The sequence below is a fragment of the Oryza glaberrima genome, chromosome 1 (assembly GCF_000147395.1).
Source record: "Oryza glaberrima chromosome 1, OglaRS2, whole genome shotgun sequence".
Classification (NCBI taxonomy): Eukaryota; Viridiplantae; Streptophyta; class Magnoliopsida; order Poales; family Poaceae; genus Oryza; species Oryza glaberrima.
Genome location: NC_068326.1, coordinates 3748958 through 3819020, shown reverse-complemented (window position 1 = coordinate 3819020; position 70063 = coordinate 3748958). Strand labels below are relative to the sequence as shown.

Genomic DNA, 70063 nt, shown 5'->3' with positions numbered 1-70063 from the left:
GCGCAAGCGTAAGGAAGATGAGAACCGCGGGAGGTGAGATCTAGCCGTCGCGGGGTGTGCTACCCACAACGCAATCCTCCAGACACACATCGACAACACCAACGTCTTCCTCACACCTCAACATAATGTCGTAGTTGCGGTAACACTCCTGGACACCATCCTGGAACAAGCTCCGGATACTATCACACCCATCCTCAATAGAGTCAAGAGCATGATCGCCGCCACCGACCCGTATGAAGCCGGGAGCAGTCGTCAAGACGAATCCACTGCTGAGACACCTGGTGCTAGTCACCTCCTGCCTTAAGCCCAAGGAACTATCTAGTTCAAGGTAGAAGCAGAGGGCACTCTGCGTCAGGACACCATCGCCATAATGATCGGAGACGACATCGTGACTAGGGATGGCAATGGGTCGGTCGGGCACGGGTAGAGCAAAACCATGCCCGACCTGATGCCTGACATTGCCCACCCAAACACTACCCACTAGAGTTAGCAGGCAAAACTCCATGCCCATTCCCATACCCGGCGGGCGCGAGTATGTCCAGCGGGTACCCTATGGATCTCACATGAATAATAACTTGAAAGATATATAATTTAACAAAGAGAAATAAAATCAATAATTTACCAAATTATCGGTTATTAACAATAATTTGAATTACATCACAAGTTGATCACAACTTAGTATCTGTTAGCATCACAAATGAACCAAGAGAAATGGTATAAGAATTAAGAAATGAGTCAAAATTAGCTAATACATATGTATCGGGTCGGGCATGGGTTACCCACGGGTAAAAAATGAAATCCGCCTATAGCCCATGACGTCTCCGGGTCTCGGGTGGGTGTGCCCATGGGTAAAAAGTCACTCCCACGCCCGTGCCCATCGGATCGGGTATCCACGGATATCCGGACCATGGGTAATATTGCCATCCCTAATTGTGACCAGTCGGTCAGTTCCCATAACGACCGACGCCACCTACCACCACCTCCCAATAGGGACCCACTGAACTCTCCTCACCGCGACCATGGGCACCATGGCCGAGCACCTGGCGACCTGCGACATGAGCTGAACCACCACCACCGTGATTGAGGGAACCCGTCGATGTGAAAACACACGCACCCTAGGAGATCTACTTAATTAACTGCAGTGCAGGTCCAAGGTTTGCCGGGAGTGCTAAGGGCGTGCCAACTGATTTGATCCTGCAATCAGCAAGGAAATAAAAGAGGGGAGGTTAATCAGCCGATAGCCGATCGGCCGATAGGCCGACAGTGTATCGTTGGAGGTCCCTAGCCAATTGGACCGGCTATGGACTGAATATATCAAAGAATATACAAAAACAGGCAAAAACAGACTGCGTGCCCAAGAGGGCCGAGTGGCCCAAAGAGGAGGGAGGGGCTTGGACTTGGCCGAGAGGAGAGGGAGGACTGGGTCGAGGAAGCAAAAACATACTTTGGTGTGGGAGGGGAGAAAGGAGGACTGCATGCTAGGCCGAAAATGGCCCAAAGCCGAAGAGGGATATTTTAATTTGTTTTTCTTTGTATTTAATTGATTTAATGATCTTTGTATTATTAAAATTTGTTGTTGAGCTCCGAAAATTCCCTAGAAATTTTAGATAGTACTTTAGGGCATGGAGATTATTACAAAAATATTTTCAGCCATGATTTCTTTAAAGGAAATTTTGTTTCCCTCGTTGATTTTACTTGATAAATTGCTTTTAAATTTTATTTAATTTCTAGAAATGCATTGTTTAATAATTTAATCCCGAATGAAAATCGAGGCGTGACAAATAATGTGCACTTTTCTTATGAACATTATCCATCGCCTGAAAGTTAATCGGGGAGTACTCACAAAGATTATCCATCATATGAAAGCTCCAATGAGCAAGTCAAAGAGAGGGGAGTGTGAACCAGTTTATAATTTTGGAGGCGTCCGTGAGACCGCTCACAGATTGGTGCTGCGAGACCATGCATGTCACTCTGTCAGTGGCGGACACAGCGATAACAATCCGGTCCAGGTGGGGTTGGCCGAGGCCCAACAAATTAAGGTTGCCCAGACCCCAACAGTTCATAGATACACCCACTCGGGGAAAGGCCCAATCACCCTAAAAGACTAGTCTAATAGGGGAAGGGTGGCTCTTCCTTTTAAGGTGGCTTCCTCCTCCCAAGCTAAGCAAGGTGGGATTATTCAGAGGCTCGCACGGTCGCCGCCCGACTTTTGCGTCTTTGCCAATAGGTAATAGTGGAGGATGTCCTCATCATTCCCACCCCCTTAACAAGGGCCCAGCTCTGATATCAAATGATAACAATCCGGCCCAGGTGGGGTTGGCCGAGGCCTAATAACTTAAGGTTGCCCGGACCCCAACAGTTCTTTGTTACACCCACCCAGGGAAATGCCCAATCTCCCTAAAAGACTAGTCCAATAGGGGAAGAGTGGCTCTCCCTTTTAAGGTGGCTTCCTCCTCCCAAGCTAAGCAAGGTGGGATTATTCAGAGGCTCGCACGGTCGCCGACGGACTTTTGCATCTTCGCCAGGGGGTAATAGTGGAGGATGTCCTCATCATTCCCACCCCCTTAATGTCGCGACCGAGAAAATTACCTTTTCCCAAACGCTAGTGTTTTAATCCCCGTCCTAGGAAAAGCCGGGGTACACCAAACAAACATGATACAAAAGGCACATATTCATTATATCGATAATATTTACATTATTACAAAGACACTTAAGGCCTGACAATAAAAAATAAACAGCAGCGGACTAGCGGGCCTACGGCTCCATCTTCACAGGCGCTCAACTGGGGTATAAGCCAGGACTCCACCTAAGACATCTTCTCCAAAGCTTCTCTTACTGAAGGGGGGAAAGATTGAGCAAGAATGAGTACAACCACAGTACTCAGCAAGTCACACCGGAGATGCATAATTAATGCAAGGGGGTACAAGGGGATAATAATATAGGGGTTAAGTTTTGCAGTAAACAGCATTTAAAAGTCACTTAGTTGCCCAAAGCCATTTTAAAAAGACGATCCTATAGCTACACAGTATTATTAATCAAGGCCGTGAACCCGCACGAACCTGCCTTAACCCAAGGCCTACGATGATTCAGACCGAACTGGCAACCCGACCTTGGGTCCCAGCTCGTCCCAAGCCAACCCAGGCCAACCATTCCACATTTTAGTTGTTAAGCAGGTTTTAAGAATTTAAAACACTAACTTGGGTACATTGCTAGGCTTGCCCATAACCAAGGGCGCGGCTATTCGAATAGATTATACTCTGATCAGAGGTGTACATCTTTACCCACAAAACACGTCTTCCTCATGTGCAACCACGTGCCACATACCACCACGGCATACGGACGGAAGACATGACATGATTTCCAACCCATCCTAGACATAGACAAGGGTACCGACCCAACCCCACCTACGGCCGGAACCTCCGGGACAGGTAGGCAGGACTGAGCCCCTAGCAGCAGGACACCAGCCCTGTGCCATGACATCTCGACTACCGGGCCGCAGCTCGTGTAGCCTTCATTTGTCCTAGAGATATCCATCGACCCCCGACTTCGTCCATCTCCATCCGTGTACCTTTGTTTATAACCAGACTGAGCCACAAACTAAGCCTTACCCACCAGACATGTGGAAGTACGGTAGTGCTTTGCAACAGAGGCCCGAAGACCGGTCCTTATGTGGCCGAGGTGCTACTTACAAAACCATGCACCCCGAGCCCAGCCTAAAACTATTTTGAGGGTTTTGAATAGAGGGGAAGGTGTGCGTCCAATTCCACAATAATCTAACCATTCCATAATGTCCAAGTGATATGAATATTCCCAAAGTCTAGAGTTATGAAACCACCTAATGTTGCCTAATTAATCAGCAAAGCATCTACCTAAATTCATACTAGTGGAACCATGAATAGAGTACCCACTAGTTGGGGTTTTGTTTATTCTAGGGTGAACAAGGTAATACTAACAATAACAATAATAATAAGGTCATAACAAAGGTAAATAGGCATGGCTAAATAAAGAGTGATAGCGCGGGAATTTAAATAAAGCAATAATGCATTAATTTAAATCAAAATAATTTTATAAACTGGGATTCAATATGCTCAAGAATGATGTGACTTGCCTTGCTCAGAGAGAACGGCCTGCTGAACCTTTGGCGACGACCGCGAACCACGCTTCGAGAACCTTCGGAACGACAGAAGCTACGCGAAGCACACAAGCAAAGCTAAACCCTATAAAGAAGCAATAACAATACATAAAAAGAAAGCACAGGGTTCTTTAGGTTATAACAAACATTAGGAGACTTGAACGGGTCGATTCAGAGTTCGTATGACCAATATATGATCATCCGAAGTTTAATGCTGTTATATGGAGATTTGCGGATTATTATAATTAGGTTTTGCAACTATAAAACATGTGTAAGCACTAACCTGGAAAAGACAGGAAGGCTGCGCTGTTGACATGCGAACTCCACATGTCAACCTAAGGGACCATGGTGGACCGGGTACACAGAGACGGTCCACGGGTCAACGGAAGCGGACCCCGTGTGTCAACCGAGGCGAGTGGCCGACAAACGGACTCCACCAGACACCACGCGGGCTGCACACATGGAAACCACGTGGCTACCGAGCTTGCACACTAACACGGTCACCACACGCACACGTGAACGACTGCCGACACCGATACACGGGTACCGGGGCCGACAACTGCACAACGGGCACAGGGCGACACCGAAAGGACGAGGACGGGGGCAGCGAGAGGACGGATCCTTACCACCACGCGACGAGGCGTGGGAACGACAACGACGAACGGGCGCGGCGGAGACGGCCGGGAAAGACGGAGACGAACGGCGAGGGGACGACTTCAGCGGTGATCCTTGGACAAAGGCGAGACACGGCCGGCACAAGGCTTGACGACGCGGAGCTGAGGACGAAGACGACGACGGGGCTGCATCGGCTCGCTTGACGAACGCGGATGACGAACGCGATCGGCTTGACGGAGAGACGAGCGACACAACGAGCGACACAACGAGCGAAACCGGGAACGATGAGAGGACGACGACAACGACGACCGGGGCCGGCGAGGAGGCGACGAGGGCAGCCGGCAGCGGCTGCACGGAGACAAGGACGGCGTGGAACACGCCGCTGCGATGACGATGACGGTGGCGGCGCAGCGAGACGACGAGCCGGGCGACCGACGGGACGTCGACGACGAGAACGAACGGAGACGACGACGATGGACCGCGGAGGGGTTTGGATGAAGGGGAAGCGATGCCGAGGACGACCTTGCCGCTGCGATGCCGGAGAAGACGACGACACGGTCGACCGGGGAAATTCCGGCGAGGAGGATGGAGAGGCCGGCGCGGCACAACGGTGTTCCGGCGAAATACGGGCGACGCCGTGGCCTAGCCGGGGAAGAGGACGGCGTTCCGGTGCCGGGAGAGGTGGTGGTGACGTCGGCCGGCGCACGGGAGACGCGGCAGAGGCGGCCGGAGGCGGACCAGTGGCGGCAACGCCACTGTTGCCGGCGGGGGCGTGTCTCCGGCGATTTCCCCACGAATCGGAGGCGGCGCCGGGGAAGAGGATGCACCTGTGAGGCCGAGGGAGAAAACGGCGAGGCTGACCGGTGCACAGGCACTACGGCTGGGGCGGCCGGAGATGGCCGATCCTCGGAGAGAGAGAGGGAGGAGGCGGGGAGGGGTGGTGCGGCCTTGGGGGAGCTCAGGAAGGGGCTAAAACGATAGAACGGAGCGAGGGGATTCCGTTTTATAGGAGAGGAGAGGGAGCCGGCCACGGGAGAGGCGGGGAACGGCGGCGGAATTTATGGCCGGCGGCCATGGAAGGTGGCCGGAGTTGGCGCGTCCGTTTCCGGCGATTGGGGGCGCCATTCAAGGGGAAAAATGGGGGAAATCAAAGAGGAATCAATGGGGATTAAAACCCCCTAATCAATTTGGAAAGAGCCGGCTTGAATGGGGCGGATTTGGGGGAGGAATTGGTGCAAGGGTTAACGGGAGAGAGGAGAGAGAGGAGCCGGCCGGGAGGTAGAAGACGACCGGGTGGGTGGACCCACCGGTCAGGCGCGAGGCGCGCACGTGCGCCGCGCGTGCAGAGGGGCGCGAGGGAGGCAGCCTGGGGCAGCAGGTTGGCTGGGCCGGGACACGGCCCAGGTGGGAGGGGGCAGGGTGGCCTGGGCCGGGCAGGCCAGGAGGGGAGGGAGGATCGGCCCGAGAGAGAGATGGAGAAAGGAGAGGGAGAGAAAGAGAGGGAGGAAGGGAGGACTTCAGCCGCGGGCCGAGAGAGAGAGGGAGGCTTTGGGCTAGACTTGGCCCAAAGGGAGGAGGGGGATTATTTTTAGCTTTTTCTTTTTAATAGACTTTGTTAACTGTTGTTGTTGTTGTTTAATAAATATTTCTGGTGCTCTGAAAATTCAAGTAAAATTTGAGGGCTCCTTTTAGACCAAGGAGAATTTAACAAAAATTCTCCGGGCTACATTCGAAATTTTCTTGTACGTATTTTAGTGTTTGCCAATTTCTTTTCGAATTTTAATTAATTCTATTATTCCTTTTAGAAAATGATTTTTATTTTGGGATGAATTTATCAGGACGTGACACTTAACAAGGGCCCAGCACTGATACCAAATGATGACTTTTGCGTCTTTGCCAGCGGGTAATAGTGGAGGATGTCCTCATCATTCCCACCCACTTAACAAAGGCCTAGCACTGATACCTAATGATAACAATCCGGTCCAGGTGGGGTTGGCCGAGGCCCAACAAATTAAGGTTGCCCGAACCAAACAAATTAAGATTGCCCGGACCTCAACAGTTCATAGGCACACCCACTCGGGGAAAGGCCCAATCACCCTAAAAGACTAGTCCAATAGGGGAAGGGTGACTCTCCCTTTTAAGGTGGCTTCCTCCTCCCAAGCTAAGCAAGGTGGGATTATTCAAAGGCTCACACGGTCGCCGCCCGACTTTGGCGTCTTTGCCAGCGGGTAATAGTGGAGGATGTCCTCATCACACAGCTTTAAAATATAGATAGGGAGGAGAACGGAGATATTCACTCGATAAGAGCAATCAAACACACCACATATCATATTTATAGTTTAATCGCATAACTACCTCGATCATTTTTTTTGGTGTGCATGCATTGTGAAGAGACGACTAATCTGTTGGGTGTTCATACCTTATTATACCTAATTTTGATGGCCTATAGCTATTATAAGGGAGTAGGGAGTCTTGGAGGAGTGGGGCGACAAGGGGTAGTAGCTGCAGGGTTGGTCGGCCCACCCTGCTTAATGGGTAGATCCGTCCCTGCCTGTCTCAGACCGCAACACCGTGAGTTTGTCTATGTCTCTCCTGCGCCAACATTTTTGTGTTGTGGGGCTGTGACAACGTCAACTATTTCGCGCCAACGTACCGTGACACTGTCCATCTCACGTCCTCATCGTGTGAGACCGCGCTTGAACTCGTCAACTTGTAACACCGTCGTTATTTTCACGCAACGGTTCAGCGATATGGTGTCATTTTCACACTTTCAGTCAACGATGACGGTATATTTGTGCAAAAACAAATACGTCTCAAATATCACTACAATAAAAATGCTTTGTAGAGACATTTTTCTAGTACCGTAGAAACACTTTTCAAATGCCTTTACAATACTGTAGAGGCATTTTAAAAAATATCTAATAAGTGTCTTATGGTGAATTGTCTCTACAAACGAAGAGACATTCTATAGGATTGTAGAGACATTTTCTACAGACATTAAATTATACCACAAACATATGAAAACAGTCAAAAAAATAATAAAATAATTTCCTTGCTTTTGTAAAGCAAGGAACTCAAGATCTCTTAAGCAAATTATTTTTATCTTTAATGCACTAACCAACTCAACTCTATGTCGTTACTTGTTTACTTATATGTTTGTGTCTTTAGTTACTTATATTTAGTCCTTTAGTATATATTATCATTCTAAAAAATGTCTCTATAGTTTAAAATGTCTCAAGAAAATGCCTTTACATATCAAACGCATTTTACGGCGCCAAAAGAATATCTCTACAAAATAAAATCTAATAAACTGAGCTGAAAATGTCTCTAGAGTAAAAATTTTCTTAGCAATTCTTAAAGTACATCTATAAAGTGTCTCTACACTATAAAACTTCTGATCTTAGGTTGTAATTTGTTTTGTTATTAGACTACATTTAATACTTCAAATGTGTGTCGGAAATTTTGGACGGAGAACTAAACATGGCCTAAAAGCAATTTGTAAAACGCCTCTACAAAAGTGTCTTTTTTTAAGTGTATTTTCGAGAAAAAAAATTGAATATATAGTTACCGAAGTGCACGCCTCACCAATCAGAGGTTTTTACCTGTGTGCCATTAAAAAAGATGACCCCTGCCTCTGTGCCACTAAAAAGTTCGAGCCTCCCTCTATGCCATCGTCGAACTTTATCGCACCCTCCACACCATTCCGTCGCTATTCTGTTAGGGTCTAACCGTTTGACAGCTCTGACATGTGGGCCCGGGTAGGAAAAATGTCGCTATTGCCCTTTCAGTTACGGGCCCCACCTGTCATTCTCTCACCTCTCTATTTCCCCTCTTCCCCTCTTCATCTTTCTCTCGTGAGCAGCGGTGGCCGGCAGCCGGTGACGGGCGACCCATGGCGGCGGCGACCGAGGAGGCACCCTCAACTTCAACCTCACCATCGGCCCCTTCCCCCGAAGCCCCAGCCCTCGCGGCCGCCCGCGCGCGCGTCATCGTCGTCTCGACACGCCACCTCCTAGCACCATCCAAACTGGCGGCGGCGAGGCCCACACGCCGGGGAGACGGGAGGGAGGCTCGAAGGGAGAGGGACGTCGCGCTCCATCGAGTCACATGGCGGAGGGAAGGGGTGCGATATAGGTTGTCGTCGTCGCACAGCACCGCCCCGTCGTCGTCGTTGCAGCGCCGCCCTCGTCATCGTCGTCGCAGCGCTGCCCCCGTCATCGTCGTCACAACGCCGTTCCCATCTTCGTCGTCATCGCAACTGCCGCCGCCGCAGCAGCCGCGGCGTCAAGGTGGCAAGGCAGCCAAGCGGCGCGGTGGCCAGCCGAGGCGGTGCTCGGTGTCGCGGCAGCAAGGCGGCCAAGCGGCGCTCGGCCTTCTCCTCGCGGGCTCGCTCCTGCGCCGCATCGCCGTGCTCGACCCTGCCACCGCCGCCGTCGACGTAGGTGACGCCGCACCCTCGCCACGCCCATCGGAATCTGGCAAGCTCCACGCCGGCGACCCTGCCACCGCCGCCGTCGACGTAGGTGACGCCGCACCCTCGCCACGCCCATCGGAATCTGGCAAGCTCCACGCCGGCGACCCTGCCACCGCCGCCGTCGACGTAGGTGACGCCGCACCCTCGCCACGCCCATCGGAATCTGGCAAGCTCCACGCCGGCGACCCTGCCACCGCCGCCGTCGACGTAGGTGACGCCGCACCCTCGCCACGCCCATCGGAATCTGGCAAGCTCCACGCCGGCGACCCTGCCACCGCCGCCGTCGACGCAGGTGAGTAGCGGGGTCGTCGTCGGGGATGCGCTGGATCCTCGCCGCCATGGGGGCCGCCGAGGAGGCCGCGGCGTCCGCGGCCGCCACCGCCGCGTCCAGTGCTCTTCGTCGGTGGTGCCCTCCATCCCGGCTCTCTCTCTCTTCTCTCTCAACCCTAAGGACAACAAAGTCATTTGGCTGCGCTGTTTGACACCGTTAGGACTAAAAACAGACGGAATGGTGTGGAGGGCGCGATAAAGTTCGACAATGGTATAGAGGGAGGCTTGAACTTTTTAGTGGCACATAGACAGGGGTCATCTTTTTTTAACGCGCACTGGTAAAAATCTCCACCAATCACCATATCACCCGCGTATCCTTGAATTGAATTGCTTCCCTGTTGCAGGCAAAAGCAAAAGTAAAAGCAGCTGGACAGCTGGTTGCGTGTGGCTCGCTGGGTGTGTGTCCTGCAGTAATGTGTGCCTGTGAGGTGCAACTACTGTACAAGCTAGGGGTAGCTAGCTAGCGCCTAGGGTTAGCGCCCAGAGCCCCAGAGGAAGGCATAGGCTATCGATCTCTCCCTCTCTGCCCTGCCTTTCTTGTTCGCTCGCTTAGAGAGAGAAGCAGCATGGAGAGCGGAGGGCCGGCCGGGTAGCAGCTCCCCTCAGTTCCCCTCAGTTCTTCTTCCTCCCTCAGTTCTTTCTCCACCTCAGTGACCATCGCCGCGGGAGCAAAGGGCCGTACGAGCGCGGCGGCGGCGGCGACGGGGACCAAGCTGCCAAGGGCTGCATGGACGCGGCGGCGACGGGCGCAAAGACAGGCTCCACGTTGAGCAGCGGCTGCTGTGCTGCTAAGGCTCCCGCATGGATGGAGTTCTCCGGCGACTCTACGCTGTGCAAGAAGAAGGTGATGATCCGAATAAAACTTTTCTTTTACGCTGGTGTTTTTTCGTTCTGTCGTGTGCGTGTGAGCGTGACTGCGTGAGCCCTTAGATCTTGCATTCTCACTTCATCTTTCCCCATCACACCCTAAACCTCAAACGCATCACGTACTCCATACACCACACTATCGATCGAGAAAGGATGAGAGGTACTGCTGCTAGCTAGCCTGAGCACCGCAGCATGTTCAACTGTTGTAAAACACATCTAAAAAATGGTTTGAAAAATCAGAAAAAGAAAAATCAGGTGCGCTTGACAAGATGCGAGCAATCTCTTTCTTGCTATCTGCCCTTGCTTATAATCTTTTCTTTGGGTTGTCTTGACTGTAGGACAACACGCTGGACGAGGTGAAGGAGGTCGTCCATGTGAAGCAAGATGCTCCTCCACCATCTTCTTTCTTGCCCAATTCCTCGGTAACACTCTCTAATTGTCGCATATATAATTTCGTGCACCGCTAGAGATTTGGATGAAACCGCCAGTTTAATTTATTTCCGTGTCGGTGTTCACCCCCCCCCCCCCCCCCCAGGTTTAATCATTTTCATTACGGTGTTAAACCACCAGATTTATTATGCAATTTGGTGAGGGTGGAAACCTGACAGGTTTATCCATTTTTGAGTTATTGTAGCCGTCAAGGAAATAAGTTGGAACCGCCAGACAAAGCAAATAAAATTTTAACTGCAACCACTATTTCACAGCTCCGCTAATCAAATTGAACATGACCCATTCCACCTGCCAATCAAAATTACTAAACATCCAACAGTTCAATAGTTGAACCATTTAATTAATAAAACATCCATCAATCCATTACAGGTCTGCACTTATAAGCTACATTACCTTAGCACCACATGTGCACAAGGTAATAAAACAACATACTGCATCCCAAATACCAAACACATCACCAAGCAAAATGTTAGGCTCCTATCTATTTAGTTTCAACCATACCAAATGGTCTCGATGGAACTGATCAATGTTGCTCTTGTGTAGCTTTCGTTCGCAGCAATTTTCATTCGCTATCTTCATAGTCACCATCCAGATCACTGAAATTATTATCACAATCTATGTTGAATATGTTGTCACCACCTAGGTCAGTAAACCTATTGTTGTCATTATCAGAGTCAACGTTCCTGCATGTATCAGCATCTGATTCCTCATTGCAGTGCGTACCATCGCCCAAGTCATCATCGTAGTGCATGCCATCACCCAAGTCATCATCGCAGTGCATACCATCCCCAAGTCCTCATCGCTACCCATGCCATTTTAAGTCAGAGCAACAATGTGATAACCTCATTTTTAGCTTAGAGATCAATCTGTATACATTAAGTAATGTGTGCGCCATTTTTTTAATGCATTGCTGCACTTCATCTTACTAACAAGTTTTAATCAATCTCGCATTTGTTTTTGTTGTCATATGTTGATGTTTATATGCTCTTTTTGCTGATTCTTATTTGCAGGGGTTACAATCATTATTTGTCAAGGCATGTGGGGTTAATATATCTGTACAAGTGGATTTATCTAACACAAAAGTTGATTATCTAATCAACTCTGCTTGTCAAAAGACGAGAGTAAATGTTAAGGACACATATGCAGTATAATGTGGAAAGATTTTAGAGTACAATAAGTCACTGTCAGACTATCCTTTATATCGGAATTCAACGATTGAAATCCGTTTTCGAGGAAGAGCCGGCCAGTGAGTATTTTTTGTTTTTAAGTGATGTTAATTTCCTATATTTATACATGTCTCTAACATTGTAACATTGTGTGTCTTTTTTGTAGGCCCATGACATTTGATGAGAAGTTTGATGATATCCATGCGAACACATGGTTCTACACGGTTGATTTAGTACCTGCACTTCAACGTCAAACTCGTACAAATCCGCCGGTTCTACCATGGTTATCAGTAAGATACTTCTCGGACTTTGCATCATACAACATCCAAAAGGTTTTGAACCACATCACTGCAATGCACCGGGAAAACCTGAGCTACAATGGCGCTTTCAATAGCGACAACATCATATTTCACAATGGTGCTGTTACCATCCAGGGTGTTCTTACAGTACAATTTAATGGTGTGACATGTGCAAAAGATTTTGCAAAGCTTTATTCCATATTCATTGCAAAATTTACACCACATGGTATTCCATTGTACTTTAATGATCTGCTTGAGTACTTGAGGAATTGTCTAGATGGAGAGAGTTCCAATGATGAGGCTATTGTGGCATTTATTATCAATCACCCCTGTCTCCAATCTTATTTAGAGAGGATGTCACAATTAGAGCATCTTGATAACATTTATCCTAGACATCCTGGACATTCTACAACAAATATATCTGCTCTGGGAACATTTTCTTGGCAAGACAAAGTCGTCAAAGTCCCAGAATTACGTCGTGCTTTTATTTATGGTCCCAATGGAAGAGCATATTTGGTAAATGGAGTGTGGCATAATCTAAATCCTTTGTATACTAATGATCCAAAAGGATGCCTTCACTTTGCAAACAACTTCTTGAAACATGCACAAAACAGAGTGAGTTCAGTACTACTCCATTTCTACTGTTCAAAATTTTAACCATAATATATGAAGTTAATATTTTCCTGTCCTATATAGTTCATGTTACATGAAGTTGAGGCTGCATTTTCAAATTGCCTGGAGGAATATCTACCCCATGTATTAAAAGCGATAGCGCGCCTTGCTCAACATAACCCCCAAGGCCGGCAGTATCTAGTTGACGTGTAACTCGTGTAGTCTTTAGCATGTCTTAATTGATTTCAAATACAAATTCTTTTGCACGTGAATTTAGAAAGTGGATTGTTATTTCTTTTTTGCAGGCTTTCGAACAAAAACGCAGATAAATCGTCAGGAAACTAGGTTGGAGAGATTTCGTGACAGGAAACTAGATTCGGAGATGTAAGTAAGACAAATTGATCAAAATTGACTTATCATTATATTCTTCAGACCATCATTGCATTGTTATGTTGATATGTAGGAAGCAGCAATCTGGAGGTGCTGTGAATGAGTCGTATCTTGCTCGCCTCATGGAGGCATGTATCTTCTTTGTTTCTTTGGACCGGTGTTATATGTGTTGCAGCATGGTGGGATGGCGGCATGCTGGAATACAAAGAAAAACAACCATAGTTGTTGTACCGTATGAACATCACTGCATTCGCTCTTAATTTAGTAGTACTAGTAACTTGTGCTGCAGGAGTACTACTATTATCATTACTACATGTTTGTATGCCTGTCTTTTTGGATTGTTTTGGTTTGGTTTCTGTTTGAATTGGTAGCCGCTTGCTCAGCTCAACCGAGCCAGAGATAAGAGGCCCTGCCTGAGCGTGGGCGATCTGCTTGCTTGCATGAGCTGCATGCATCTCTCGGCATGCATGGCTGTCGACCATGTCTCTCGGCATGGCGGTCGAGTCGTCCCGAGCTCGGCCGACCATCTGCGGTGACGAAGGAACAGGAAGCCCCACCATATCAGGCGCCTCCCGATTCGTTGCAATCGCCTCCCTCGCTGGATATGCCGGCCGCAAGCTCGCAGCCGCCGGATGCCCGTCCGCTCCGAGGCCACCCTCTTCCTCGGCGGCCTCCACTCCTCCTCTTGGTCTTAGCTGGCCGCTACCGGCCTTTCCTTTTCTTTTTCTTCTCCTAGTAATCGTGCATGTGTAATGTACGTTTTCAACATTTAAAGCACTAAAATATCATTGCATTTTCCTGCAATGTCACGTAAAACACACAGAACCAGTGATTGATCGAAAAGGGGCACACTTGGTGCGGCCAGAGAATTTGTGATTGGGAACTCATGATCCCAACATATTCACCCCGATAAAATTTCACTAAATATTCTTTTGAGCTATTTTAAAAACAAAATTATTTTTTGTTCTTTGTATGTCTCTACCCTGCGACAATAAGTCGTTATGATCATTTGAAAATTGGATGGGCTGAATAGTCGAGCTGTTTGAGCATGACACAAGCATACAACTCCAAGGTAGTATAACAGGGAATTGATCTAATCATACTGAAAGGTTCTGTGCTCGTTAGAAATATGAAGTCCAACAGATAAAAATGTAATATATGACCAATCAGAGATATATTTTTTTAATTTTTTGAACCTTTTCATTTTTAGTTTTAAAAATAAACCTTCCCAAAACTTAATTTCGAATATGAACCATTTTTGCCACGCGCAAGTGTGTATGGTGTGACTATTGTATAGCCAAGTGAGGCGAGGCGGAGTGGGCAAAGAAGGTTCAGGTTTAGAAATAAGTATCGAGATGGTTTATTTTTAAATTTAATATTTTAAAAAGTTCAAAAAATAATAAAAATTCCCAATCAAAAGCGCGTGACCATACTTCTGTTGTCTGTTGCATAATAACCTTTTACCTACCTAAGAGGGTGGCGCACAATCATTTATAGTTCTCTTCACAAGAATATGGGGCTGCGTTTAGTTCCTGAAATTGGGGAGAAGTTTGGGAAAAGTTGGTAATTTGGAAAAAAAGTTGAAAATTTATGTGTGTAGGAAAGTTTTGAATGTGATGTGATGTGATGGAAAGTTGGGAATTGGGGGGAAATATGTGCTTTCAAAGTGCAAGTCACAGAGGCGGAAAGTCGGCTCCGGCCGCAGCGGTGGACCTCGGCGCCAGTGCCGGCGGATGGGGCCGAGGTCGGAACCGGCCGGCAGATGGGGCCGAGGTCGGAACCGGCCGCGGTGGCTCCGATGGCGGGGAAGAATCAGCGGCTCCAGCGGCGGCAGTCCACGCGGGGAGGATCTCCAGCGAGGATGCGGCGGCGTGTGTTCCATAAGAAATATTAGCCAAATAAATGAAGCTCGATAAATTGTATGATGAAAGAATATACTATCTTTAGTCCGCAGAATCTCAGTATGCAGTATATCAGCTCAATCACTTGAAGCTGATGACCCTGGCGCCTCCGCGAGCGCCGGCGTCCACAACCGCAGCCGCGCCTCCGCGAAACACGGCCTCCCCCGCTGCCGGCCGTGCCTCCGCGAGCGCCGGCCTCCACCGCCGTGGCCGCGCCTCCGCGAGAGCCGGCCTCCACCGCCGCAGCCGCACCTCCGCGAGCGCCAGCGTCCACAGCCGCCGGCCACCCCTCCATCTACGCTCTCCGGCCGGATCCGGCGGGGGCGGCGCCGGATCCGCTGCCTCTAAGCCGGGAGGAGTCAACGCCGCCGTATCCTAGCCGAAGACGACACACCACCCCATATACTAGCGCACGTGAATCAACTAATCAAAGCACCAAACACCACCCTGATATTGTTTACCATCTTCAACCTCCTCAATCTCACCCACTGGCCAGTTGGCCACTATAGCTAGGCTATATTTGGTTTTCTTCAATGCTAAATTTTGACAAGTACAAAATCCTAAGCAAGCTTTGGTAGTGTCAATTAATTTCTTTCACAATTTATATGTGTTGTTGGTATATTTTGGTAGCAAATCCTATCTTACTATAAAGTCATCCCCCACTAACTCCTTAAGCTTGACATGCAAAGATGCCACATCATCATCCACTAACAAGATGTCACATCATCATCCACTAATTCACTAATTAACAAGATGTCACATCATCATCCACTAACAATCATCACATTTAAACATCATGCAAATATGCTATATCTTTATAGTTATTATAATTTAAGAGCTTTTCAAATATAAACATGTTAAATTATCATCCAACATAATTCACATAATGTTTTAATGTATATCTTTATTATATTTTATGATATCCTATATATTTATATAGTTTATCCTCCCTTAGTTAGTGCTTAAATGATTAATGTATGGTTCAAATTATTTTTCTCATTTTTTCCTCTAACTAAGTCATATCACATCAATATCACATCAATTGTTTTTAGCCTTTAGATGATTAATCTACGGTCTAAACTATCTCCCTACTTTTCTTCTTCCGTAAAGTCATACCAGCTTACTTTTTACGTTTGAATCACCATTCTACATACTATTTGAATTTAAATTATCATAAACCACATCAGTTTACTTAATCTGATGTTATCTAGCTATATTATACGTTATCTTTTTTTTTATCATACTAAATTCCTGCAGCAATGCGCGGGGTTTCACCTAGTTAAATACTAGTTTTAAAGCACCAACAATTTAATAGCGCATATTTTAGCTCCAGAACAAAATGGCTCCCCCAGCGCGCTCTCTCTCTCTCTTTTCTTTTTTCTTTAGTAGATTTGTGCTCCAAGATACCCTAACCCTAGACCAGTCCAAAAATTAAAAGGAAATCGTGGTGCCCAAAATCTCGGTTCCAGTGACTTCACTTCGAACAACCGTGCAATTAAATATGTTCTCTATTTCTAGCATTAATATAATCTAAGTTTTCCTAAAAAAATCCTCTGTGCTATGTGTATTAGAGCGACTGCAATAGAATGAAATGAACGGATTATACAAGTTGTCACATCGTATCTGTGCTTATGTAGAGGAAGAATGAGATGAGAGAAAAAAAAAAACAGGTTAGTAGCCAGATGTAGCACTGGATTAGACTCCGATAAATAAATTATGTGAAATAGATTAAATATTAATTATTGTGTACAACTAATTTTAATTTTTGAAGCTAATGGTCGACTTGTATATTACTAGCTCCATATTTATTTTAATGTATGACGTCGTTGACTTTTCGTCCAACGCTTGATCATTTGTTTTATTTAAAAAATTTATAAAATTATCATTTATTTTATTGTGACTTGATTGATCATCAAATGTTCTTTAAAATGACATAAATATTTTTATATTTTTACAAAAATTTTAAATAAAACGAATGGTCAAACGTTGGTAAAAAATTCAACGCCATCATTCATTACAATACGGAGGGAGTAGTATAAGCTTTGGCTGTCCGATCCGGTGGTTACACTCGTGTCAATCTGCAGCCTGAAGCCACCCTCCACGCAAATCTCGTTCGTGCTCCTGTACGTCAACCCAACCAGGGCGGCTGCATGCCAAAGGCGCCGGGTCGTCAACCCAACCCGGTGTTGGTGGAGCCCATGACCATGAAGGAGGTGCGGTGGGTGTTACGTGCATGGTAAAAAAACCGGACCGGGGTCGACCCGCTCTGACCGCCAGGTAATATTGCTAGCAAAAATGCCTGTGCATTGCAACGGGTGAAAAAAATTCTAATGATAATATACGTTTTACATGCATAATCATGTCAATGACAATATTTGTATTTTAATAAGCGACATGTTTTTTTATAAACAATATTTTTTTCTCTTGCGCGATTTTCTCAAACCATTTTTCAAAAATGGCGCATTTCTTTCTAACATTTTTTTCCTAGCATGTTCATTTGGTTTTTTTACTGACGATGAAAACCATATTTTTCTCCTTTTTTTTCTTTTCTTTTCTCATGTGTTTTTTGCATGTTTTTTCTGACAATTATTTTCTCGCGCGTTTTTTGCTTGTTTTTTCGAATATTCTTTTTTTGTTTTTTCCAACACAGGAGAATATATGACGAAATAAAAGCCGTGTAGTAGATGATAAAAAATCGATGGATCATATCTGGCTCAAGCGTCCATCAATGTAGCGTTTTTTCTGACAGTTTTTTCGGACCGATTTGTTTTTTTAATAGATGATGTTTTTTACATGATTTTTTCAAACCAATTTTTAGAAATGACGCGTTTTTTCTGATAGTTTTTCCTCGCATGTTTTTCTAAAAAAATTTTACCGACGATGGAAATATTTTTTCTCGCGTGTTTTTTTATTTTTATGGAAGATGGAAAACCTTTTTAGCGTGATTTTTTTGCGCTTTTTTCTGATTTTTCTCACACGTTTCTTTGAATCGTTTTTATTTTGTCGTGCATTTTATCCTTTTAAATAGTTAGATTAGATTATACATAGCGAAGAGATATATATTGGTTAGAAATCGGAAGTTGTTTCGCCCCTTCCATTTTTTCCTCACGCGTATTTTTATTTTATACAAACCATTTTTTTCTTCTTAGAGAACCAGTCGACCTTTTTAGATGTTTTTTTGAATTTTTTTCGCCTTTATAGGAATTAGACTTTTTTCTGTTTCTAAATGAATCAAATCTAGCATTTTTTTTCACTTTTTTTTTGCTTTTTATAGGATCAGATCTACCGTTTTTTCGCCACTTAGGAGAGACTGAGTTTTGTTGTTGTTGTTTTTTTTCTTTTTCTTTATTTTCTTTTTTTGTTCGGTTTTTCTTTTTTCTTTTTATGCAGCTTTTTGCCTTTGTTCTTTCCCTTTTATTATTTTTAAGCAAAAACGACCTCAAGTATCTTATTACAAGATTATAGGGACTCAAATGTAAATATAAAAATTACAGGGACTCAAATGCAAAAGTACAGATCCAAAAATTAAAATCATATAAAAATGGAATGCTCTCAACCAGTAGGTTCCGTTTTTGCAAACAGATCTTCAATCCGGCATATCAATTTTATTTTTCGTTTTTAAGGGTGAATCGGATCTAGAGTCGGACTTTTTTTTCCCTTTCTAATAGGGAATCGGTAGGAGTCGGACTTTTTTTCGCTACTTTTTTTTGTTTTGACGGATGGAGGAAACATCATTTTTTAAGTAGTAGAGATATTTGATTTGTATTATTTTTAATATAGAACCATCACAAATTGGTGAAAATATGCATAAATAAACCAGTATATCTTTTATTACATGGTCACAACATAAAAAAAATAAATATGGTGTGGTAACATAATATATTCATCACGTCATACTGCAATAGGAAAAATAAAAACGGGTTCGATACTTAAAACCCGCCACCGGTTCACCGGTTCAAGCAAAAACCGGCCGGTTTTTTACCGGATCGATTGCAGGGGCGGTCTCTTTTAGTTGAACCGAACCGTCAAGTTGGCCGGTTCTGATTTTTTCCGGTTCAACCGCCCATCCAGTCCGGTTTTTTACTATGGTTACGTGGAGCTATGCTTTTATGCGTCGTGTCGTGCGGGTAGATAGATGCCACGCAGCGATAGATGGTGCATGATCAGCAGGAAGCGGTTGAGGGCACTCACAGTGTAAGCCATGGAGCCCGTACCCCTAGTCCAAAAACTTGGCCCAAAGACACCCATCCCATAGTGCAAGCACCCCTGGTTGTGTGGTTTAACTGGATCAAGTTACTGATGAGGTAACACAGCCCACAGTGCAGAACCCAACCCGTGCCCCAGCCAAACGAACACATATTAATTTTCCCCATCTACCCCTTCCTTCTGGATGCTTCGGTTCGAGGGCCTCGCCCCCGTGGCCATCCCCTCTCTCCCGTGGGCTGCCCCCCTCTCTAGGTCGTCTCCTCTCTCCGGTCCGACAAGCCGCGTTGGTGCCACGATGCCTTCCCTCACCGTGGGCTCGTTGGCCGCCACTGTCCCTTTCACCACCGGCTCGTTCGCCGCCGCCGCTGGCTCGTCGGCCACCACTACTGGCTCACAGACCAGCTTATCGATCGCCGCGGCCGTCTGCTCCACCGGCAAGATAGTGACGCCGCCAGCGGCGCACCGCCGTTGTCTTTGCCACCTCGGCCGTCGTTAGGCCTCTTGTTGCCACCCAAGACTTCGCCGCCGGCCAAGCTCCACAGTGGGCCACCTCCTGTGCTACCCCGCGCATCACCACTACCGTTGTGCTCTCCAACGCCTCCAGCCTCGTCTAGGCCGGTGGTGGTGGCCGCTGCGGTCTATGCGCCGTGCATGTTGCTGCCGCCGCTGGCGTGGCCGGGCCTCTCCTCGCCTTGGTCTATCTGTGCGCCTTGCACGTCACCGCCGCTGCCACGATCTCTCCCATCACCGAGGTCGGTGGTGGTGCTTGACGTGGTCTTTCCGCCGCCGCCTCGCTCTCCTCCGTAGCCGATGCCACTAGCCCTCTCCTTGTCGAGGCCAGTGGTAGCCGCTGCGGTATGTGCGCCCCTGTCTCCGCCGACTGCTGCGATATGTGCGCCCTCGCCTTTGCCGGCCCTGTCCTCGCCAGGATGCGTGTCATCGCCCATGCCGCCGCGATCTCTCCCATCCAGTGTTTGAAATTTCTGTTCTTCGGAAATTTCGCCCCCCACTGAAATGCTAACATCTCGCCCGAAAATTTCGGTTTTTTACAATTTTTTGTGAATTTGGTCAATTTTTATTCAAATTTATTCAAAATCCGTCAAAAATTCAAAAAAATCATACAAAATTTTTCCGAAATTTCGGTTCTATCACTCAGCTGCGGCAGAACTGCTGATTTCGAAATTTAAAACCCTGCTCCCATCATCGAGGTCGGTGGAGGCGGTCGCAGTTTCACCCTCCCCATTGGCCGCCGACGATTTGATTGTGCCGGTAGTAGGGATAGCACCAGCTGCTCGGCTCTCCCCACCCCATCCCTGCCTGAAGGCACCGTCAAGACGAGTAGCCGCCACGGGGCGCTGGCCGTGGCGGGGTCACCTCCTCTCTCGAGCCAGGTCCCACTGGTCGGCTACTCTCGGCCACCGTCAACCTTGTCCTTGCCGCCGACTATTCCCTTGGTCACGGGGGATACGGTTCTGTTCGACGTTCCGATGGTCGCCCTAGATCTTGATGGTCGGCCAATGGCGCAGCTCCCGTTTTCGGTCGTCGAGAATGCCGCGTTGCGCGCCTTCCTTGCCAAATGCTCCAGGTCTATGCCTCCAAGTCTGCCCCCGCTACCCCTGCCTCCGGCGCCTGTTGTTGCCACCGTGGGGGTAGTGCCGAAGCGTAGCAAGAGGATTGCGGCCCCGAATGACTCGACCTCATGCGTGCAGCCCCTCCCTCCGGATCACGCCATGGCCCTGTCTTCGCTCTTCTCCAGCTCCCTGCCTCCGGCGCAGGCCGGAGTGTAGTGGGACCCCCTACCCCACCCTTCCTTGTGATAGGAGTTTTTGTTTCTTTCTTAGTAGCTTATCTTCCTTATATTTGTTTTTTTTCTTTTTTTTTCCTTGACCCCTGTCAACGGCCTTTTGACTGTGTGCGTTGTGTGATCAAACTCTGTTCTCTTCTTCTAATATATTGACGTGCAATTCTTTTGCACGTTCAAAAAAAGATAGCCCAAATGTACGCAAGATCGGTTAGGCTTCAAAAGACCACACAACTTTTAATCAAAGGTTAGATATTTTTTATTAACACAATAAAGCTAATAGAAAGTGCTCGATTAGCTGAATTTTTCACATTTTGGTCCTTTTAAAAAACTTATTTCGCAAATAGACCCCTGAAAAAACTTATCCCAGAAATGGTCCTTTTTGGGGCGCCAGAGTGGCTGGCGCCGTCATCCAACTGGACGGCGTCAGCCTCTCTGGCGCCGTCCCCCTGCCGACGTGGCGGGGCGATGCTGAGGTGGCTAGGGGGAGCGCGCCAGAGTGGCTGGCGCCCCCCCCCCCCCCCCCCCCCCGAAATTTTTTATTTTTCTTTTATTTGTCGATATTTTTTTCACGCTTAGGAACACACAAGAACCAACCATAGAAAAATTGAACTCAAATGGGCATAATATGTGACCTGTAGAATTTTTCCTATCCTCTCCTCTCTCTCCGAACTAGTGCAGAGGAGAGAGATGTGCAAATTTTTTATTTTTATTTTATTTTTTTGATATTTTTTTCACACTTAGGAACTCACAAGAACCGACCATATAAAAAATAAACTCAAACGGACAAAATATGTGGCATGTGGAATTTTCCAAAGATCTACCAAAAACTTCTCTCCTCGAAAACACAATCTTGCAAGCGGAATTTGGAGGTTTTAATATCGCCGAACCCAGCAAAGCTGGGGAAAATCGGATGTAACTTTTTCTGTAGATGTCCGTGGATATATTATTTGCCTGATTCTGAGTCCGTATGAGAAAGTTACGCCTATTTTAATAAATAACATATTTTGTCCGTTTCGGTAGAGTTTTGGAAAATTCTACGAGTCACATATTTTGTCCGTTTGAGTTTATTTTTTATATGGTTGGTTCCTATGTTCTCCTAAGTGAGAAAAAAATATCAAAAAATGAAATAAAAATAAAAAAAATGCATCTCTCTGTACTGTAACTTATGGCTATAATTTCATGTGGTTATATTTTGAATTAGATTAAGTAATTTCATATAGTGATAAAGTGCATTATGTGCAACATGTTGTTTTACTAAAGAAGTTATGGTCCAATTTTACAAAAGGAGTTATGGTCTAATTTTAGTGAAGGTGCAAAGTAGACTAAGTGGTATGCTAGCTATTTTCAGACTTAGCTAAGTGGTAGTTCGAGTTTAAATTTTTTTATGGTTGGTTGTATCGTGATCCTAAATGTGAAAAAACATCCGAAAAAATAAAACAAAAATGACACCGGTGCAACTCCATACATAAAAACAGAAATGGAGGCGAGGGGTGGGGAGGGGGGGCGCCATCTGTGCTGGCGCCCTCCTCCTTGGGGCGGCGCCAGCCATGTTGGCGCCCTCCTCCTGCCACGTCGGTTCGCGTGTGCCACGGTGGCAGGAGGACGGCGCCAGAGAGGCTGGCGCCGTCCCGTTGGACGACGGCGCCAGCCTCTCTGGCGCCCCAAAAAGGACCATTTCTGGGATAAGTTTTTTTAGGGGTCTATTTGCGAAATAAGTTTTTTAAAAGGACCAAAATATGAAAAATCCAGCTCGATTAGTATAGTGCAATGGCAATGGGTGTATGATTTCAAGTCCGAGTTCTCGTATTCAATACTCAACTCACTCATAAATAGATATGAGTGAGCAAAGGATGGCGCTCCCATCCATGGTGTTTTTTCGTGTTTCACCTAGGGCAGCTAGCCGTAGCCGCGAAGCAAAGGATGGCGCTCCTATCCATGGTTTTCCGAAGATCTCTGCGGCCGTTATCAAGACGAACGTGGTCTGGTGAGAGCGGTGAATCGGTGATCATCGCCAGGTTGGCTCTCGGTTCCTCATTGGTTCCTCCTCCTTTGCTCCTGATCCGTAGACAAAAGGGTGAGGAAGAGTTTTATCTAGGATTTGGTTTTCTACTGTTGTAAACTGATCATATCTTTATTCTGCTGATACTATGGTGGTGTTTGAATGTACTGAAGATGAAGATTAAGTGTTTCACGTAAAATGAGGTGTTAATAGCGTATGGTTAATTGAGTTTTAATTATTACAAACTTGAAAAATGGATTAATCTGATATTTTAGAACAACTTTCATATAATAAGTTTTCACACGAAGCACACCATTTAGCCATTTAAAAAGCGTGTCACCATGTATACTTGGTTGATTAAAACTATCCGCTAGTACTTCGTCCTTCCGTACCGTGAAAGATCTGAACAAATAAGAACATTTGTAGCCCAATACTCATTAGACCTTGTTCGGTTGGGCCGGGAATGGCCGGGATCGGGGCCCAATCCCCGTGGATCATCCCGGCGAGGAAACAATCCCGGCCCATGCGAAATTGTGCGTTCGGTTAAGGAATAAGTCCACTTTGACTCCCTTAAAAGTAACCCGAATCTAATATGTGACCCTCAACCGCAAAACCGGATAGAATGACTCCCTAAACTATTGAAACCAGTGCAATTTGGTTTTGGAGGGTGGTTTAGCTGATGTGACGTTGACGTGGCAATGTTGACCTAATTTTCGTCCCACATGGCGCTTACGTGGCATTAGAATTAAAAAAAATCTATGGACCCACATGTGATTCACACATAAAAAGTATTGTGGGCCCCACTAACATGTGGGCCTACATGTCATTCTCTCTCCTTCCCCCTCCCTCTCTCCCCGTTCTCTCTCTTTATCTCCCCCCTTTCTCTTCACCTTCTCTCTTGTAGCGTAATCTGCAGGCAAGGGCGGCGACGGCAAGCGGGAGCCGGAGCGGCGGCGGCGACGATGGCTGACGCGGCAGTCCCCATCGCCATCGACCTCGACCTCGGCGTATCCGCATGCGTGATGGCGGCGGTCTCCAAGGATGCAGTCCACGAACCCAGCCCGGCAATCCGGCCAACCCCCACAATGCTCCACGAGTCAGCCTCGGCAGAGTCGAGCAGCAGTACAACAAACACACCAATGTAGCAGCATAGGAGAAGGCCAGCAAGCAAGAGGATGTGTATAGCTGTATAGCTCGATTACTTCCTGCTCATCAAAAATCATGTCGAGTAGGTGATGATCTGCCTCGCCTTCGTCCCAAGGCAGGCATCACTACATGGCCAAAGGCGAGGATCAGTGGCGAACCCAGAACAAAAATGATCCGGGGTCCTATGCATATCATAGCTCTAGACAACACACAATATTAATAACCAATATGACACATAGAGTAATATAATTAAGTGCCACACAGAGTTATAAAGTCATAGGAATGAAGTGCTTACTGAAATATTGATCCACCATCACAAAACGAGCAAAAAAGGATAAAAACCTCCAAAACCACATATTGTTTTGCCTAGAAAAGAGAAGAGATCACTTAGTAAAAACATCATGTAAACGTGCCTTTAAGGTCTCAAATCGGTGAATTACTGCACTGTTGGTAACTTTCATCAATTCTTGTTTCTCAACATAGCAAATAACACAATCACTCAAGTGTTCATCACTAATGCGATTGCGCAAATACGTCTTCACAATTTTCATGGCTGAAAAACATCTTTCAACTGTAGCAGTGGCAACAGGCAAAACCAATGCTAGCTTTAAAAGCCGGTAAACCAATGGATAGCAAATATGTTTTCTTGTTTCCACCATTTTTTGGGAAAGCTAACATATAGTTTCAATGTTAGCGAATCTATCATCTCCACGCACATCAGCGATATAAAGAGAAAGATGATGTCTAAGATCCATTAGTTCCCCATCATCAAAATCCTTTGGATAAAGTTTTGCTAAACTCATCAAATGCTCTAAATTGAAATCATGAAATGATTGCCTAGGACTTAAGGCAGCTGCACATATGAGTAACTGAGATGTTTTCTCATTAAAGCGATTGTCCAATTCTTGAAGCAACCAATCAACAATTTCGTTAAAACAATCAACTACAAAATGATGCTTGTTTGTAATCCCAGTTTTTTGGCGTGGCCTCTTTGGATTTATGTATGCATCCTCCATCTCCAATTCTGAAATGTCATACTTCTCACAAAAGTTATGCACCTCAGCTAAAATAGATTCCCAACCACTCCTCCTAAACTCATCCAAGCGATTTCTAGTTGATTTTACACAATTAACAGCATTGACAATGTCTTGATCCTTTCTTTGTAAAGTTACGGACAAGGTGTTTGTGATTGCCAAGATATTCAACATAAGCTGCAAATAAAACACAAACTGAAATGACTGAAAATAAACAAGGAGGCCAACTGCTTGCCTACTATTTTTGTCATCCCTGTCATTCTCTTCCACATACTCTAGAACTTTAACAATTGTAGGGAACAATTGAACCAAACTCTTCAGTGTCTTATAGTGAGAGCTCCAACGAGTATCTCTAGGCCTTTGAAGGGATATTTCCTGATTCAATCCTGAATCAGTTATAAGTAACCCACATTCTAAAGCATCATGCACATGTTCTGCATTTATATCTCGAATCATATCCCTTCTCTTGGAAGATCCACCAACCACATTTAATAAAAGAGAAATCATATCAAAAAAGTTTTCGATTCCTTTATGTTTCTTTACAATGGCCACAACTACTAGCTGAGCTGGTGTGCAAAGCAGTGAACATAATATGCCGAGCTATTTTCTCTCATAATTAGTGATTGCAAACCATTGAACTCACCTCTCATGTTGCTAGCACCATCGTATCCTTGTCCTCTCACTTGTTTCAAACTTAGCTTATGCTCCGCAAATAAATCATCAATGGCAGACTTAAGGTACATAGATGTCGTCTCTTTAACATGAACAAGGCCAACTAGTCTCTCTTTAACACTGCCACATTTACCAACATAACGCAAGACCACTGCCATTTGTTCCTTGTAAGACACATCCCTTGACTCATCAACCAGCAAGCAGAAAACATCATTCCCAACTTCTTCAAGAATATAACGCAGTACCTCTTTTGCAAAGCAACGTATGATGTCATTTTGAATCTTTGAAGATGTATACTGACTGTTACCAGGAGCATTTTTACCTGCAACCTTGTGTAAAGCTGGATTTTGCTCTGCGGTATAAGCATGAAATTCCTTGAAATTTCCTTTATTGAGAGACTCCTCACTCTCATCATGGCCCCGAAAAGGCATACCTAGCTTCAGTAAGATTCTAGTAACATCAATTGAGCCATTTAACCGAGTATAATAAGCAATTTTCTCAGCATTACTTTGGTTGTTCAAAGAAACATCAATGTGCTGCTCTTTTTTCAGTAAAGCATCACAATCCCTCATTGCTTGGTTATGAACACTATCAATATCACCAACATGTTCCTTCAATCTGTGTTTTTTGTTCCAACTAGACCACCCACTTGTAACAAATGCATCATACCCTGCTGATTTCTTATTAGGGTCTCTGAACAAAAAGCAATAAAAGCAATAAACTTTATCTTTGGACTCACTATACTCAAGCCAACTGCCAAACTCATCATACCACTCAGGATTAAATTTTCTATCTCTACCACCAATATTTGTAACAGGGAGATCATCCGGACGAGGTTGACAAGGCCCATTGTCCAAGTATTTTCTTCTTACCATCTCCTTTTGATTGGGATGATAATCCTCAATTCTTTTCCTTTTGCCAGGATCAAATTGAATCTCCACTTCCCAATTGATATCTTCAGGAACATCTCTTCTATTAAATGTAGCAGCATTATGTCTGTGTGATGGCTGCGATGGGGCAACATCTTCTCCATGTGATGGAGATTTTCTCTTGTAATACTTTTCCATAAATTTCCCTGTCAATCAGTTAGCTAACCACTTAGCTCACTGCCAACCAGTTATTCTAGTGCAAGCACCAATCAGTAAGCAGCGATACAGAATGTGGACAACTAAAAAATGATTGAATAAATTAAAATGTTTTGATGCTCCTACTCTGACAGCACTAAAGAATATTGAATGAACTAATGTCCTAATCCAATAATCTGAATTCTGGACTAATGGTAGAAAACAAACCTTGCAAGTTGCAACTGGTAGAAGACTGGAAGTCGAGCGTACGCGAATGCGTGCTGTTGCCGCTCGCCGTGGCCTACACGCAGCGTGTCATCGGCCGCGCGGGCGCGGTGCTTGATCTTGATCTTGATCTGAGTAGAGCAGCAATTGAGCGAAAAGAAGGATCGAGCAAGAGCAGCGATTCAGTGTCTCGAGTCTCGAAGAGTACTGACGACTGATGAGGAAAAGGAGCGGAGAGCCGGAGACGCAGTTAATTCAGTCTCGAGATACACGGCGTCGTTTCACCTTCCCACGAATAGTTGGGCTCTAGTTGGGCTAACGTGAGCTTTGATGGATTGTTTCTTTAGTTGGGCTTTAGTAAGTTATCTGGACAGGCCGGGGTCCAATCCAATTTTTTTGGGGTGTCCCATGCTGTATATACCTATATACTATAACTTGACACAAAAAATTACCCGGCGTCCGGTGACACCTGTTAGGCCTACATAGGCCCGCCCCTGCCGAGGATGGAGCTCGGCCTCCTCCTGGCGCCTGGCCCGGGGGCTTTGACCTCTATGGCTGGGCGTACAGTGAGGGACTCCATCGGCACCACGGTGGGGATACTCTTTGGCGGGTGCGCTCCTTGGAGCCATCACCGCCGCTGCCGGCACTGAATGTGAGCAGGTAGATCACCGGGACGCTAACCGACTTGATGCTGCGCGCCATCATGGGGGAGTGCGGCTTCCGGTGGCGTGAGGAGTTCCTAGAGACGCTGGGTGAGGCGCAGAAGAAGGCGACTAGGTTCGGCGTCGCTGACCTGTTCCTGTTGTCGAGGCTCCTCCCCGTCGTCGGGAGCCGGAGTGGTGACGGCCGGCGGGAGCTGACACGGGAGCTAGCTGGAGCGGCGGGCGGCGGAAGTCGGCTGGAGCTGACGGAGGCTAGGAATAATCCAGTGCGCTAGTCAGAGGCAGCCGCAGCCGCAGCCGCCTCGTTGGAGGTTTGTGGCGTGGGGCGGTTTCCACCGCCGCCGCCACTCAAGCCCCTCCTGTCGCCGCCTCCTTCTGCTCCGCCTCCACCCGCGTTAGCTCCAACCCACCGCCGCTTCAGCTCCCGCCGGCCGCCAGCACTTCGGCCCCCGCCCCACCGCCGCTCCAGCCGTGCTCCCACGGACGGTGGAAGGGGAGAGAAAGAGAGAAGGGAGAAAGGGAGGGAGGAAGAAGAAAGAGAGAGGATGACATGTCAGTGGGCCCCACTTTTTTTAATGACAAATGGGTCCCACAAATATGTTTTTAATTAAATGCCACCTAAACGCCACATCAAGACCAGACTAGATCAACACCGTCACGTAAGCACCACATAGCGAAACCACCGTCCAAAATCGTTAAGGGAGTCAAATTGCACCGGTTTCAATAATTTGGGGAGTCGTTCTATCCGGTTTTGCGGTTGAGGGTTACGGATTAGATTCAGGTTACTTTTTAAGGGAGTCAAAGTGGACTTATTCCTTCGGTTAATCCCTAGCATGGATTTTAGCCCAGCCCACCACGGGATTTCCCTGTTCTGTAGGCCCAGGAAAAAATCACCTACTCAAGAGGAGCGGAAAAATTCCTCGAGAGGAGCGGCGGCGCTACGAAGACACGGACGCGACGGTGGGGGCGGAGCGCAGCGCGACCCAGAGGCGACGGCGACGGCACAGCTCTCTTCTCCGGCCGCCACCTTCTCTCCAGTGAGCACGCTTCCCTTCCCCCTCCCCCCTCCTCTTTCAAAGTTAGGGTAGGGTTTCCTTCTCTTCTCGCTTTCCGGCTTTCCCGTCGTCGCACGCACCATGCCGTAGGGGCCGGCCGTCTGGTCGTGCTCCAGCACCAATGCCGACCGCGTGTTCAGCTCCGGCTCTGGCTTGGGGCTTGGGCTTGGGTGGCTTCGGCTTCGGCAGCGCTTTGTCCTTGTTCGGCTCCGGCGGTGGCATTGCCGGGACACGGGAGGGTTCTTGGACGCCAGAGAGGAGAGGAGAGGAGGAGAAGGAGGAGGAGAGGGTTCTTGGTTCTCGGCCCGTAGCCTTCAAAGTGTCGGCACCCTCCATGTCGGAATCTGAGTCATGTAGTTGCAGTTGCAGGTTTGCGAAATCTGAAGGAATTCAGAGTCATCTAGTTGCAGGTGCAGTACAGAAGAGTTTTTTCTTTCTTTTACTTTCCAAAGTTGCAGGATTCGAACTTGATTCTTCTCAAGATTGCAAAATCTGAAGAAATTCAGAGTCATGTAGATATAGTTGCAGACTTGCAGTGCAGAGATTTTCCTTTTTTCCTTGTCTTTGATTCACCAAGAACTAGTTCTACCTGATTACCAAGATTGGTACTGTATGATAGATATGTATGTTTTATGGTTATAGATTTTTTGAGAACTCATGTTCAAGTCTTTTGTGCCAATGATAAGTTTAGCTGCAACTCATGGCCAATATGAACATAACTGAAATTCCCAAAAAAAAATCAACAAGGCAAATTTTAGGGAGCCAGCAATTCAGTTTTCTGTATTTGAGTAAACTAGGTCTTCTTGGTATCTTCTATTGCACTTTGATACAGGAACGGCCAAAATTGTTGAAGCATATTCTAGTTATTGAAACAGATTCTATTTCATGTCATGTCCAACATGTTTAAGAATGCCAAAAGTTGACGATGATCCTAGTTCGTGTCTTGTGCATAACTTTGAGTTGTCACCAAGTTCTTTTTCTTCTCTAGATACCCTAAAATCACTTATATGTATCCTACACTGATGCAAATCCTAGTTTTTACATGCCATCCGCAAAGATTGTTCCTCAGCCATAGTTACCACTGTTTACTTTTCATTTGAATTTAATTACTGAAGTGTGTTCTTCATAAATGTTGACCATACTTAGCTATAGCAAATTACTAATTAGTACAGTATACATGTTGCTTTCCCTTTTTGACCTTTTGCCTGTAGCTGCTAGATAACATAGCAGTCTCCATTTCTCTGTACTGCAATACAAAGTCAAAAAAAGCATGTAGCCGTGCATTGACAATTATTATTTTATTGTATATCTATATAAGTTGTATATATGTCTCTGCATCTTCTGAAAATGCAGACAAGTCAAGATAAACATGATTTCTGCATTGGCCATATATATTTGTTATACATGATTTCTGCATCTTCTGAAAATTCAATCATCTCAAGTTTTGTTTCCTTTTATCTGTTTGTGAGATAGGAAAGCTAATGTTTACTCATTATGCTTTGTAGGTTCCTTGAAATCGACTGGTAGGGAAATTCCAGATAATTTATTTGATGGTAGCAATGTTCTGAAGTTCCTGAAGAATTATTGCTTCAGACAGCATGACGAAAGTCAGGGCATCATTATAGTGTCTCCTGCTACTCAGCTCATTCCACTCATAAACCTGTTTAGTTTGTGATGTATCTGAGTTACAAAAAATGTGTTTAAACTGAGTGCTCCCACACAGTGAAATGTGTGATATTTGATACTGTCGACATCATTTTTTTTTCTTTGTACCCATCACTGTTTTTCCTATGCTTCTAATCTGCAATACTGTCCTGACAAGCTTTGAAGCATCGCTGCTCATATTAGCTGCTCGTTACAGCCATTGCAAATGAAAACTTTGACGTAATTCTGGTCTGATTACAGTCGGCTGATAGAACAAAAGCAGGTCTGCTCGGAGGAGCAGCCATGAGATTTATCATATTTTGATAGCTAAAATCCCTGGCTAAAACGAACATGGGGTTTAAAAGAGGGAATAGGAGAGAGCAAGGGATTCCAACCCCCATAGGGATTGAGTCGAGTGACATATGGGAGGGATTCACTCAATCCCTCCCTAGATATATTCCACTTGGGGATTAAATCCCAAGGAACCGAACAAGGCCTTAAGTGGTATGAGAGCGCTTGTGCAGCCCATGTAGAGTTCGTTTTGTGCCCACCAGCCCAACATGAAGAATTCGGACAATCCAAATAGGAAGGAAAAAGTATACTTTGACCCCCTCAACTATGACCCGAGTATGATTCATGACCTCCAACCACAAAACCGGGTATATCGACTCATCCATCTATCAAAACCGTGCAAACTATATCCCTAGGTGGTTTTAGAAGCGGTTTTGGCTGACATGGCGCCCACGTGGCGATGTTGACCCGGTCTTCATCCCTCGTATCGTCGACGTGTCGCTTATATGGCATCAGAGTAAAAAAAAATTGTGGGACCGACATGTCATTCGCACATTAAAAAAAACCACCCACATGTGGGCCCCACATTTTCAATCCCCCCCTCCCTCATTTTTTCCTCTCTCACCTTCCATCAGCCGGCCGAAGCACGAAGCACAAGCTCCTCCCCGGCGCGCGGCGCGTGGACGGCCGGACGAGCTACTTAGCTTATCTGAAACCATATCCAGAACAGTGAAAGCATATGCAAGCATGCATTTGCATCAATGGATCGATATGTACGTATGCCCAAATTAAAGCACGGCTAGCTCCTCCCCCGGAAGGCGAACGGCCGGCGAGCTCCACCCCCGTGCGCGGACGCCGGCGAGCTGGCTCCTCCCCCGAGTGTGGACGGCCGGCGAGCTCCTCCCCCGTGCGTCGTCGCCGTCGTCGCCGCCCCGCTTCTACTATTGGAAGGTGAGAGGAGTGGAAAAGATGAAAGAGAGAGAGGGGGGAGATGTGAGGATGACATGTGGGCCCACATGTCCGTGGGTCCCACTATTTTATTTTTGTGTGAATGACATGTCGGTCCCACAAGTTTTTTTTATTACATGTAGATAAGCGACACGTCGACGACACGCGGGACGAAGACTGGGTCAACACTGCCACGTGGATGCCACGTCAGCTAAAACCGCTTTCAAAACCACCCAAGGATATAGTTTGCATTGGTTTTGATAGTTGGAGGAGTCAATATACCCAGTTTTGTGGTTGGAGGCCATGAATCATACTCGGATCATAGTTGAGAGAGTAAAAGACCTCCGAAATAAGTTCACATTGGGTCCCTCTATTTGTTGCCCAGTCCGATTTTCATCCCTTGCTCGCAAAATCGGGTACAACAGGTCCCCCAACTTATGAAAACCAGGCAAACGAGGTCCCTCGGCGGTTTTGATAGCGGTTTTGGCTGAGGTGGCACCTACGTGGCTCATTTTGACTAGGTCTTTGTCCAACATGTCATTGACGTGGCGCTTATGTAGCAATTAGAACCGCAAAAAATAATATAACCCATGGGACCCACGTGTCAGTTGCACACACATAATAATAAATGGTGGGCCCATGTGGACCTCTACTTCTAGGGGAAGGACCCCTGGGCGGCGAGTCCACCGACGCCGGCTACCGCGGCTCGTTCCACGGCACGTGGGAGTTCGCCAGCGCCGGCAAGCTCGGCCTCGACCGCCCGTGCGTCAACCCGTTGGCGTGCCGGAGGAGTGGAGGCAGCTCAGGGCCAGCCGCGTCCTGGTCACCACGGCGGAGCACTACTGGTTCGTGGAGAGGGCACGCTCGTACGCGGAGGGGATCAAGAAGTGCGAGTGGGACGGCGCGCTGGAGTTCCACGAGACCGAGGGCGAGGGCCATGTCTTCTTCTTGCCCAAGCCCAACTGCGAGTCTGCGACAATGCCGTCAAGGAGCTCGCCGTCGTGACCGATTTCGTCCGGCGCTGTTGAAGCCAACCGCTTTGGTTATCCCTCATGTCGCCGCTGAGCGATTGTACTACTACTCGTAACTAGTAATAAAGGGAGGAATATACTGTCTATGATTTTGATTCTTATTGATGATTTGCAACATTGAAGTGGAAAAGAAAAGGAAAATTTTAGTTGATTATGAATTTCCTAAGTGGGTCAAGGTTCAGCATAGCTATGAAATCCCTTTTGTTCATTTCTAGTTCTTCGTTGTCTGACTTACCAAAAAAATGTGAAAGGTCGACGGCCGCTCCTCTACCACCCGGCAAGGTCGACGGCCGCGACGATGTCCGCTCACCCCCGCTTCGCCGCCCCTCTGGCCTGCTCGAGCGGTCGCCGGCGAGCGCGATAGATGTGCGCGGGGCGGTGGGTGTGCGAGGTCCGCGTGCTGGGGCGCCGCGGCTGCAGGCTCTGGCTCGGCAGTTCGACGGCGCCGACACCGTCACGCGCGCGCACGACGCCGCCATGCCCGCTCTCCGCGGCCGTGCAGCGTGCCTCAACTTCTCCAACTCCGCGTGGCTGCTCGCCTACGCCGCGCTGTACGCGGTGCTCCTGTCGGGTGGCGGCGCCGACCATGCCCGCCGCCGCTGCCGGAGCTCGCCTGCTGCGCCGCCCACCCGCGCCGTCCGCTGTCCAGGCAGGAGAGAGAGGGGAAAGGAAAGGAGAGAGGAGTGAGGCTGACATGGGGCCCGTGTGGGCCCCACCATTTTAATTTTTTTTTGTGTGCAGCGAACATATGAGGCCACGCTTTTTATTATTTTTCCTAGATATATTTGTCACATAAGCTCCACGTCAGTGCCACATGGGATGGAGACCAGTCAAACAAGCCACGTAGGCACCACGTCAGCCAAAACCACTATCAAAACCGGCTAGGGACCTCGTTTGCCTGGTTTTCGTAAGTTGGGGGACGGGTCATACCCGGTTTTGTGGTCCAGGGACGACAAATAGAGGGACCCAAAGTGAACTTATTCCAAGACCTCCGTCTCCACCCACATCTGAGCCGCCCCGATTCAGTCCAAACCCAAACCTGCTTTGGTCCGTCTCACCACCAAGGCCCAAATAAAAATCCAACAGAGAGCCCATTAAATATTGCACAAGCCCATTATGGCCCAATTAAAACCCAATAGAAAGCCCACCTCCATCTCCACCCACATCTGAGCCGCCCCGATTCCAATCCAAACCCAACCTGCTTGCTCTCACCGCCATGGCCGCCACCGGCGATTCCGCCGCCGCCGCCGGCGAGGTCCGGCACCTCCTCGCCCACCTCGACTCCCACCAGCAGCTCCTCGCCTCCTGCCACGACGTCTGGTCGCGCGCGCTCGCCCACTTCGCCTCGCTCGACGAGGACCTCGCCGCCCGCTCCGCGTCGCTCGACGACGCCCTAGCCGCCGCGGGCGCCTCCACCTCCGAGTCCCTCGCGGCGCTCGAGGCCCGCGAGGCCGCCGTCCCGGCGCGCCTCGCCGAGGCCGAGGCGGCGCTGTCCGCGGCCGTCGCGGAGGCCGGGTCCGCGGAGCCCCCGCCCGCCGACGTCCGCGGCGCGCTCCGGTGGATGTGCGGCCGCATGGACGCCCCCGCGCTGTGGCGCTTCATGGCGGCGCGGCGGCGGGAGCTCGCCGCCGTCCGGAAGGAGGTCGGCCCCGCCGTCGCCGCGTCGGTCGACCCGCCCCGCCTCGTGCTCGACGCCCTCGCCGACTTCTTGGCCGCGGAGGATGGTGCAGGTGAGGACCAGTTCTGGGTGCTCGGCATACTGCTGCGTTCGTTGTTTGATTCCGATGGCCGGAAGCCGCCGGAGATAGGAGATACGCTGGTTGAGAGGGCGGCCGGAGTTGCCAAGAATTGGTCAGAGAAATTTGGGATCAAGATGGAATTGTATGCACCGGATAACAATGAGGTGGAGATGACAGAAGCGCCTTTGGTGGAGAACGCAACAGCGACAGAGAAGAAAGAAGAGCATGTAGATGAGGAAGAAGAGGAGGAAGAGGAGGAGGACCCAGAGGAAATGGTGCCCGCGTCGGAGGAAGAGGCAGATGCAGAGGAGGTAGAGAAGGAAGAAGAGGACCCAGAGGAAGTAGAGAAGGAAGGAGGAGAGGCGGAAGCCAAGGTGGCCAATGCGGCGAAGACAGGGGAAGTAGAGAAGAGGAAAGTCGAGGAAGATAAGAAGGCGTCGGGAAGAGAGGTGAAGGAGGGAGAGAAGGGTGGACAGGCAGAGGTGCAGATATTCCTGCAGATGGTTGCTGCATTTGGACTAAAAGATAGGTATGATGTAGATTTCTTGAGGCGGCTATTAGTTGATAATGGACGGAGGAGGGAACTTGCCAGAATCGCTTGCGTCCTTGGTTTCGAGGATAGCCTCAGAGGTAATGGTGTGTTGCTTTCGCTTTCATTGAACTGATTTAAGAACATATCCTAGGTTTGTTGAATCGAGATCATAGGGCAGGTTATGAACTATATCAATAAGAATTAAAAGTACTACTGCATATGAGGATTATAATAATCTTGAGTCAATACCTAGATTGAGAAATATTTGGGCTGTTACTTCAAATCGGCAACTTAAGCATCAATTTCTTTCTATTTAGATATTTGTTCTTGTGATACTTCAGTGGCTACCTCTTTAGTTAGGAGTCGAAAGGTCTTAGCATTGGTGCTCTGTAATGAATTGCCATTTCAAGTATTGTTTCTATTGGTCTTCTTATGGCAGGATATAACGCAAATAATAAATATTCCCTTTCAGGCAGTATACGAACCGCTGCTCAATCTATTAGTTATGAAATATCTTTTTGTGTGCTAGCAACTGATTCATTAAAACAGGCTACTTTTTCATCTAAAATTCATCTTCATTCACTACTATCCTTCTCCAGCAGAGGAAACTCCCCAAAAGTATAGGGTTCCATAGTCTCTGCTAAAAGAGTATGGACTTGAAATTTAGGTTACTGAAGAGATCAACTCATCATGGCTTTGTTTGATGTAGAGCTACAATTTGAATGATGAAGTTTCACAAGCGATATCTGCTATCGCTGTTGATACCGTGATCTTATCTTGAACTAAAAGCCATCACAACTGATTTCTGCTATTTTTATCGATGGGCTGCATTTGAATGCATTTTTTATTGATGCTTTGTTTACTGACCAATATCTACTTTCCAGTGATAAAGTGATTTCTGCAATTACTTTGAATTATATCAATCTTTTGTTGAGTTGATTTTGAACTTCGCACAATTTAATTACTAATTTTAGTCATTTCAATTCATCTATCACGGTTAGCATTATTTTAACCTGGAGAAAATAAAACATGACAAAACTAATATGGTTTTGTGTTTCAGATGTTATTGAGGAATTCATAAAGTCAGGAAATGAGATAGAAGCTATTCATATCGCCCATGAGGCTGGTTTGCTTGAGCGATTTCCACCTGTACCGCTTCTTAAGTCTTATATAAAGAGAATAACTAACAAGACTCAGGTTGCACTGAGAGGTGGAAGACATTCAAATTCTGTTGTGGTAAGACTCTCCATTCCATTTCCATCCCAATATATCTTCTTATTACTGTTTTGTGCATGATTCTGTTTAGGCAGAGGTATTTTTCGTTACTATGTTAGCACATGATTCTATTTAGTCAGAGGCCTTATGTATTACTGTTTAGCATATCTTTTTGCATGACTCATTTAGGCAGGTCCTTTTTTTCTCTACTTGAAGCCTCCACCTGCACGAGGAGTTCCTTTTTTATGGTCTATATGTGATTTAATATTACTACTATCGTTGTCAAACCACCTATGATTCTGTCAGTTTGTGACTTAATATTAGCAGGTTTAGCATGCTAGCAGTACCTGCATACCACTTTCTGCGAAACCCTGCCCGGTCTACCTTCAGTTCTTAACAGTTTATTCGAAATGTATTTTACCTGAGTTCTTAACAAATAACAGCCCAGTATAAGACTGTTGAGAATTTTGGAGAGCTGTTGGCCTATATATCTCTAGTCCAGCCTGATCTCTAGTGTTGGATTTACTTGGCATTTCTTTTCATGGACTTCTACCGTATTTTGTCTCTTGCACCAAATCTTTTGTTATTTGTTCTGTCCTACATTAGTATACTCTCATACTAAAGAAGGGCTCATGTTTTCTTTCTCAGGAAGAGGCAAACAACTCGGAGTGCAACGCCTACAAGTCCATCATCAGGTGTGTCGAGACATGCCAGCTAACATCAGCGTTTAACCTCGATGGCATAAGGAAGAAGGTCGCAAGGATGGAGAAAGAGAAGGCTGACAGGAGGAAGCCGAGTGGCATGAACAGATTCCAGAACAACAAGCGAGCTCGGGGAGCATCCGGGCCTCAGTCCTTCCCTCCCTCCAAGTACTCAAGGGGCTCGAACTCGAACTACGGGTCATCTTTTCGGAACCCGGCCTCCCACTCTTTCCCCTACACCGATCGTGCCGGTTTTGTCGGACGGGCACCAGGTGCTCGGCCGCACTTCGCACCGGGAAGCTCCATGGGCACGCGCCGTGCTGGGGTGCTGTACGGTGGACCTGGAGCGACATTTGGAGCCGGCCATGGCTATGGTGCTGGTGCTGGGCATCAATCTTACCATCACTAAAGATGGTTTAGACTTTGGACTGGATGTTGATGTTACTGAATGCTCACTGTTTTCCTGGGTAATACAATGGTTTATATATGAAGTCATGGACTGGTGAATTTTTAGGACATATATCCTGTGTGATTATTGTTTGGTCTGAAATTTGCTTTTTACTGATGGGTGGTATTGAAGGCTGCGTAGTACGTAGTGCGGTGATATGACGAGGTTGGGCTTGTCTAATGATCCGCACGATATATTCTGGTATACTCTCCTACCTGCTGTGTTGCACGGGGGTCCCTATGAGAAAAAAAAAAAGTAATCACCACGGTTATTATCTACTATTTGATTCCTCAACCTACTACTCTTACTCCAGTGCGGAATGTGGTAAATCATATTATAGGCATTTTCATATGAAATACCTACTCCAGTGCGGAATGTGGTAAATCTTATTATAGGTATTTTTGTTCTGATTCATATATTTCATATCTTGTATTAGGTTAACTTATTTAAGATGGTTGGGGTTTTTTTTTAATCTTATTACGATTAAATATTTAAAAGTACAATTGGCATCACTTCAATTATGTCGCTGATCTCAACCCTTTCAATTGTGTCAACTCAATCGTATATATAAGTCATATCGTATGTCCGTTCCATCGAAAGATTGCATCATTTAATTTTTGTCACTCATGCAACTACTCGATATTTCTAATAAACATTAAAGCATAAAAAAATATCCTATAAATTATACTTCTTATTGTTTGTTATTGAAAGATCTTTTTGTCGCTCATAAATTAGGTCCCATATAATTTCTTGGAGGGGCAAAATTCTCAATATCGTGGCAAAATTGTTATATACCTCGTCAAGCTGGAAGGGTTGCAGCATTCGCTTACTTAGCTTCTCCACTTAAGGTTGTCTTTGGAATCATATGTTTGCAACATGAACAGTGCGCATGGAAAACGGAGCAGTCTATTAGTGCGTAATTAATTAAGTATTAGCTATTTTTTTTCAAAAATAGATCAATATGATTTTTTAAAACACAACCTTAGCTACTAGTTAAATGTACAGATGCTTCGGTTTACGCATCAAATAAACTAAAACTAACCCAAGAAATCAAACCAACGGCCTAAAAATTAACCAATCACAGGTCTAGGTTATTCATTCTTGGCTGTCAATCGCCTCAGTTTGCAGAAGGTTTTAAACCAATATATACCTAGGTTCACACAAACATACATAAAAAATGCTGGTAATTAAATTTGGTATTTCATAGCATCCAATACATAAAGACATGTTACTCATTGTCCAGAATTCATAACATACTGGTGCTCGCGGAGCAACACGGACCGGTTGGCTCTAACAGTTATTAAGATTTAAGGAGCAGCTTCGTCCTATATATCCACTTATAGATATACGAGCAACAATTTCAAAATGGTACTCAAGCTGACTAGCTATAGCTACCTGTAATAACATTCAAAAAATAAAATACTTGAGCTTTCCAACTTGAATAGAGAAGCGTGTGTAAATTTATTATCCTACCAATGTAAATATATACTTAAAATATCATATATGTAATACTGGAATATGAGTATTGACGTAAAAATAAGGGTTTCTTGAAACATTTTGGCCTAAAACCTGCGATAATTTGAAACAAATCACAATATATGGGGTTTTATGTCACGTGTATCCTAAAATTTAGGGTTTTATGAAATTTGCGTGTGTGTAAAGAGAGAGTTTCTGCACAAAACTTTCACATGAAAGGTATAAAATTTGTACTCAAATTTCAGAAGATATTCAAAATAACTCCAAAACAAATTAATAATTAATAAAAAAGACAGTGCACTTAGTCCCGTACGCTCAAGGCCTAGCTGAAAATAATGCTTAAGTCAAATAGCACGTGGATTCACAAGTACATGGGCAGTGTTCGTATGGTGTGGGTAGTTAACTAAATCACTGACATAAAAAGGGAAAGGACTAGTGCCTAAATGGGTAAGCGAAACCGTTATGCTAAAAAAGGAGCACCCAGTGTTAGCATACGAGCAATTTCATCCACTCTACATGTCATCTCGCTTGTCCATGCCATTAAAAGATTGCTTCAATCTTTTTTGTCGCTTATAAATTAGGGCAACCGCAACTCCTTGATATATCCAGTAACCAATAAAGCAACAAAACTATCCTATAAATGTACATCTCAATATCCCACAAATCAATAAGACGACAAAACAATCCCATAAATTTACACCTACATCTTGTTTGTTTGCGCCATCGGAAGATTGCACCTTTTATCACTCATAATCTAGGTATCATGTCATTTCATGGAGGGGCAAATTTTTTAATAGTGCGGCAAAACAGTTCTCTTGTCAATCTTGAAGTGGTTGTTGACTTAGTTTCGGTCGTAAAATATGGGTATTCTCACCCTGTTTCACCCAAATCGAATTCTCCTCCTGTGGCTACTCCTTAGATCTAGAGCAACAAGCAACTCAACAGCCGCTCTCCACTATACACCAAATAAACTAAAAATAACCCAAGAAATCAAACCAACAACCTGAAAATTAACCAAACACAACCTGAAAATTAACCAAGCATAGGCTCTAACCGGCTAAGTTGTTTAATCCTGAGCTCCAATCGAGTCAGTTGCAGCAAGTTTTCAACGAACCAGTAGCTAGGTTCATACAAACATACATTGAAAACACTAGTAAATTCGGTATAGCATGCAATACATAACAACATGTTCTTAATTATTCACTGTTCACTGTTCATAATTGTTCAGGAACTGGTTGGCCGGCCAACTCGATCGGACAGATATTAATTAAGGAGTTTCGTCTTCTGACTCCTGTCTGCTGATAGAGATACGAGCCTGCATATTTCAAGTGATCATAAACGATTTCAGAATGGTAGTAGTCAAGCTGGTTAGCTATATATAGGTACTAACTGTAATGTAACAGTTTCATATGAAAAATAAAATATTTAAGCCTTGCAACTTGAATAGAGAAGCAAAGGTAAAAGATCATGCTATCTTATGATGGCCAATATATTAATGGAAATTAAGTGGGGTGTTACAAAAATCCTAGCAAGGTTATACTGAAATAAAGCGAGTATATAAGATTAAATTGATTCCAGTGTGTTTATCAATATTTATCCTGAATAAATGTTTCATGTACTCGCTATTATTGGTTTTCCAACTTCAGGGGAGTTGGCAGAAATTAAATGGCATCTGCATGCTTGCAATTTACTGAATATTCATGTATATATGTATCGCTTCTACTTTTCTATATATTGGAGTTGGGTTAAGTAACAAACCGTCAATTCCTGAAGATGTTGCACCTGTCTTGCCGTCCTCTGAAACTGGCACTCGCGACAAAACCCAGAAAAATCAGTCATGAATTTCTTCATCTCCCTGAACACTGAGCTGTATATACAAGAAACACTACTTCAGCTACAGATCGATAAATTGAGGTGATACTAGGGTTTTTCATGCATGTATGATTCCAGATCAGCCCAGAAATTAACAACAGCCAATTCAATCAGGTTAATTAAATTTACAAGAAAGCTGGTATTTCTCATGGAATCTCACCTTTATTAGAAGTGTTGGAAACTAAGGGACATGATTTTACATGGACATACTACTATATGAATTCCTATATTGATTAATTCACCTAAACAAAGTAGCCAACATACTGTACATACAAGAAAAATATAGGTAAAAATATTACATTGAGTGTTACCTTTTGCACCACATGACCATGTTAACCCTTCGTCCAGATGTTACTGAGAAGACACCATGCCTGTGACTACCATGATGCAGCAGGACTTGTCCGGGCACGTTGGGATGTACAAAATACTCCTGAATCGTATAAGTATTGAAGGGCAAAAATAAGATGTCAAATGTTAATTTGCATATCATGCATTAACAGTAACAAAATTAAAGGAAATGAGCACAAAAACACATCTGCAAACTAGAATAATGCAATTTTGAAACCTATTAGATGTAGATATGATCTCTTTTAACATGACTTTTCCTACAGAAGATTTACGGAAATATTTCCTACTTATAGATAAATAAAAACCTACTTTCAGATTTACAGAAATGTTTCAGACATCCAAATTCCATGTGTTAATTAATCTGATAAAAATCTGCTATACAAGTGCTAAAAGAATTAAATAGTAGACATTCAATCCTCTAGCCAGGGATAAATATCACACATAGCTAGAATTTCTATACAATTCTAGCTATGTACATTTTTTGCTAATTTGTTCATCGGTTTATATGGCCCCCACTATACACCAGTAGACAAAGAACAAAGTGTTTAACAATTGTCTTTGTGTTGTAGAAATCGGTTGATTCGTACGCATGTGTTAATTTGGAATGTGGGATGCAGTATGTTCTTATTATGTTTGTCTACTATTTTAGTGATAGATAAAGTAAAGTATAATGCTCTCCATTTAAAAAACAATAATAATAGTAAGAAAGTCCGAAATCCATTTATTGCTTAAACCAATGAACGAAGGGGAAAACCATGTTCCCTATTGGTTGATCTTGGCTAACCCGAGAATCACGTTTGGGAAGTGGCCCACCCCACGATTATGTGCACTTCCCTAACAAGATCTTGCATGAATAACCAAAGCCGTATGATCACTTCCCTTATGTATGCCCCATGATCGGAGTCAAGTTTCATTCTTTGTGAATATGCCCTCAAGCCCCGCAAGGCCTCTTTAAATGGGGGAAACCGGCCCTGTGCGTGAAGCGACAATCTCTCACACGGCAAGCCCACTTTCGGAAAACCTAATGAAACCCTATCCTCACTAGCACTGGAGGAGACCCAAACAGCCATTTCAAGCAATGTAGGTGATGCCCTGGAGGGACATTGACACCTACAAGATTAATTATCACTGCCACTAGCGACGATGGTCATTAAGCTAGCAACCATATTTGCGAGAGACTGCTTCTACTTCAATGGCAAAACCAAAAGGGGCAATCGACTACACAGAGGTTCTAATAGCTTCGAAGATTAACCCCCCCCCCCTCCCCAAGCTAGTGCTGACATGGCATTTTGAGAAGGTGTGCTCGCCTCTTGCGCTATCAACATTGCCCCATGCACGGAGGCAGGATTCCGAGCACGCATCAGCTATTGGTCGTCGTATCAACTGGAAACGATAGCTCGATTGGGTCACCTCTCATGCACCTGGTGCCCGCTACCTCCTACTCCCTCCTTGACCTCTCCTTCCCCAAACCCAAACCCTAGCATGCGTGCCCACTGTCATCATCCCTCCCTCACGCTCTCTCGTGATTCTGTCTCATCCATCCCTCTTCTGCGAGACAGCCACCGCCTTTCTCGTATACCAAATTCCACACAAGAAATTATGAATTACATGATCATGTTATAGGTTAAGCATTAGATCATAAAGATTAGCTCCGAACAACCTCTTCTTTGCATTCATTATTCACTGATCTGTAATGGTTTGCAAATTAGGAGATATTAAAGATCGTTTGTGGCGGGTTCAATATTGGGCGACCCATTCCAGATTAATTTTTAGTGATTTGACATCTAGTTAGAACCATCTCAAATGGATTTCTTTTTCATGGAGCTGTTAGAGATCTCTGTATTTGTGATAGTGTTGACATTTCTACTCGCTCTAAATGTCTTCCAACCATTACTGGATCATCATGGCCGTCAATACAGTCAAGCTTTAGTCAACACCTTTGTCGATATTCATAGCCATGCATGCATCCTCTCATTCAAATGTTATTGTTTGACTGATGGATTAGAAAAAGAAACAAAGCTAAGTTCAAGGAAGGTGAGGATGTAGATGACTTGTGGGGTTCAACCCCTGAAGCAATAGAAAAGTTAAGGCTAAAGGAGAAATGCTCAAAGGAATAAAAAGGATTGGATGATATGATCAGCATTAACACTAAAAGAAAATAGTTTTTTTATTTACTAAAAACTTGCATTGCTCCATGGCAATTAATGGGCATCTAAATAAAATGGGTGCATAATTAATTTAATTTACAAATTATACATCAATCAGTACCTCATCATGTGTTCCTGAATTAACATGATTTCCACAACGTATACCACGGAAGTACATGTCAGCGCCAGTGAAGTGTTTGCCAAGGCAGATATTTAGTGTTACCTCACTATCATCCACATGGAAACCTGCAATCTCCATCAATTGTATATGCGCTTGCATCAAAAGTGTGTGTAATATGTCATGTACACAAATGGTTTGAGTGTCGACATGTAATATATATCTCTATAAGTACATATTTAGGGTACTCCCTAATTAAAAATTTAAAATATTATTAAGGTTATTTCACACTTTAAATCTATTGATATAGTTTTTATATCATCAATCTAGCTAGATATATAGTGTAGAGCGTAGATATGATGATCAAAGTATGGCAACACATATTCTAAAACTTAAATGTAAAATGAACTAAGGGAGTTATGTAGCACAATTATATATAGTTCTAGTCATTAATTCATAGATGCGTGGTTACATGTTTATAGCATACCTCTAGCACCATCAGCCTCACCATACTCAAGAACGAATGTATGGTGGGAGTCCAGTGTATTGCCGCCAACTTCAGGGAAAAGAACTGCATGATCAAGGAGTTAAGTCATTAATCGTTTCATTTTAAAGAGGAAAATTTTGATACATGAATATCATAATCTTAATCTACTTTCCTATCCTACAAGAAAATCAAGTTGTGAGACAAGTAATTGACCTGTAGACATTGGTGAGATGAAATCCTTCATCAGGTTGTCTAACATCTCTTGCAAGCCAAAATCAGAGAGGGCAGCACCTCTCCCATGCCTATCTAAGGATGTTGGTCTCATTATACTTTGATTCGCTGATTGTGCCCACCTCAAAAAATTGTTCACCTGCGAGAATAAACACCACACGAGCATTACCGATATTGCTTAACCTTATATATATACGTTTACAAAGCTAATTAATTAGTGTCCACAATTAGCAGCAAAATAATACTACATGATATATCCAAAATGATATTCCATGCTGCAATATAATCACATACCTCTGACATTAACATCTGGCAGAATGAGGGCTTCAGCATAGGAAATGCAAACACTCCCGGTGCTGGCTCCATCATTATGCTTGTGATGCTTTCTTCGGTGTTGCCATTTATGGCTTGAAGAAATGCCGGTAGGATGAAAGTTGATGGATCATTTGTGTACAGCTCCGGATGTAATGGCTTGAAAATATCCAATAAGAAAAAAAAAATCTGTAAGTGTACATATTATAGGGTAAATGATATACCTATGAGTTTGTGTGTTCACCTATATATAAAATGTGCAAATAGTGTGGCTCACACTTTTTAATTCAAATGTGTCTATGGCACATTTCAAGCAATAATACTTTCTTAGCTAGCTAGCTAGGCAAATAGCATGTAATTAAGGAGTAGCATTTTTACATGTACAAAAAAAAGAGTTCCTATCTACATATTCATAATATATTATCTAATACGTGTATACATTTTGATTATAGTGCAAGAGTGCATTTTTTTAAAAAAAAATGAATGCTTAAGAAAATACGTACCTGGTATGCGGACAAGATCCTTTCCCTGTACTCCCTCTGATTCTGCGTCTGCAAACGAGTTTCCAGATTATACATAAGTTACGACGTGATTAATTCATCTTAATTAATTAACAACACACACTACGTATGTACTTACACTAACACTATATATCCAACTCATCATATGCATGCAATAGCAAGACACACTACTCATGGTTAATTAAACTTAAAACAGTTGTAAATAAGAAAAAATGACTACTACGTACATGAAGCCAAATTAAACTGCATTTATGACTATAGCTGCTAGAGAATCAAAAATTAATGAAGCTTGATTTGATGAAATGAATTAATTAATGAGACGCCTAAATAGTAAAAGCGCGTATACTAGCTACACTTACCCTGATCCGCTGCGACGGCGAGGGGACGTAGTTGCGGAGGACGCTGCGCATGAAGTAGCGCTTCACCTCGGCGGGGGCGCCGGCGAGATCCGGCGGCAGGTGGCGCTCCAGCGCCTGGTACACCGCCGGCGTGATCCCGAGCTCGTCGGGGCCGTCGCCGTAGTTGTCGGGGACGTGGTCCTCGTTGGGGACGGCCTGCAGCCGCACCAGCGGCCTCCGGTACCTCGCCTCCCCCTGCGGCTGCGGCGGCGCGGGCACCGCCGCCGGCGCCGGTGGAGCGGGCGGCGGGTGGTTCGGCGCCACCACCTCCGGCTGCAGCAGCAGTTGCAGCCCGGCCGGCTCCGGGGCTTGCTGCGGCGGCGGCGGCATGGCGGTGACGCGGTGGATCTGGCCGCGGCGGGTCCTCACGGTGGCGGCGCGGCGGGGAAGAGGCATCTTGGCTTGCGCGGGCGCGGTGGTTGCTAGGGTTTCGTGCGGCGGGGAGGGGAGAGGGGAGGGGATCGAGAGGAGGAGGGGATGATTCGGGAGAGGGGAATCGATTCGATCGATCGAGAGAGCGAGAGCGAGGAGGAGAGCGAGAGCGCGAGCGCGGCGCGGTGTGGTTTTGGAGGCGAGCGGAGGAGTGACGCGGAAGCGGGGGTTGGTGGTGGGTGGGGTCACGTTGGTCATGAGGAGGCGCGCGCGCGCGAGGGGGCGCGGCGCGGCGCGGCGGGCGGCGCACACTTGGCATGCGAGGCGAGCGACGCGAGCGCGCGCGGGCGGCGAGCGGCGAGACGCGGACGCGGACGCGGTGGTGGAGTGTAACTGACGTAGTAGTAGTAGTAGTGGAGTATACGTTGGGCTGGCTGCTGCTGGTGGTGGTGGTGAGGGAGGCCATGCACACACGTAGTAACGCATGCGGTGATGGCTGCTGGTTTGGTGGGGGAAAGGGGGAGAAAAAGGAGGGACCTTGCCCTTGCCCTTGCACCTTAATTTGGGCATGCTTGGTTTAATTTATGCTTTGAGAGTTTCATTTTTGGAGTTAATTATTTGTGTGGGTGGAAAATGTGTGCAAAGCATGCTTGTGGGTTTCACACAAACCATAAGGTATCAAAATTCGCATTTTTAGTTGTGTTCTCTGTATAAGTGTATTTTTAAGTTATACTAAATGCATCGCAATTAGAAGTGCACGTAGTTTTACAAGGTCCGTCTCTATACACGTGTAAGATGACAGCGACTATACATGACCCTAAAAATAAGAATAAACTGAATTGATGTGTAGGTAGGTGAGCTTCTTTGACATAGCTCTAAGTGTTATGGTTGTGAACAATTCTTGTTCGTTTGATAGTAGGATATATCTAAAGAAAAGAGTATTATTTGATCGTAGCTTTTATGGAGGGACACTGGTTGCATGCGTAGTAGAGACCCATCCCAATGTTTTGTAAAAAAATATTTAGGCTTGATCTATTATATATGCGATTAGTATTTTCTAAAGATAAAATCTTATTTAACATTTTACACATATATAATCCTCAAATTGTTAGGGGTCGCTCTGAGTTTTATGTAGACACACGTTAAAACTTGAAAGTGTACTACTCCCTCTATCCCATAATATAAGGCGCACATGCATTTTCAAGATTCAACATTTAAAACATTTGACCAACACTTAGTATAATATGAAATGAATTTTATTTGTTAAAAATTATATCATTAGATTGAGATTTAAAATTACTTTCATACGGTTATAATTTTGTTGCTACAATCCTTATAGCATACGAGAAATTATAAGCTAAATATTAGTTTTGGAGACCGTGCCAACTTTGACCGCGCCTTATATTATAGGATAGAGGGAGTACTCAAAAAAAATCATTTATAACCGTTATAGGAAAAATTAGTATGAAGAGAAAAAATGTCTCTATTAATAAAAAAAGTTATTGTTTAGGAAGGTAATTGAGAGGTATTGAATGGATAATGCTCGTTAATTTAATACTACTTTGGTTTGTACTTTGTACAGTAGACCAATACTCCAGTAGATAAAAGGATCTTTTTTTTTTACAGATTTTGAATGCTAAAAATCAACTCTTTACATGTATACTCAAGCCTTGCTCAGATCGATCGTGCCAAGGTGCCATGGCCTTGCTTCAAAATAATTTATGAAACGTAACTGCTATTTTCATTTCTAACCATAAGCAATGCATTTATATTATTCCCTCTATTACAATTTACATATGTCGTTCTAACAAATCTCACACTGTATTACTCCTTCATTTCATTTAAGTGTAGTTTTAGGCTTTTAGCTAGCAAAGACATACTCACTTCGTCTCAAAAATAAGGGATTTTAATCTGATGTGACATATGTTCTGTCTAGATTCGTATTACTAGGATGTGTCATATCCGGTCAAAATCCCTTATATTTTTTTAACGAATGGAGTATTAAGTAAGGGGTTAAAAGATATAGAAAGAAAATGAGATTATGAGAAGAAAGAGGAGTATTATTAGTTGAACGACTAAAAATGAGAAGAAAACATAGTATTAAAAAAAAGTCTAGTGGACTGTGGACCACTGCACATTCTTTTAGGGACAAATTTTTGGGCTAAATTGAACTACATTTATTTAAGGACGGAGATAGTAAAAGACATGGCAAATTACATTGCTGCCCTCATTGATTACCTCCTAGTCATCTTTTCCAAAGCAAGCATTTAAATTTCTTGTGATGAGTACTAGTACTAAGAGCAAGTTCAATAGTATAGCCAACTACTAGCTCTAATTCATCTATAGCCAATCTAATAGCTCATGCATACAATAGTTATATACTACACTATTAGTACCTGGTCCCACCTGTCATACACACACTGTGTCTTGGAGTCCGTGCTACAGCTGGCTACAAATCTGTAGCCCGCTGCCCTTCTCTCTCCTCATTTATCTCCTTAAATTATGTTTGCAGCTGGCTTATAGTCTGCCATTGTACCTGCTCTAATATAGCTGCATTGATAAAAACATCTGAGTAGGGGGAGGAAGACCAGACCTCGTGGAAACTCACGGACCATGCCCCGTACACAATTACCATGCCCCGTACAAACAAATTACCTCGGCATACAATGCATAGTTTTTTGGGTTGGTCCGAACCAACTTTGGCATGCTTATCTGGAAGCTGTGGGCACCAAGAAAATACAAATGCTTTGCTTGGCTAGTAATCCAAACCAAAGTATGGGCCCCAGATAGACTACCGGTTCGAGGATAATCCAACAACTCCATATACCCCCTATGTCGAGTTGTTGACAAGTGTAGGAGATATATAGTCTTCCACTTTACAGTGCAATTAATGTCGATACACAAGGAGAGTTTAGAGGATGCTCACTACTATATGGATGTGCAAAAATTCAGACCCAACAGAGTGGCGGGCTGGCGGCACACCACTTCAGTGCACGAACGGTTGGAAACGATGGCAAACACATACGATGTGCTAAAACATAGTCTTCACTCGTTCATCCCCCTCGTTTCCTAGGAGATATGAAAGGAAAAGAATGAGAAAATTTTCTATCACAAGGAATTTTATCTATAGCTTTGGGGCGAAAAAATGAGGAGCTAAAACGTGGGTGCTCGCATGAGCCAAGCGCCTATATGTTGTGTTCTGGAGGAGGGGGTGGGAACCCTCCTCCCGGCACGTAAAACTGCTCGTATTGTTATATAATTAATTAAATATTAATTATTTTTTAAAAAAATAGATTAATATGATTCTTTTAAAAAACAGTTTTCATATAGAAAGTTTTTTAATAAATCACACAGTTTCAGTTTGAAAAACGTGCACGCGAAAAAGAGATATGTGGGTTAGTAAAATAGGAGGAAGAAAACAGCCATATCGATTAGACCTTGTACAGTTTTTCTTAACACATGTACAGAACTTTACTCTATATATATTCAACGTATCTCATATGATATGTGACTCGTGCAACGCACACTCTCTCAATAACATTTACACCCACGCGGCGCCCAACACACACAAAACATGCCTAAGAAAAAATAGTTAATTATTCCAAGAAAATATGCACATATACATCCTCGATAGGGTTCTATCTACATATCGGTTAATTAAGCTACACTCTCTAACTATTTAAAGCGTCTATTAATTTTTAGCCCCGCTGTAATTCGCCATGAGGTTGTCTAGCATTTGTTACAATTTAACACTGAAGTATTTGGCGAATACTTCCGTGCAACTAGGAATGAAAACTAACGGATAATCATGCAATACTGTTTTCATATTATTTTGCCATATACGGAAACAAATATGAATTATCTCGAATACAAATAAAGATCGAATATGATCAAACACGAATATGGAAACATTTTTTTTTGGAAACACGAAAATCACCTCAATTTATAATAGAAATAAATATCATCATATATAATTAGCTTGTTTTATATAAAATATAATATAATTTATAAAAAATAAAATTTTAAATAATATTAATAGTGTGGACTAGTGTTGAAAGATAGACTACTATTAAATATAAAAAGATGTAGATCGAAGGTCGTAGGGTTATTAAGAAATTGAGTATATCTCATTGCTTGAACGGATACCCGAATAGTATTGTTCACAGGATTCCAAATCTATATTGTCGGAAACCCCAATATCATACCCGTATTTGTATTCGTTTTCTTCGGAACGAACGAAAATTTTCATCCCTACTTGCTTTGCACGACAGGTCTAGTGGGCCGGCTGGAGCCTCGTACAACAAATGCGAGCAGCCACAGCACACAAGGCTCCCTTTGCACCAATGGGCCCTTGTATCACAGTTGCAACTTGACCTTGATCAGTAACTGATGATGTTTAGTGCCCTTCCAGCCTCTTGATTTCTCTAGGTCTACGGTCTACCCTGTCCTAATGGAGAAAATGTCGTCCAGATGAGCGCAAGCAGAAGCAACGAGCCACCGGTTAAAACTTAAAACACCCAAGACCAAGGCCAGCAGCAAAAGAATGCACACTAGCAGGCCATTAAACCCAGGCCAGCACATAAACACATGCAAAAGTAAGTCCAGAAGAGCGTGCAAATCCCATGGAACAAGAATCAGTTGATACATCGGACTTAAAAATTTGAGTTCCATTGTAAGTCCCGCTATAACACCCACCCCGTAGGACACCAAATCTGAAACGTGCCCTTATATCTCGAATTGAAAGAAAACCCCTTGGCAGAAAAATTAAAAAGGGAAAGCCGATTTTAACAACACATTGGTACAGTAGGATATAAACCTAAACGTACGTTCACGCAGATGATCCTCACGAAGTATGGTGAATCACAAATCCATCCCTAGCGAACCTCTACTGAACTTCGGTGTCGGAATCTGATAACGAATGCAGACCGAGCAGCAGCAACTTGCAGGAAACTGAAAAACGTTTCCGCAGCTGCAGCCTAGGCAGCTTCAGTTCCCTCCGGTTTGTCCGTCTCCATTTGCTCGCCGGTAGATTCGCTGGCGCCGCCCTCGCTGGCCTCGCCAGCCGCTTCAGCTCCCTGAGGTTGCTGCTCTGGTGTTTGGGCTCCGCCAGCCGGGGTCTCGGTCGGTGGCGTTTGTGGGGGCGTCTGTGGCTTAGGAGCTGGTTTCGGCTTCATCATTATCGGTTTGCAGAACCTGTAAAAAGAATGGGCGTTAGAAGTATGCTTAAACATAGGATACAGGAACAGCAAGTGGCGTCAAGAGAGATTTATCTACGGACCTGTCAACCGTTTCGGCCTTTTTCTTTAAATCAGAAGAGAGTAGGACAGGGTTAGCATGCTTCGGCAGAGCATCTTGCTGCTGTATTTTCTCTCTCAGCCAGACTTCTGCTTCGGAACACTGGTTAATCACCTGCATGTGACAAGCAAATGAATTTAATACCGTCTATCGGTGGGATCAACTAAGACGAGTGAAAAGTCTATCTAAAATTATTCTGAAAAATCAAGCTTTACAATTCATTCAAAATTGCTATAATCCAATGTAGGGCCAAGCAGGGCGTATGTCAATTACTTTGTAACCCTAATAAAAGGATTTTATTTCTGTTACCATTCACTAGCAGAACGTAGTTCGTGAACTAGCATTGCAATCAGTGTATAGAGAAAAGATATTGTGCTAATTTTGTAGTTGATGCATTGAATACCTTCTGTTTCTCCTCCATCTCAATGTGATCAAACTTCGGATCTTTGGACAAGGCAGCATCTCTGAAACTGTTGATACAGTAAGCAAGTTGGTCGATGGAAGGGCCTCTGTCCATCCATTCCTTGTACCTTGCCTCAATGGGACCCCCCACCTGTGACCAAAAATCATAGCTTTTTTTTAATATACAAACTAACAAGATGTAAGGAGCAAAATAAATGAAAGAGACAAACCTTTTTAAGTTCTTCAAGCTTAGCAACATACACTCCTTTGGTCTCATCCTCACCATCTTCGTACAACCAATCCTCAACCTCTTGAAGCTTAGCAATGAATGCTTCCTTGTCTTCAGCAGTCACAAAATCATTGTACTTGTCGTACAGCTGAAAAATAACATATTATCAGTTTCTGCCTCTAACTAAAGATGAAGTCAGGAAAGAGTGGAATCGATCAAACCTTGTTTCGCATGTCATAAACATAAGACTCCACGGCATTCTTCTTATCTTTTGTCTCTTCCATCACCCTGTCCTGAAGAGCCATTTCATACTCTTTTTCCACAGCCTTCTGCAACTCTGTAGTCCCCAAGGCACCATAAACCAACTCAGCAACTGGAACATTAGTTTTCTTTACTTTCTTCTTTGATGGCTCAACCTGCAGTTTTTTCATCAAAATGTGTCAACTGTTAGTTCATCTGATACAGTTTACTTTTTCCTTCATCGCATTTCATCAATTCACTTGTCCCTTTAGGGCAAACTGAAACAGACTGAGGAATTGAGGAAAAGATAAAACCAAATTTTGAACCACAGTAGGAAGGATCCAGTGAAGAATGATCATATTTGTATCAAGTATAGTTTCAGCAATAGAATGATAGATAACTACCACAAAAACAGCAATTGCAACGAATTTGTTGCGCACTGGCACATTGTGGTTGGCATGGAAAAAGTCGTGATAAAATCAATGCAAGCAAAGTGTCAAATCGAAGGCATAACAGTGCAGTGGACTAATCAGATCAGCTTGCGCATGTAAGCTTCAAAAGGTTATCTATAAATATAAACTACAAAGGCAAGATATGTTAGATCTGAATAAAAAACATGTCCAGAATACTGTTTCCTCAACTTCCACCTTGTACTGATGATACTTCAAAAAGCAAAAGGTTTCAAATTAAAAGGCTTCAGGCACCTGCTAGCATGATAATTCAAGATTTTGTCAGTAATGAAAATTTACCTTGGCATCAGTTTCCATAGGGACTGATTTTTCCTCAGAATTTGGTGCGCCATTTTCAGCACCATCGGCAGCAGCATCTGCAGGGGCTTTGGCTTCCTGCATGTTTACATCAGTTCCAGAAGCAGCTTCATTAGGTGCATCATCTGTCTCCATCTTGGCAGAATCTTTCGGAGGCTCAGTTGTAGCTGCTACTGGAACTTCCACTTCCTCCTCCTCCAACATCTGCACCAGACCAATAGAAATACTCTCAGATTTATTTCAACGAAAATCATTTAGGAAAAGAACTACAAAAAAAAAACAGCCTGCATTATCACTCACTGTTGCTGATTCAACTGTGACCACCCCATGGATGTTAAGGCGGACTTTCACTTTCAGTTTCGCTTTGTCACCTTTGCCGGGATTGAAAGGACCAACCTATACATTAACATAAACACACACAACAAAAGAACATGATCAATACACGATAGTTGGACTCGAAGCACATTCGAGAACATAAAAAAGGAAATATTAAGTCAGTTACCGTGTAAGTGCTGATCTTTGGTGATATTTGCAAATCACCAGTATCAACATACGTGACATCTACTTGAAATGTATTGGACCTATAGAAGGTCAATGCTTTAACGCTGGGCAATGGGTTACCCTTGGGGAATACAACAGTCTGTTGGTTATCACCATTCTGAGAGTCTGGTTTCCATGACATTGCAATTGAGAAAGGGAAACCATCATTAACCTGCACAGGGTTTAGCGTTATAGCTGGGGAAAAAACATAGTTGTAGTGTTGTACAAGCAAGAACTAGGATGATTTATTGTAAACTCACGAAAGAAAAAAAATCCTAGTGTTAGTGTTATCCTAAAATGATTTTGAGTAGTAGTATACTAAGATTTGTTTTAATTTTAAGACTTCAAGGGAGTGAAATAGATTTTTGAACCAAATACTACTCATTCAAATCAGGCCTTCAGTGCATATGTTATCCTTAAACAGTAAGAATATGCTGAAAGCTTTATAGATTCCAGCAATGTTATTAGGCAAGAATTAAATTGGTGGGTAAACCCAGATTCAAGGAGCCAACAAGACAAACTCTGCATAAGCGAGTTCGCACGATCTTAATGAAGTCATGTTAGAAACAATCTTATTGGAGTATGAGATTAAATTACAACGAAAATTATGACCAACATTCTGCATAATAAGCCATATTGGTCACAAAACTCATGACTAGAGGTTGCATGATATTTGAGTCATGTTAAGTATCACGCTAAGTTGTTATGAAAATTATGACGAACATTCTGCATAAACCTATTGGTTATAACTAGAGGTTGCATGATATTAAGGAAACAGTTTCATTGGAGTACCGGATAAAATTGTCATGAAAATTACGACACTATGAATAACTATTGGTGATGGTTGCATGATCTTAATGGAGTCATGTAAGGAGACAAATCTTATTGGACTATCCAATTAAACTTTAATGACGGTGCACATGAGGATGAGCGTCTTAAACAATCCTTAATTAGAGATTTTAAGGCATGAAGCAGCAAGATTTCTATTAATGTATTGTGCAGATAGCCAAAGCAGAGAAGGCAGCAGGGTGAAAGCGGGCACATACCTGAAACTCCCGCACTTTAAAAGTGGGACTAAGGATAGCACACTCCAGCGCACATCCCCTGGCAACACATTCACTCGCATTCATTGTCCTCCTTGGTTCTTTCCCAAAGAAATCTGTGAGTATCTTAATTATTGCCGGGACACGAGAACCTGAACCAACAACTTCAACAAAATGGACATTCTCTGTCGTTAAACCAGCTTCTGCTAAAGCCTTCTCCAGTGGCCCCTTAACACGTTCCAGTATTGGCGCACTAATCTTCTCAAACTCTTCCCTCTTGATAAAACCTCTCACATCCTTCTCATCCATCAAGCATTCAATGTGCATTGGTGACTCAGGGTTAGCACTCAGCACCTTCTTGAGCTTCTCACAAGCCACACGGAGCCTAATGCAGGCACGAGCATTCTGGTAAACATCTATCTTGTACTCATCCTTGAATTTCGCTGCAAAGTGCTTAAACAGGACTTCATCGAAGTCCCTCCCACCAAGGGACCGGTCATATGCATGCGACAAGATCTTGAGTTGTCCCTTCTTGTAACCAGCAATGCAGACTTGCATGCTGGCATGTCCAACATCCACAAAGGCAACATTTAATTGATCATTCTCTGGAAGATCAGTCTTGTAAATACCATATGCCAATGCTGTTGCGGTGGTCTCATGAAACAACCGCAATGGGCAGAGGCCGGCAATGGTGGCGGCATCAAGCACAGCTCTGCGCTGAAGGTCTGTGAAGTACACCGGAATGCCTATGCAGCAGTCAACAACAGCAGTATTCAGGTTGCTCTCTGCAATACCCTTCAGATTAGAAAGCACCATAGCCATGAGCTGCGTCGGAGTGAAAACCCGCTCTTCACCAAGGTAACGGGCATGAACAAGAGGAAATCCATCAGGCCCTTCCGAGACACGGAAGGGGAAGGCCGCAATATCACGCTGGAGCTCAGGATCAGAGTACTTGCGCCCGAGGAGCCGCTTGATCTGAGAAACAGAATTCTTGGGGTTCATCGTGGAGGAAGCAGCGCCCGCTGTCCCGATGAACCGCTGCTTGTCGCCGAAGCAGACAATAGCCGGAGTCTCCCGCTTCGACTCCTCGTTGAGGACCACATCAATGCCGCGCTGCCGCGCGACGGCCACAATGCAGCTCTCATTCCCTAGATCAAAGCCCACCACGCTCATCTTCTCCTCACTGCTTCAATCCCCCTTATTCAGATCTAATGAACAGCTCCTGCGCACATAAATACAATCAATCAGGATCAGGATCTACGAGTTACTCACAGCAGGATCCAAACCTATAACCACCTAAACATCAACACTAAAATCACATAAATCTCGATCTGCAGAGCTGCAAAAATAAAAAGTTGTAACAATTCAAGGATTTGAGATTACTCTAAGCACCACGACCGATCTAAAACCCTAGCGAGTCAAAATCCCGCGCAGCTACCGCGAAAAAAAAAAATAACAACGAAAAACATCATCCCTCCGCGGCTGAAACCCGAGCAGCGCAAACCATCCCCCCAGGCTGAGACCCCAGAAAAAAATAAAATAAAATCGAAAACGCAACGAACAAATCGCCGAAACACGATCAGATCCACGGGCGGGCGGTGGCGCGGATCCAACTCGCGGCGCGACCTGGGAAGAGAAGGGTGGGCCGTACCTACGGGGGAGGTGAGCTCGCTCGCGCCGAAGGGTCTGGAAGCTTCTAGAACCGCCGGCCTCGCGCTCTCTCTCTCTTCTCGCCTGAATCGCCTTCGCGACAGATGCGAGGGGCGCGTGGGCGGCCGCTTGATATATGAGAGGCGGCTGTGGTGGTGGGGGTGGGGTGGTCGGGACTCGGGTGAGTTCTAGAACCATCCAATTCCTGCCGTGGGAGCCCAGGACAACGTCTCCGCCGTCGGATCGATCGAACGGACGGCCCGGATCAGGTATCCGGTGGGGTTGGGGGAGAGAGAGGCGCCAGGAGAGTTCTCTTCTGACTGGTGGGCCCCGCAGTCGGAGAGGAGAAAAGTGCGCGCGCGCGACGAGAGCTCTCTGGGGGAGACGGAGACGGGAACGGAGAAGGAGACGGAGGCGGTGGTGGTTTGACGGCGCGAGTGGGTTCCAGAAGGATCCGTTGGGCGTTTGGGTGGGGGGGGGGGGGGGGGGGGGGGGTCAAGACGTATAGGGAGTGCAAGAAGTCAGACGTGCACACGTTGGTGTCAAGTGGTTCGCCACGTTTGACGTCTGTGGGGAGGGGGAAGATGGTTTTGGCACGTTTAATACCGTGTACCAACATACGGCGACAATGGTTTGATCGTTGAATATGATTTTTCCTTTCTTCTTCGGACATCGATGGTGTACTTTTTTTAGTAAGGATATTATTTCTATAAAGTTGCAGCAGCCGTGTTCGGCAATATGTTACAGCGGCTACAACACGCACGGATTTGGTTCTTGTGCAGTCCTTACTATGACTGCAACTTAGGCAGTTATACAATGGCCGCAGGATGTAAATTCAAAGGCCCAAATTTAATAGGGCACCGTTCATTTAGATAATCCAACAAAAATTATTATATCAATGCTACCGTAGCATTTAATCTGAACCTTCTATTGAAAATTTGAATGGACAGGATCCTATGCAGTCCCTAGCGTGCAGTTGTAGTCGGGACTGCACCTGATCCCAATCCAACATATAATTATGCTACACAAAATACCGTGTGAGGTGACTGCGTCGTAGCCTGCTATAGTGCAGATGAATAGGCCCGGTACATAAATGAATACATGGTACATTTACGTTTACCTGACTATGAATATGACTGTGTATTTTTAAAACACAGTATAACTGCATGTGCTTATATGCTACGCGCACTTATTCATAATAATGCATATAATCAAATGAATATATATTTGCGTATCTAATGAAAGATAGTTCGGTTTTCATAGTAGCCCAAGATATAAAGATAACTTTTTTTTTTCAACATACGTAGGAAATACTTGTTTCAGAAGGACAATTAGATATTTATTATTGTGAGGGTATTTGATAATGCTATATGTAGCTACCTAGTCAGAAATGCTAATCCACGATCAGCGCATCGCGTTCCATACGTATACGTACAAATTGTATATGCATAAAGTTTGTGCGTATATGTATAAACTTTTTATATGTCTAAAGAATGTGTAATTTTATATGTACGAATACAGAGTTTATATGTATAATGTATAATTTTGTATAGATGCGTATATAAGCATATGTGTATATATTTAGTTACAAAGTTTAGACATATAAATATAAGTATATACTACCTTCGTTTTAGGTTATAAGTTGTTTTGATTTTGGTCAAAGTTAAACTGCTTCAAGTTTAACCGAGTTTATAAAAAAATAGTAATATTTATAAATTTATCTCGGGTCGAAAATATTACTATTTTCTCTATAAACTTGGTCAAACTTGTAGTAGTTTGACTTTATCAAAACATCTTATATCCTGAAACGGAGGGAGTAATACGTATAAATCAAAATTTTATACGCTAAAAGCAAAAGAGGATTTTCCGGTGGCAACTACTGCTGCTACGGATAATATAGCACCGTCAAACACATCCTTAGTTAAACAATAGCATTTTTTAATTATAATCGACAGAAACCATGGGTCCTGGTCATAGCATCATATAACATGAAGTGGCAGAAAAGAAAATAAAATGCAAGTGGAAAGTTAGGATTGAGACGTGACATAAGCTATCTTTCTTCTGTGCAAATCTATCGTTAACACTTAACATGTCTTTCACTTTCCTCATGGTACTCATCCCTCTACTATCCCATATGTAACCCATTCATATATGGCTATCAGCTTTTCGCCATTCCTGTTTATGTCCTATCCCATTAAAAAAAGTTAAATCCAATAACAACATTATAGACCAACAAGCTATAAAGTTCTAAACCGTATATCCTCTTGATGGATAAGTAGTAACATCAATAAGGCCAAGCATAATGCTCCACTCTATCCAGTGGTCTAAAGCCTCCACATCGGAGCCGAACTGAGCTGGCAGCCAAGCGCGTGGTACCACAAGGTCGGACGATGCTTGTAGAGGAAATTGTTTCCTCTCCGTTCTTCGGCTCGGGAGTTGCGAAGCCTCGTGTTGGCTTAGCCCGGTGTTGGCTGTGCCCGAAGCACCATGCCACACCTCACCCTGGCGGTCCTTCCTCGTGCACCTATCTCGCTTCATACACACTGTTTGAGTGGATGTGTAGTTACACTTAAAAATATATATATCAAAACATGGCTTACTAAGTACTACATGCTCTTTGATCAGAGATTTTACTTGGTATGATTATAATCTTCATACAATCTAATTTCTCAACAACGTTGTCCTGTGATTGTTTTACAGGGATACTGTTGGCTAAGTTTTTGTAAGTTTTATTGATACAGGGAGCGATAGTTATCATTTTGAGAGAATCCACTATATGATACCTAGTTTACTCTGTTTTAACGATTTGCATCGACTTTGTCTCCCTTTATAAACGTCACTGGCTTTGTCATTTTTTCTATAATATGTTATTGGGGTGAATACTTTTCAAAATAATACCTTCAAGGATTATAAGAGGTTACAATTAATTGATCTACTAGAAGTTTCAAGAAAATATATGTTACAATTAATTGATTTACTAGAAGTTTCAATAAAATATGAATTTTTTTATGTAGCCTTCTACATAATATAGAAGTGTGTGTATATTTCAAGATTTTCATTTTACATGTATGAACTTAAACAAAATGTAATTTATGTTTTGTATGTTAATATAGTACTCTCGTGTTAATGTTCTTTTCTGTACTGCTGTACATCATCATTGACATGCTATAAATTTTTTTCTAATGCGGCTATATTCTATGTATGTGATTTCTCTTTCATATGCTACACATTTTTTTTTTCAAAAAGCATGAAAGAAAATCTCACACACAAGCTTCTAAGGCTAAATACAATTTTTTATATTTGTTTTAAATTATAGTGGATCGAACAATTGTCAACACCTGTAGTATGTCTCAAAGAGCATTTTAGGCAATTATTGAAAATTATTGTAGAAAACAACAAGGTCAGTGGTATATATTTACAAAAGGAGATAAAGTCGATAGCAAACCGTTGAAATAAGGTAAACTCGGTGGCATATGATAGATTATCTAGACATGCATATTTTCAGATTCGTAATAAATATATCACATACAGTTCTAGATTAATTTATTTTGGAGGAATGTATAACCCTTACCTAACATCAGATTTGGGCCGGACACATGCGAATACAGCATTTCAGATTTTGGCCCATCACAGAAAGCCCAAATGGTAGCCAAGCCCACTCGACCACCCCACAGGCCCACACCCACACTCTCCCAGTCCCGCACCATCCATAAACCGCCACCGCCCCCCGAGCCGCAGCGCCGTCTCCTCCTCCTCCCCCGCCTCTCCACTTTCCTCCCCTCCCTCCCGCCTCCCACCACCAAAATTTCCCCCACTTTCCCGCCTGTCTCCTCCAGTCCCCGCACGATGGCCTCGCCGGCGAAGCGCGCGAGGCCCCCGGCCTCGTCCCCGGTGGACCCCCCCGCGTCGCCGCCGGCGCCGGAGGACCCCCGCGTCCTCCTCCGCCGCAGCTGGGAGCTCGCGTCGGTGCTCCACTTTCTCCGGGTGAGCCGTTTCGGCTAGGGCTTCCTTTTTTTTCTTTTTCTTTTTTTTTGTCCCTCTCCTGCTTCAAGGGTTGGGTTGGATTGGTATTGGCGTGTTGGGCTTACGGGGTTTCGGTTTGGGGATTTTTTTTGGTTTTCAGGTGTTTGAGCCGGTGATCGAGGGGAACCTGGGGCTATCAGCGGAGGAGATCGAGACCGCGCTCATCGCCAATAACCACGACCTTGCCCGCATCCATATTGCGCTTATAAAGGTGTAGTTTGTTTTTTCAGGCTGCACCTATGCACTCCTGACTTCTGTAGTTATGGTTGGATCGTGTAGGCTTTGGATTGCAGAATGCCTGCATTGTAGACAGTTTGGTGATCTGATTTGTTTAAGGCAGCAGATACTCTGCCTGTAGGTTTGTTCGTGCTTGCTTTGCACTAGAGGCATTGTGTATCTGCAGGGAGGGTTTGAACTGAATACACACTTGCGTTGGTCTATGTAATCTTTAACCTTGTCACAAACCATGACAGGTTTTCTGCAAAAAGGGAAAAAACTTCATTTCTTTGTCCTTGTCCTTTTTGTTTGCAATCACCGAGTAAGTTGCAGGTTATGTAATCAGCTAGGCTTGTCAAAAACCATAACCTGTTTCTCCATAGTTATCTTTTAAAAAACTTTATCTATATGTAATTCTCCTTTTTTTTTCTTTTGAAAGTACTGAATAAGTTCAATCAATCATTTTTTAATCTTGTTAAAAAAACAGTGACATAGTGACTGATTAACTTCATTAACTGTTATGGACATGCCTGTTTGAGATTTCTAAATCACGTGACATACAAATAAAACAAGCTTGCATCATCTGCGTTGCTGTGGGAGGCATCTTTCCTTATTGAGCTATTGTGTACTAGTAACAAGATGTTTGCATCAGTTATTCTTATACTGCATTACTACCCTGTATTAGGGAGACCAAATATTATGATACCTTTTCTTTTCTCTAAGTTTCATTTTTTTTTGTTGTTGATGTAATGACGAATAAGCCTGTTTATGTTACTGTTTTGCCATGTTTGTCTGAAATGATGTTTGCTAAGTTGTAATAGTCACGTGTATCAGGGAATACCACCAACTATCAAAAATCTGAAGGTCGATGATGGATGGATAACGGCAACTGCCAAGAAATTATCAGATTGGTGGACATGGGTATGTTTTAGTTTGCATAAAATTTTTACTAGTGTAAATATAACTAGAGCAGTCCCAGACATTAACATCATTTTGGTTTCAGGTTGCTGAAGGTGCAAACCCGTTCAAAATTAATCCAGGGTATGCAGGATAATGCATTGTAAATAAGCTTTTTGACTATGACTCTTAGGTAACTTCATATCGCGACTTATTTGTTTACCCAGGAAGGAAATTGACACGTATAAACAGCAAGATCCGATTAAACGCTTGTTGATACTTAAAGCACTCTGTGAAGTTCGTTCAGAGGTAACGATTCTATGAGTTCACCTTGTTGTAATTGCAGTTTCCTTTCAGGTTTAATAATCTAATTAGTCAAATACCCCCAAGTCCTTCAGCTTTTAAATGCACATTATTCTGATAGACATTATCTATCCTGCAGCAAAATGACGCGGTATGGTATGTTAATGACGAGATGAAAAGAGGAGTTGATATTTCCAATTTCCGAAAAGAAAAGTTAGGAAGTAGTAGTAACGGAACTATATACTGGTAAGAGAGTTTCTGTTCACTTTCATGTTATCATTTGCAATCAATGAGTCACTGTTAGCATGCCTTTGCGTCCTCTTTTTTTCCTGCTGACACTGTCCATTGAAATATTTCTGCTTGTTAGGTATGATGGTGACTCAACTATTGGCCATAGATTGTATAGTGAGTATGTAACACTTGATTTCAAGCGCAACTTGAAGGGAAAGAATGGTTGTTTGACAAAGCCAGTTATCAATATTCAGTGGGAAACAGTTGCGACTAACCTTGATGAGTTCGTTGAGATATTGGTAAGTGTATTGGCTGTTCATTTTCTTGTGCAGCTTGTGTTTTGTTCCCATATTTGACATATGGTATCAACAGGAGAAACTATGCAGTAAAGGTCGACCGGAATCTGCCATCGGCGAGCATCTTAAGACAGAAATTATTCCAGATGTGGAGAAGCTTCAAAAGGTAGCTTTCAGCTCACGTGCTTTCTACTCTGTTGCGTCTATATTTCCCCAGGGGTGTCCAATACATGAATGCATTTATATTCTACTTTGGAATCAGGATTTATGCTTGGCAGCAAGATATGAAGCTCATACTCTACTTTTATGATTTATGACCACATTTTTGTCTGTTTAATTTGCAGAAGAAGGAGCGGGATTTAAAACGTCAGCAGAAGAAGGATGAACTTTTAGCTTATGCTACAAGTTTCCAAACCCGTTCATTGCGTGAACGTAGGCCTGTCAGCTACAATTACTGTAAGGGGCTTTCTGTTTAGCATCCTTGAGTACACAAGGTGCATGACAACTTGAGACTGTTCATCATATTTTACGAATAGTAGTCTGGATGCATAACCAACAGCTTGCTGGGTACATTGAATTTCATGTTGCATCTCTCATTTCTTCTGCCAGTCCCTCATTTAGTAGAAGTGTAGATACTTTACCCATTTACCGTTTCCAATCCATATAACTGTAAGCCTAGTGGAAAATGATGATTGTTGACAGCTCTCACTAATAACACAAGCTCTAAGAATTGCAGCAAATGCTATAGGTTAATACAGATGTTTTCAGCATTCAACAGGCTCATATTCTAATTCTATTTTTAAATACTCAGTAAAACTGATCAAAGTATTTATGTTTTGTGACCAATTGCTATGTCTTGGCATTGACACCCTTGATTTGCTTTGTGTGCAGCTGATTACGATCGTTCTATAAAGGAGGCAATAAAAGCTGCAGCGTAAGTTAAAACCATTCTCTCCCTTCCTGTTTTCCCCCTAGTTCGTTGGCAGTTAACATTTGGAACACTGCAACAATATAAGCAATTAAATACCTTCGATTTCTTGTGGTACAGCATAGTCCCTCATTACTAACATTAGCAGCATCTGATAGTATAAGCAAATTAGAAGGAGGGGGGGGGGGGGGGATAACTGGTAACAGGTTTGAGACTTGTTGGTTCCAGGAATTGACATGTCAGATTTACTAGAATTTAGAAACAGCAAACTTGAAGTATGGATCACATTCTCCATGCTTATTTAGCACTGAGCTTTTAGGAATTGTTGCTCAAGTAATCCAAAATGCAAAATCATTCTTCTTGAAAAGAATTCACGTGCTTGAATGCAGGAAATCAAAAGAATCTGATCCACAGGAGGCAGGCAAAAAAGAGAAGCGTGCCTCACATCAGGGCAATAAAGGAGCCAATGGAGGGTCTGACATTGGTCCAGAGCAGAAGGAAGATGGACAGGAGGATGCTGGAGGGTCTGACGTCAATCCGGAGCAGGACAAAGATGGCGGACAGGAGGATGTCGAGTCCCTTGATGACCTGAGTTCTGATGAGGATGAAGACAGAGACTACAATGGTAAGGATGATGACTCGTCAGGCAGCGATGGAGAAAATGATGTTGGCAGTGATGGAGAAAATGATGCTTATGATCCCAACAAGGGTGATACTGAAGAGGAGGAAGTATTTGTCCCACGTAAGAGGACTCGTCTTGCCTCCCGTCGGTTTGACAAGCCTCCGCAAGGGCTCCGCCGGAGTCGGAGAAATATGAAAAACGACGAAGACGTCATGCGCCCAGGACAGCTTACTCCTCGATCCATGACAAAGAAAACAATGAGGCAGAGGCCAACATCTATCTCAAAGCAGTTTTCTCTATCAGGCTCGGAAGATGATCGTGAAATGATAGTTGCAGACTCTGAGGAGGAGTCCGGCTCACCTTAGATAAACTTATGCCCCCTTTTGCATTTTGTTTGTTGGAAGCTTGTGAATTCAGTAGTTCAGTCCTCTCACCAGCTTCCAATTGTATCAGGTAGGGGAAAGCAGGCAGCACCAGCCACTACTTACCACCCAGTTGCTGTGGTGATTGTACATATGCGTCAACTGCGCGCGTCACCACTTAGGTCTAGTTTATGAGAACTTCTGTTTATCACGATGTCGCTGCTTGCTGTGAAATATTTTGTGCCTGTACTTTGGGCGTTGGAGGGAGTTGAATTTCTGCTGTTTTTTATGGTGTCAGAAGTGGATCAGCTGGGATTTGATCATATTACTAGTACTACTTCAGGTAAACATTGAGAGGAATTATTCATCTTGTGTCACCGACATTTGGGTCACACAGAAATTGGGGTCAACAAGATCACGCTAAGTACAGCGGCTACCAAAATTTAAGTTTTGAAACTTAATTTAAAATTATTCTAGGTGTTTTTCGTTTCATTTTTTAACATTGACCTTAAAATCATCAAAATAGTAGCAGAAGTTATACCCTAAATTATTTTTTTGCATCGTTAATTTTTTATATGGTTTGCTAGTCAAACCCTTAATCCGCAGTTTCACAATTCTACAGGAGTATATATATGATCAAATTTTGCATTAAAAGTTAAAGTTTCATAATTCTAAAGGAGTATATATATGATCAAATTTTGCATTAAAAGTTAAGTTTAAGGATCTTCTCAGTTTGTTGCTGCTTACAACCTTACGCAACAAACAACACACACTTCAACTATTACTACTTCCTCCGTTTCACAATGTGAGACTTTCTAGCATTGCCTGTATGTATGTATGTATGTATGTTAATGATATGGAGTACTACTTACTAAATTTTAGCATTTCTAAAAAACTTCCTTCCTTAAAACTCTACCAAAATTTGGTAAAACCAACAGTACCAAAATAAGTCAAAATTCGGTATGGTTGATCCCTTGTATGTTTGTCCAGGCATCCGCCTCTTCTTCTTCTTCTTCCTCTATCGAAACCCGTGTCCCAAAAGCGGAAGCGGGAAACAATCTTACCGCCCGCGTCATCGCGCGCCTTCGTTGCTCCGCAAGCATTTCCCGCTCGCAAATTTCCCCCCGAAAAATCCCATTTCCTCCCCCCGCCTCGTCGCCTCCACTCCATTCCCCTCTCTCTCCCATTCTCAGACTCGAACCCTCCGCCTTCCCCCCGCCCGACCCTCGCCGGCGACGATGCAGCCGCGGCGGCGGCAGCAGCAGCAGCAGTCGATCCTCTCCTTCCTCCAGAAGAAGCCGGCGGCGGCGGCGGGGGAGGAGGGCGCGACGCCCGAGAGGCCCCCGCGGCCTCCCGCCGCGTCGGTCGCGGGGATCATGGAGAGGCTCGTGCGGCCGCCGCGGCAGCAGCAGCAGGGGAGGTACGGCGCGCCGATCGCTGGCTGCTTCTATGTAACGCAGCCGTCGTACTGTGAATGGCGGGAGGCGGCTAGGGTTTTGGGGGTGGTGGTTTGGGGGCCTTCCCAGTCGGGTTGCGGCAAAGCTTTTGGTCGGGTTTACGGTTTCAAGCGCGTTCGTATCACTAGTTAATACTAGACGGGAAGGATTCAATCGATGTACTATTGGGTTGGTTCCAATGTGCGCCATTCGGATTATTCTAGTTGCTATCGCGCGCCGACTTATATTGGTGGTATTTAGTACTTACTGCCACTGTAGGTCTGTATCCAATAAGGGTGACATTGATGTGAATATGCCATGGATCCTACTTTCGTCCCCTTGGCTTATCTGTGGATTGACTCATAATGGGAGGTTTAATGGTTTTGATTGCTGCGGTGTGCGATGTATGGTAGTTTTGGCCTGCAATGCGTGGTCCTAGTCATGTTTGATCGGTCTGTCTCATCTAAGTTTGTTTCAAGTTTGTGTCTGGGTTTTCAGATAGTATGTTAATGCGATCTGTGGTTTTGATTGTACTTTTGCGATTAATTTGCTTCTTCAGGCAAGGAAGGAGGACCCATCCACAGAGCTTCATTTTTTGAAACCAAAATCAAGTTCGAGTTTGGATTGGTCTAGCACAAAACGGCATCAACTACAAAATTGATAATTTGCACATATTTTATCTTTATTAACCTTCATTGTGATTAGCCTCAATGGATATCAGATTTCTGGTTCAGAATTATATTTTAGTGAAGTAGTCCATCCTTAATCTTAGTTGCAGCCTTGCAGGTTTGGATTGTTGTACTGATTACTTAAATCGGCCGTCTTTGTTTCTCTTGGTTTATTTCATTTCAGGGTGTTCTTTCCCATGTACCAAAGTTATTTGTTTGCTAACTGCTATGGACAAAACCAGGCACTTGCTAGGGCCTTCAAAATAGTCGTGTCTTGTTGCGTTATCATGACATTTTCCTTGTGCTTGTTTCAGAGACCAGAATGCTTCCCAGGCTAGACATGTGGAGCAGAGAGCCTTACCTGTGAAAAATCAAACTACTTCAAATGAGTGCTCAAGTGCATTGTTCTTAGAATCTTGCAATGCTGGAGATAACAAAGCAGCCATGTTGATTGCAGAAGAAGGTTCGAATATGACTCCTTTGCAGGAGCCCCTGAAGTCCTTATGGCCTTCCAAAGATGACTTTGTTAGAGCAAGCACACTGTCCCCGGAACTTGGTTTAGATCAAAATCTTCCACCGCATTGTCCAAAGAAGTTACCCTTTGAGTCTTCCAATAATAACTGCATTGGAGCTAATTCATCATTTGAAGAGTTTGACGTACAAACTCCTCAGGATACTTCAAAAACAGTCTTCTGGAGATCTTCTCGTGGAGCTGATACGCCTTTAACAGAATCTGATTCAGATCAAACTCCTTTGCAGCATCCATCAAAGTTCTCATTTGTATCTCCTAATGGTGAATATGTCCGGGGCGCTACACTGTTTGCACTTGATTCCAATTATACTCCTAGACGAGAATCCTCAGAGAAGCTTAGTTCTGGGCCTTCAGACCTTCCATACATTAAAGCAACAAAATTATTTACAGAATTTGATTCAAATGGAACACCATCACAGAACCATCTGAAAAAGTTATCCTCAGTGCCTAAGAATGACAAACGCATTGGAGCAGGTGCTGAACTATTTTCGGAATTTGATCCGAGTCCCCTGAAACCAGAAACACCAGTGATGCGAGCAGTAATTCCTCGTCTGAAGCGGGTTCAAGAAGATCAACGTGTGACTACCAACGACTCATGCTCTCCTTTCTGGGGTCCAAACAAGAAGGTGAAACCAGCTCAGTGTTCTCCAGTTGAGAATAAGGTCCATGATGAAATGGCTGAAAGTGCACGCAGCAAGTTTGAGTGGCTGAATCCTTCGAATATCAGAGATGCAAATAGAAGGCGGCTGGCAGACCCACTTTATGATAAGACAACTCTTTTTATTCCACCTGATGCATTGAGAAAGATGTCTACATCTCAAAAGCAATATTGGAATATTAAGTGCAAGTATATGGATGTTGTTTTGTTTTTCAAAGTGGTAAGTTTCAATGTTTACCCTAACTGCTTTGATTGACACTGAAGGCTGATGTTTCTGTAAGTTTCATTGTTGATGTCTCATCAGTGCCTATTGGGCAAATGATCTAAAACTGAAGTTCAGAAATTACTGCTGTGGATAATATGCATCTCTCATGCCTTGGTGTCATACTGAGCTATTGCCTAACTCCATAAATAGGAGATGTTTTTTTGTCATAGGAGTTCCCCTTATTTTTTTGTTTGCTGGCCATAATTTGAGCTTCATTACTTGATGCATACTGATAGATATGCAACAGAAACTAGAATTATAGACTGTCTGTCCTAGTACCAAAATGATTTGCCTTATTTAAGGCCTTTTATTTGTTCATCCTCCCAGATTGCCGACACGTCAGAATTTCTATTACTGTCTTAAATCTTTCCCAAAGTTACATACATCGACCAAATACCAACATTTTTTAGCACCTGGGATTGTATAAGTATAACCTATGGCAATGATTGTTCCCTTATTGCTAGGGAAAATTCTATGAGCTCTATGAGGTGGATGCTGAGATTGGCCAAAAGGAACTTGACTGGAAAATGACTATCAGTGGGGTGGGAAAGTGCCGGCAGGTATGAATGCTAGTACTGTCTAGAGTATTGTTTTTATCATTGAATGGTTTAGTTCTGAAAGTCTGCTATACTGTTGCCACCAAGTCTAAATGATGTCATTTACAACTCGTTTATTGTGTTGAGTGAAGTAATGCACACTTATTCACTTGTGAGTACTCTATAGTATTTAATCAAAACATCCCTCTAACCTTTCTCCTGGCATGACCAAAACAACTGTGTAAATACTAAATAAATCAGGATTATAGCAATACAGTTCTTCATTTTTTTTCTTTATTTATTTTGATTTAATTCTGGTCATTTTGTGCTTTCCGTATTTCATTTGTCATCTTAGCATTTTCCATGTTCTTTTAATCTGTTTTACCCGACTTACAAACTATCTAGCATCAGTGCCACCTTATGGTACATGATAGTAACCTTTTTCTTATCTTATGTAAAGGTTGGCATTTCAGAAAGTGGGATAGATGTTGCCGTTGAAAAGCTTTTAGCTCGAGGGTAAATTCCGTATCCCCCTTATGTTTGGTCATTTTCAGCATATTAATAATAAGAATCACTTTGTAAGAGTCACTTTGTAAAATGGTACATCATATCTCGAACTTCAGCAGGTTCCTGCTTATTATTCCTTATGTTGGTTATAGGAGGTCTTTTGTTAGTTTATGTACATCTCCATTCCTATTAATTTTTTTTAGATAATAGAAGTTAATATGGAAGGGATATTGACCTTTGCACCAACTAGGGATGCACACAACAATTTAATTGGACACCAAGATTTGAATCTTGATGGGTGAGTCATTCACTCACGACTTTACCACCACACCCTAATGATATGATAATATGCACGTACTTGCAAGATAAACACTTTATTGTTTAGCACTTTGTCATCATTGATTTCCAGAAAAAATAGTCCTGTTCAACCATTAGTTTTTACAATGTACTTATTTATCTTTTGAATGTAATTTATATGATTCTTGAGTTGTGGCATCCATTTTCCTCTTCCCTTTTCTGTATCTTTTGGTGAATGAATTGCTCATAAATCCAGCATTTCTTTCAGGTATAAAGTTGGCAGAATTGAACAAATGGAATCTGCAGACCAAGCCAAATCTAGAGGATCAAATTCGGTAAGCTTTCCTTATTGTCATCAACCCCAAATTTATTCTTTCTGGACATTGTACTGATTTCTTTTTCATCTAAATAGCTTGTGGCAAAAGTGTGCTATTTATGCAATTCCAATGCTTATCTTTTAAAATTTTTGACCGATCTCTCTCTCTCTCTCTCTCTGGGAGAGTTCTTTTGCTCTCTCATGATGTCCAAAATTGTCTGTACCTCGGTATAAACTCTAGAACATTTCTCCCGCATGGTTTATGTTCATCCTTTTATTCATGATAAGCGTTTTTTTTAATCTAGCTATCATTTTGGATGGAGTGTTTAGTTGCAATGTTTTATGCAACTTAAGGATTGAGGCTTTCACACTCTAATACCCTTTACTCTTGTTTAAAGAGTAAGGTAAACTTTCCTTTTGAAGTTAAGAGTGAGAGACTGATGCCATACAACATTGTTTTTCTTTTGCTAGGTTATTCTAAGAAAATTGGTTCATGTATCCACACCATCAACAGTAGGGGACAGCAACATTGGGGCTGATGCTGTTCACCTTCTTTCACTCAAAGAGGTATGCTTCCATATTAACAAAGCATTGTGTTGGATTTAGGCTATATGATTTGCTGTAATGCTTTCAAAGTATATTCAAGTCATATGAGAAGTACACAACAGTACCACCAACCATTAGTACTTTTAATTTTTAGCATGGTTGCCACGCCACTAACCATGACAGGCTTCTCCTCGCCATGCCATTGTGGGTGGTGGCAGAATTATCTTGTCACGCTACCACAATGGTGCAGAAAGCAGGTTTTTGCTCCATGGCTTTATCACTCGGGCATAGCAAAGTTTGCTTCCAAAAATGGTTAACAATTAA

The 70063-nt window shown here is 44.0% G+C and overlaps 6 protein-coding genes and 2 pseudogenes across 6 annotated transcripts in view; 5 read left to right on the top strand and 3 right to left on the bottom strand.

Annotated features, from left to right (window-relative positions):
- The first annotated feature begins 10073 nt into the window (after positions 1–10073).
- Positions 10074–14061, top strand: LOC127759816 (uncharacterized; annotated as a pseudogene).
- Positions 14062–25062: 11001 nt separating this feature from the next.
- Positions 25063–27031, bottom strand: LOC127753046 (uncharacterized; annotated as a pseudogene).
- A 2193-nt stretch (positions 27032–29224) lies between these two features.
- On the top strand, positions 29225–30778 carry LOC127766463 (uncharacterized). The gene is made up of 2 exons (XM_052291500.1): positions 29225–29513; positions 30609–30778. The coding sequence occupies exons 1-2, from the start codon at positions 29225–29227 to the stop codon at positions 30776–30778; spliced, it is 459 nt and encodes a 152-aa protein (XP_052147460.1).
- Positions 30779–34171: 3393 nt separating this feature from the next.
- Positions 34172–37754, top strand: LOC127760781 (FRIGIDA-like protein 4a). Its single transcript, XM_052285078.1, has 3 exons — positions 34172–35386; positions 36349–36524; positions 37152–37754. The coding sequence occupies exons 1-3, from the start codon at positions 34234–34236 to the stop codon at positions 37611–37613; spliced, it is 1791 nt and encodes a 596-aa protein (XP_052141038.1). The 5' UTR covers positions 34172–34233; the 3' UTR covers positions 37614–37754.
- Positions 37755–40149: 2395 nt separating this feature from the next.
- On the bottom strand, positions 40150–45958 carry LOC127760519 (2-oxoglutarate and iron-dependent oxygenase domain-containing protein ICU11-like). The gene is made up of 9 exons (XM_052284795.1): positions 45524–45958; positions 45147–45194; positions 44626–44802; positions 44314–44470; positions 44101–44184; positions 43617–43741; positions 41312–41430; positions 40887–40995; positions 40150–40443 (listed from the first exon to the last, which is right to left on the bottom strand). Exons 1-9 carry the CDS (start codon positions 45956–45958, stop codon positions 40396–40398), a joined length of 1302 nt encoding a protein of 433 aa, XP_052140755.1. The 3' UTR covers positions 40150–40395.
- A 4572-nt stretch (positions 45959–50530) lies between these two features.
- LOC127775965 (heat shock 70 kDa protein 15-like) lies at positions 50531–56255 on the bottom strand. Its single transcript, XM_052302284.1, has 10 exons — positions 56102–56255; positions 54454–55672; positions 53370–53579; positions 53168–53263; positions 52850–53071; positions 52082–52276; positions 51862–52008; positions 51633–51782; positions 51213–51343; positions 50531–51127 (listed from the first exon to the last, which is right to left on the bottom strand). The coding sequence occupies exons 2-10, from the start codon at positions 55621–55623 to the stop codon at positions 50911–50913; spliced, it is 2538 nt and encodes an 845-aa protein (XP_052158244.1). The 5' UTR covers positions 55624–55672; positions 56102–56255; the 3' UTR covers positions 50531–50910.
- Positions 56256–59861: 3606 nt separating this feature from the next.
- LOC127780570 (DDT domain-containing protein DDR4-like) lies at positions 59862–64349 on the top strand. Its single transcript, XM_052307496.1, has 11 exons — positions 59862–60084; positions 60224–60334; positions 61174–61260; positions 61343–61380; positions 61464–61545; positions 61679–61785; positions 61907–62069; positions 62143–62232; positions 62411–62522; positions 62958–63000; positions 63384–64349. The coding sequence occupies exons 1-11, from the start codon at positions 59947–59949 to the stop codon at positions 63979–63981; spliced, it is 1569 nt and encodes a 522-aa protein (XP_052163456.1). The 5' UTR covers positions 59862–59946; the 3' UTR covers positions 63982–64349.
- Positions 64350–65113: 764 nt separating this feature from the next.
- The window catches only part of LOC127780559 (DNA mismatch repair protein MSH7), a 10078-nt gene continuing 5128 nt past the window's right edge, over positions 65114–70063 (top strand). Inside the window, exons 1-6 of the mRNA XM_052307488.1 lie at positions 65114–65398; positions 66397–67492; positions 68002–68097; positions 68534–68589; positions 69146–69212; positions 69665–69760. Of these exons, the coding sequence (XP_052163448.1) occupies positions 65217–65398; positions 66397–67492; positions 68002–68097; positions 68534–68589; positions 69146–69212; positions 69665–69760 (1593 nt within the window). The 5' untranslated portion in view covers positions 65114–65216. The remainder of the gene's footprint in view (positions 65399–66396; positions 67493–68001; positions 68098–68533; positions 68590–69145; positions 69213–69664; positions 69761–70063) is intronic.

Excerpts from the sequence above, each read along its gene's own strand:
- LOC127766463 (XM_052291500.1), top strand. The coding sequence starts at position 29,225 with ATGCCGACCGCGTGTTCAGCTCCGGCTCTGGCTTGGGGCTTGGGCTTG. Across the intron at positions 29,514-30,608 it reads TCAGAGTCATCTAGTTGCAG|GTTCCTTGAAATCGACTGGT; the intron begins GTGCAGTACAGA and ends TATGCTTTGTAG.
- LOC127760781 (XM_052285078.1), top strand. The coding sequence starts at position 34,234 with ATGGCCGCCACCGGCGATTCCGCCGCCGCCGCCGGCGAGGTCCGGCAC. Across the intron at positions 35,387-36,348 it reads TTTCGAGGATAGCCTCAGAG|ATGTTATTGAGGAATTCATA; the intron begins GTAATGGTGTGT and ends TTTGTGTTTCAG. Across the intron at positions 36,525-37,151 it reads GACATTCAAATTCTGTTGTG|GAAGAGGCAAACAACTCGGA; the intron begins GTAAGACTCTCC and ends TTTCTTTCTCAG.
- LOC127760519 (XM_052284795.1), bottom strand. The coding sequence starts at position 45,958 with ATGCCTCTTCCCCGCCGCGCCGCCACCGTGAGGACCCGCCGCGGCCAG. Across the intron at positions 45,195-45,523 it reads CGCCGTCGCAGCGGATCAGG|ACGCAGAATCAGAGGGAGTA; the intron begins GTAAGTGTAGCT and ends ACTCGTTTGCAG. Across the intron at positions 44,185-44,313 it reads CATCTCACCAATGTCTACAG|TTCTTTTCCCTGAAGTTGGC; the intron begins GTCAATTACTTG and ends TTGATCATGCAG.
- LOC127775965 (XM_052302284.1), bottom strand. The coding sequence starts at position 55,623 with ATGAGCGTGGTGGGCTTTGATCTAGGGAATGAGAGCTGCATTGTGGCC. Across the intron at positions 53,072-53,167 it reads TCACAGTTGAATCAGCAACA|ATGTTGGAGGAGGAGGAAGT; the intron begins GTGAGTGATAAT and ends GGTCTGGTGCAG. Across the intron at positions 51,783-51,861 it reads AGCTTGAAGAACTTAAAAAG|GTGGGGGGTCCCATTGAGGC; the intron begins GTTTGTCTCTTT and ends TTTTGGTCACAG.
- LOC127780570 (XM_052307496.1), top strand. The coding sequence starts at position 59,947 with ATGGCCTCGCCGGCGAAGCGCGCGAGGCCCCCGGCCTCGTCCCCGGTG. Across the intron at positions 60,085-60,223 it reads CGGTGCTCCACTTTCTCCGG|GTGTTTGAGCCGGTGATCGA; the intron begins GTGAGCCGTTTC and ends TTTGGTTTTCAG. Across the intron at positions 61,261-61,342 it reads TATCAGATTGGTGGACATGG|GTTGCTGAAGGTGCAAACCC; the intron begins GTATGTTTTAGT and ends TTTTGGTTTCAG.